Here is a 69491-nt window from a genome sequence, read left to right on the forward strand (position 1 = left end):
TGGTTTGTCACGATTTATATGTTTGAAAATAACAAAATAGTTAAAGTTGTTTGGGGGTTGACTCCGTCTACCCCTTTTGTGACGTCAATCGAGGCAGACTGTGTATTGATGCGTATAGTAAACACACGTGCAAAGTACATGCAAGTCCAAGTCATTGAGTTTGTACGTTTCGAAAAAGTTTTTTCTTGCATTTGTATTGCTGCTGGATGCAGCAAAACAACTAAAGATGGGGGTCAGTCTGCATGGTTGGTCAGACTCACAAGAGCAATAGTGCCTAGTGGTCCGGTCTGACGTCTTTTTCAGCACTGTGCAGCATTTTCTCTTCAAATATCGCGCCTCGATTGACGTCACGAACAGCGCCTTTTTGGGTCAGACCTACTCTTAAACTTGTTAATATAAAGATAAAAACTAATTTTTAGGTCAACTGTTTATTCTGTTTTTTTTTTTTTTTTTTTTTTTTTTTTTTACAAAATACCACTTCCATGTGACTTTAAGATACGTAGTAAATACGTTTTACATGCTAAAACTGACGACACAAAAATGATTTGTATGACTTATTTTACTCATTTCTTTAAGAACTTAAGCACCCCAGGAAGTAACATTCTGAGGGAAAACTGTCTACTATCATCTTAAAACTGTGTGACTGAGTTTAAAGGCAGTGGACACGATGGTAATTACTCAAAATAATTATCAGCATAAAACCTCACTTGGTAATGAGTAATGGGGAGAGGTTGATAGTATAAAACATTGTGATAAACTGCTTCCTCTGAAGTGGCATAGTTTAAGAGAAAGAAGTAATTTTCCACGAATTTGATTTCGAGACCTCAAGTTTAGAATTTGAGGTCTCGAAAGCAAGCATCTGAAAGCACACAACTTCGTGTGACAAAGGGTAGTTATCTCGCAACTCCGACGACCAATTGAGCTCAAATTTTCACAGGTTTGTTATTTTATGCATAAGTTGAGATACACCAAGTGAGACGACTGGTCTTTGACAATTACCAATAGTGTCCAGTGTATGTAAGGCAAGTATGTAGACATTGTGTTGTGTGTTTACAAAAAGTACGCAAGACCCTTCTTCAGTAAGTTAAATTATTATGTGCATTAATCGTATTCAGCTCGTGGCAATCACTAACTATATTATAAACAACTGAGTGAAAATGACAGTTTTATTTCCTACACCACACTTAATTTATTTTGTAAAATGTAGGAAAATACAGGGCAGGCCACCTTGCAAGACGCCATGACAAAAAAAGGATACATTGCATTACGGAATGGACCCCAAGCTGACGTTTGAGGGACGACATCATAGAATTCGGGAGAAGACACACAAACATGATTTAACCAGCAACACTAATTAAAGGCAGTGGACACTATTGGTAATTGTCAAAGACTATTCTTTACAGTTGGTGTATCTCAACATATGCATAAAATAACAAACCTGTGAAAATTTGAGCTCAATCGGTCATCGAACTTGCGAGATAATAATGAAAGAAAAAATACCCTTGTCACACGAAGTTGTGTGCTTTTAGTTGATTTTGAGACCTCAAGTTCTAAACTTGAGGTCTCGAAATCAAATTCGTGGAAAAATACTTCTTTCTCGAAAACTATGGTACTTCAGAGGGAGCCATTTCTCACCATGTTTTATACCATCAACCTCTCCCCATTACTCGTCACCAAGAAAGGTTTTACGCCAATAATTATTTTGAGTAATTACCAATAGTGTCCACTGCCTTTAAAATGTATAATACAAACAATATGTGTTCTACCAAACAATTTCAAAATCTAGGTGACAGAATATTTACATGCTTAGCTATTGTCTAACATTATTTGGGTGCTGTATTCTTTCTCTATTTAAGTATATCAAAACAAATGCTTTTATTACATTATATTTACATACATTTATTATTGATGTTCATATCCATCTATTGTATTTATAGTACATTACTTTTAAACACACTGTGACATGAAAGTATGTCAATCCTAACATAAGATGGGAGCATATTATCCTACCATCTCAAGTTTGGATTGACAGGCTTTCAAGTCACTTGTCCTAGGACACTTTTGTTAATCCTTGCTGTCCGTCATCTTCATTCAAGACCACAGCCCAGTTTAATAGAGCTGCTAAGCACAAAAATTTGCTTAGCATGAAATTTCTTCCTTGATAAAAACAGGATAACCAACCATTAATGTGTTGCATAGTGCTTGTTACTGGTATTCAGCTGCTGTTTGCTTATCCTGAAAATCACATGAAAATTTGGTTGGTAATCCTGTTTTTATCAAGGAAGAAATGTCATGCTTGACATTTTTTTTCTGCTTAGCAGCTCTATTACATTTAGGCCCTGTACTGTATTAGTTGATTAGTCTGTGTGACTACATGTAGTTCTTTACAACATGGTGTTTTTTTGTTCTGTAGCTAAACCTTTGTTTTGCAAATTGTGTTACTGCACTTTGTGCAATGGTCGAATAAATAAATAATAATACAAATAATAATAATTTCCAAAGCTCAGCTCTAAGGGCGTGACAATCCCGACCCCCGACTATCCCGACGATCAAAAAGGCCAAAGTTTCATACAAACCATCCAATACAAATATATAAATTAAATATTTACTCTCTTTTTTTGTTTCTTCTTTACATCGAAGGTACTTGTTAACATACCCAACAATTATCTGGAATATCTGTTGAGTCAGTAATTGATATGAGTTATGTAAACTCTTACCGGCATGGCAGCACCTAGACTTTGTACAACGAGCACAAGTTAAAGGCACACGTTGCCTTGGATCGCTCGAATTGGTCTTTGAAAAGCGTTTGTAATCGTTTGTTATAAAATGCACATGGTTAAAATGATGTTTTAAAAGTAGAATACAATGATCAACACAAATATGCCTCGACATTGTGTGGTTTTCCTTTTACTTTGCGAACTAACGGCCGGCCATTTATGGGAGTCAAACATTTGACTCCCGTATGGCCGACAGTGTTAGTCGACGAGGTAAAAGGAAAATCACGCAATTTCGAGTGATAATTGTGTGGATCATTGTGGTACACAAAGTGTGGGCCTTGGACAACACTGTTTACCGAAAGGGTCCAATGACTTTAAGTTAGCATTCGTCGTGTGCCCGGCAAAAGGACGTAAGGGAAAGTTCCCGGCAGAAGGACGTAAGCAATTTATGTTAAAATTTGTGTTTCAAGAATTATGAGCGGGAAAGTTTGGTAAATTTGTTGCCATGCAAAAGTCATTCTAGAAAGGTTAAATTCTGCATGGGGAATGGGGAAACATGTCTTCAGGGTAATTCTAGCAAAAGAACAAACAAAAATGACATATTTTTCATGTCAGGAGCCATTTTGTTGCTTACGTCCTTTTGTTACTGGGACGAACTACTTTATGTTCCCGGCAAAAGGGCGTAAGGCCTTACGCCCTTTTGCCGGGCACACGACGCATTGATAAGTAACCGCGGCTAAATTTCGGCCTGTTAAGTTAACAGCGCCGTGGCGGTAACTTACCAACAGTTTGTTGTCTGTGAAGATTTTGATATCCCTTTTACTTGTCTTCTTTTTGTTCAGTCCACGCTATGTGTCTGACCGTGATTCACACTGAGTTTTATATGCAAGTTGTGTACGTCATTGGGGGGCTAGACTCAGTTCCGGGCTTGATGACGAAGTTGCTTTCATATATGGGCTCGATGTGATTTTCATATGCAAGTGGGTTGGAGTAATGGTTATCGTCGTAAGGACTACCGGTGTTGGTGGTGTTGGAACTTCGCGGTCGCGACCTTTATTAAGAAGAAACAAAATACATTAATCAATATTATTGTTTGTACTGTTTTCATGAAGTATGAAAACAAATGTTTGAATTGAGCGCACTCTATACAGTAGCCCCCTATTTCACACGTTTTTTCCCATGAACTTTTCCATAGATGAACATAACAGATCTTAATAGATGACAGATCTTGTTAATAATCAATAAATTCATTCATTCATAAAGTATTGGTTGTCATTTTTTCATGAGGTATGAAAATAAATGCATTAAGTTTGAATTGAATATTGAAGCACTATCCGTGTATATATCGTGTTTGGGTAAGCACTGTGAGAGTCAAATACTTTGGAGCATACAAAATTCACTACAAGATGTCGGCTACCTATTCTTCAGTGAGCAGTGCTCACAATAAATGAATTACTTTCGGACTTTTTGGTATCATATTAAGGTTGAATCCAAAGGCTGTCCAAACATCTAAACCTTTTCCCCCAGAATCATAATTTTTTATTTGGCAGCCATGTCAAAAGTCTAGAGGTGTTTTTTTTAGACACACTGGTACAGTTCCGTCCTAAATCGAACGTTTGTCTGATTCAACTTCTGAGCAGAAATGAAAAATATTGTGAAAGTTACTGTCAGACGCAAACTCGGGTCTGCTTTTAATGGGTGAATTGCGAGATGTGTTACAAGTGTTTGTTTGCTGTACTCAACTTTAATAATTATTTGGCGTCAACAATAAATGCACGCAGCAGCTTAACCTATTTGTGCATGAGTGTACTTCATGCCTATTTATATGAAGAACACTGTTTAGGAGTGGTGTTTTTTTTTAAGCTTACTTAGTGCAAAAAAACATCTTCATTTGCACACTAATTAAAATGTTCACATATGTGTACATCGGGCGCTTAAAGGAACACGTTGCCTTGGATCGGTCGAGTTGGTCGTTGAAAAGCGTTTGTAACCGTTTGTTATAAAATGCATATGGGTAACATATGTTGTAAAATACAATGATCCACACAAACATGCCTCGAAATTGCACGGGTTTCCTTTTACCTCGTCGACTAACAGGGTCGGCCATTTATGGGAGTCAAATGTTTGACTCCCATAATGGATGACCGTGTTAGTTCGCAAAGTAAAAGGAAAACCACGCAATTTCGAGGCAAATTTGTTTGGAGCATTGTATTCTACTCGTAAAACATATTTACAACCATATTATGCATTTTATAACAAACGGTTACAAACGCTTTTTTATAATATAGCAACTCGTCCGATCCAAGGCAATATGTTCCTTTAAGGTACTAAGAGCCAAGATTGATCTTAACAGCAAATCAGTTGGAGTTGCTAAGTAAAGTGTGATGTCACAATACACATCAGTTTGGTAATACTGAAAATACTGCTTTGTGAAATCGACCCCAGGTTAGGCCTACTCAATGTAAACACACCCACTCAATAGAAATAGTGCATACTTTACTGGGCCCAATTTCATAGAGCTGCTAAGCACACACATTTGCTTAGCTTGAAAGTTCTTCCTTCGCTAAAAATAGAATAACCAACCAAATTTCCATTTGTTGGATATTGCTTGTTACTTGTATTCTGCTGTTGTTTGCTTATCCTTAAAATCTCTTGGAAATTTGATTGGTAATCCTGTTTTTATCAAGCAAGAAGTTTCATCCTAAGCAAATGTTTTATGCTTAGCAGATCTATGAGTTTGGGCCCTGGTTTGTTTGTGCCAGAAACCCTAAGGAACAATTTTAATTTAGCTTTCCCGTAAATGCTGCCTGCCAAGCTAGCTACGTTCTTACAATTCCCAGTTTGTATTTTACACTATTAATTTGAAGCTTTTACGTACCTGCTTATACAAATGATGAAAACAACTATCAAGATCATGATGAACAACCCGGCACCTCCGCCGATAACGACAACCACAGGAAATTCTAAAGAAACAAATAAGAAACAGCAGAAAGTTCTAACTACATAGTACAATGCATGGTATCACTCTGGAGGCATGGTCTAATCAAACTAACGTTATTAATTGTTGGTTTTTACCCATACACCGATGTGTGTTAGCACTGCATACTCAGTACTTAATACAAAATAAAACAGGCATTGTTGTTTTCTTACAACAATTGGCCTTTGTCTATAGCGTGGCCCTATATAGATGTGACCTATGTTTACATTCAAACCGCCCTCTGTTGAAAAAAACCCTGTATACATGTTTCGCCGGGAAAAAATACGCGTTGTCATAGACCGTATCGAATATGACGTCACCATCTGCTTTACAACATGGGCACTTTCATAGCAACAGGGGGTTATCTATAGACGATGTGACCTCTGACGTCACACGAAAACCATCACATGATTGGCGCGCATACCGCCGAGCAAAACCTTTGTGTTTTGGCAGCCAGCTAGAAAGTGTACGCAATCTTACTATGACTACGCAACTCAGTGCCCGGCAAAACATGACGTATAAAGTGTTTTGTCAACAGAGGGCGGTTTGAATGTAAACATAGGTCACATCGTCTATAGTCAGTTAAATTCTGATAAGAGTTGGGTCGTGTTGATCAAGACAACAATGTTTAACAAATGGACCTAGTCTAGTGTGCAACACGTTTAGTGTACCCGGCGATCTTAGAACGGCAATTCCGTTTAGTACGTCCTCGTTTTAAGTACGTTTTATTTACTTCGAGCGCAATAGCAAGGCTACATCGACCGTCGGGCTTGTTTAAGACGATAACGAATACATGTATTGTATACAGAAACAGATTGAGAGAAATAACATCAGTTTGTTTCTTGAATAAAACAAAAGTATTATTAAAATGGGTAGATTTTGCCAAATAAGTGAGAATACTCGCTCCATAGCTTTGAGGACAGATAGGCATCCATGTAACTTACCTTCTTCTTGACTTTCCGGATCTACAACACAGTGAGGTTGTTCTCCAGACCATGTCGAGTTCGAAAGACAAATCTGTTCGGCTGATGAGCTAAGCAGAAACCCGTTGGGGCAGCTAAACTTAACACGGTCGCCTGTTAAGTAACTATCCTTATTTGGTATGACGTCAATATCGCTTGAATCGTCACGAGGAATTATACATCCAGATTCTGCAGAACGGGAAACATGATCATGTTTAACTACAAGTTTCATGGTAAATGTGCCACCAGCGTGTCCGACCTAGTTCCTCCTATTAGAATGTTTGAGCGTGAAACGTAACTTTCTGGTTCTTCTCACCTAATTAACGCACTCTTAAATTACAGAGAGAACGGGGAGTCATTCCAACAGTTTTACAATGTTAAACATTTCCGATGGAGGGGAACATGCACCAGGCAAAGAGTTCCAAAGAGATGCAGTACGTGGAATAACGTTGTTAAAAATGTCCTTAAAGTTAATTTTCGCCTTGATTATAATGACTTTCCGTAAATACAAATATAAATTATGCTAATTAACGTATTAATTACAATCAACCACATTTTGCCAAAAAACCTACACATAACAAAGTACACAATTTTATAAATACTTTATTATTTCAGCCAAAACCGTCCTTGTGTACAAACCCACCATGAAGGACTTTATACTTTTCCGGTAATTTTGCTGTAGGAATACAAGTTACTGGAAAGTTTGTTTCAAAATAGGATCCCTTAAAGGAAACGTTGCCTTGGGTCGGTCGAGTTGGTCTTTGAAAAGCGTTCTGTGACCGTTTGTTATAAAATGCATATGGTTAGAAAGATGTTGTAAAAGTAGAATACAATGATCTACACAAATATGCCTCGAAATTACGAGGTTTGCCTTTTACCTCGTCGGCTAACACGGTCGACCTTTTATGGGAGTCAAATTTTTGACTCCCATAAATGGCCGACCGTGTTGGTTCGCGACGTAAAAGGAAAACCGTGCAATTTTGAGTGATACTTGTGTGAATCATTATATTCTACTTTTAAACATCTTTCTAACCATATGCATTTCATAACAAATGGTTTCAAACGCTTTTTATAGACCAACTCGTCCGAGCCAAGGCAACGTGTTCCTTTAAACTTGGGTCTGTACATTGTGTACACGGTCAAGTGACTGATAGTTGCAGCCGTCTGCATCAGGTAAACGAGGATTGCGTTTTTCAAACGAAATCTGGACGGAATCACAACAACTGTTTCCGCTTCACAAAATTTCGAATATCGAATTTCGTCCGTCTGCAGTCCTTACCGGGTTCGTTAGCGACAATTGACGGCAACGCACGATGATTGACAGTAATTAGAAATTGTTATTCGCAGCTTAACGTAGTTACCGATCCCCATAACGTGGTCCTAGTGTTAGCCAACCCAGTGAGAAATCTTGCACTAGGAGCCCGATCCCGTGCCAAACTATCCACTGCCTTCTCTTCACTGTTTATTGTAGTCTACCTCCATCTTTTGAAGGCAGTGATGGACACTACTGGTAATTTTTCACTCAAACTAATTTTTAGCATAAAACTTACTTGGTAACAAACAATGGAGAGCTGTTGGTAGTATAAAACATTGTGAGAAACGGCTCCCTCTGAAGTAACGTAGTTTTCGAGAAAGAAGTAATTTTCCATACATTTTATTTCGAAACCTCAGAATTAGATTTTGAGGTCCCGAAATCAAGCGTCTGAAAGCACACAACTTCGTGTGACAATAGTGTTTTTTCTTCTATTATTATCTCGCAACTTCGACGACCAATTGATCTCAAATTTTCGCAGGTTTGTTATTTTATGCATATGTTGAGATACACCGAATGAGAAGACTGGTCTTCGACAATTACCAATAGTTTCCAGGGTCGTTTGATTAGCTTCCCGTGGTCGACCCCGGTCTGCCCCGTTACGTTTCAAATAGCTGTGACGTCATTCCAGGGGCTCACCCGGGTCAGCCCCAAGTGCCCTGCTTGTGGAGTGGGTCACTTTGGGGCTGGCCTCGGGTCATGACGTCACCACGAGACTCGTTCGATTAGCTCTTATCAGGGGCTCACCCGAGTGAGCACCGCGGGGTCGACACAGGGAAGCTAATCGAACGCACCTACAGTTTTTAAAGATAAAATCTGTATATTATTTCAGCCCAAAGATATGCGTTTGGAGTTTCATTTTTCATTACTTTTATAGTGACACAGATTATCTGTGTTACAATATTTTGTTTTTGCTGTGTAGGAATACCTTCGGCAATGCACACAGTTGCTTCTCCCGACCATGTCAAATCCGATCTGCAAATCCGTTCGATAGATCCACTGACTCTGTATCCACTTGGGCATGAGATCTGCACTTGGTCACCCGGTAGGTAGACATCTTTTTCCGGTACAACAGTTACAATACCTCGTTGGTCACTGATAAGCATACAACCAGAATCTGAAAGAAACAAATAAAACAATTGATTTGGGAAGTGTCGTGGCTGAGCGGTTAAGAGCACCGAAGTCTGGTGTGTTTGATCAGTAGAGTTTGGTTCGAGTCCAAGTCGTGACACATGTGTCCTTAAGCCAGAGACTATTGATTCGTCCTTCAGATGGGACGTAAAATCGTTGGTCCTTGTTTTGTGTAACGCGCGTAAATGAACCACGAGCACTTATCGAACAGAGAAGGGGGTTCACCCTGGTGTTTTTTGGCAGCATATTGCACCACAGCACCTTGCAAACAAATTATCACATGAACATCATTCAGAACAAAAGGAGTAGATCTCATAATCCAAACATAGTCCTACCTACCTTGCGGGAAAATACTGAATGTCAAAGGCAGTGTACACTGTTGGTAATTACTCAAAATAATGAATGGTATAAAACCTTACTTTGTAACGAGTAATGGGGAGAGGTTGATGGTATAAAACATTGTGAGAAACGGCTCCCCTGAAGTGACGTAGTTTTCGAGAAAGAAGTAATTTTCCACGAATTTGATTTCAAAACCTCAGAATTAGCTTTTGAGGTCTCGAAATCAAGCAAATGAAAGCACACAACTTCGTGTAACAAGAGTGTTTTTTTTCTTCTTTCATAGTTATCCCGCAATTTCGACGACCAATTGAGCTCAAATTGTCACAGGTTATGCATATGTTGAGATACACCAAGTGAGAAGATTGGTCTTTGACAATTACCAATAGTGTCCAATGTTTTTAAAGCGCATTGAGCGTCACTGGGTGACGGCAGTGCGCGCTGCTTAAGAAGCTAGCCACTAATATTATCATATTACTAGTATATCATATTACTCGTATATTGTAGCAATACCTTCGGCAATGCACATAGTTGCTTCTCCCGACCATGTCAAATCCGATCTGCAAATCCGTTCGATAGATCCACTGACTCTGTATCCACTTGGGCAAGAAATCACCACTTGTTCCCCGGGTCGGTAGATATCTTTATTCGGTACAATAGTTGCGCTATCTTTTTGGTCACTGGTAAACATACAACCAGCATCTGAAGAATCTGTGAAAAATAACAAAAACCATGCATTGATTGCGGAAGTGTCGTGGCCGAGCGGTTAAGAGCACCGATTTCACAATACTGTGTTTCTGATCGGCAGAGTGTGGGTTCGTGTCCAAGTTGTGACACTTATGTCCTTCACTGAACTTTTGCTTCGTCCTTCGAAGGGGACAGAAAACCGTCAGACCCGTGTGTTGTGGAACGCACGTAAAAGAACTTAACTATTGTTTCGTAAAGTTTGGAGAGGTTTTTCTGTCTGCTCTTCCTGTTAGGCTTCTGAAAGATATTACCCAAGCATACATCCGTACGTACGAACTGTGAAGGGGTAACCCTGTTTCAGCCCTACTGTACGTTGCAATGACCCCTGGAGAAACAATGTTTGTTGCCAATACCTTCAAGTGACTTTCAGGCCTTGTGTGTTTGGCGACTTGTAAAAAAACGTAAAAGAAAAAATAATAGTACAAACGTTTACATACCTTGAGAACATATTGCAGTTCCGGGAGGACACAAACATTGAAACCCGTTGATGATGTCCACACATGTCGCTCCAGTCTCACACGGGGAACTTTCACAATAGTCGGGTTCTAGTTATCACAAAATGAATCATTATTTTGAAAACGTGAAAACCAATTTATAACAGCAATTTTATCTTAGATAGGCAGCATCGGGCTAAGTGTGTTTTGTCAAATCACTGCAAGTCACTGACAAGATTTCAGTTATATCACTGCAAGATTTCAGCTAAATCACTGCAGGAATTCAGTCAAATCACTGCAAGATTTCAGTCAAATCACGGCAAGTCTTCTGTCAAATCACTGCAAGATTTCAGCCAAATCACTGCAAGATTTCAATCAAATCGCTGCAAGATTACTGCCAAATCATTGCAAGATTACTGCCAAATCATTGCAAGATTTTAGTCAAATCACTGCAAGATTTCAGCTAAATCACTGCAATATGTCAGTCAAATCACTGCGGGATTTCAGTCAAATCACTGCAAGATTTCTGCCAAATATCGCAAGAGTTCGTTCAAATCACTGCAATATTTCAGTCATATCACTACAATATATCTGCCAAATTATTGTAAGATTTTGTTCAAATCACTGCAAGATTGCAGTCAAATCGGTGCAGTCAAAAATAAAGTTAAACCTTTGCAAAATTTCAGTCAAATCACTGCAAAATCTCCGTTAAACGACTGCAAGATTTCAGTTAAATCACTGCAAGATTTCTGTCAAATCATTGCAAGATTTCCGCAAATTTGTTGCAAGATTTTTCTGCAAAAAAATGTCAAAGGTTTGTTATTTTACACATTATGCTAGGATACTTCAAGTGAAAATACTGGTCTTTGACAGTTTCCAAGTGTGTCAAGTGCCTCTAAAGAGTTGAACCAATGTTAACGGTCATCAAAACTCCTCGATAATTATGGGCAACTAACCTAATTGAATGTGTAGTCCTGCAGCCCGTTCGAATACGCGTGGCCCAAAGACCTGCTCCCCTAGACCATTTATGTTCACCCTAAGAAGAGCTACATAGTTCCAATCAGTCCAATATATTTCATCTTTGTAAACAGCCAAATCAAAAGGATGGAAAGGGAGATTAAGCTCCGTCAAATTTTTGACGACCTGCCGATTTTCTCCAAGAAGATCACTTCGTTCTATCTTGTCGAGGCTGGCGTCGCACCAATACATCATGTTATCTGTAAGATGGCAAAGAAGATACGAGGAACATTACAAAAGTGGTAATAAAAATCGCGTCTGTGGGATCACAGATTTACATAAAACTTACACGGTCTATAGTTGATGTTAGTAGAAAACATCCCTTGAAGTATTTCTGTTTGGGAGTGCATATTTGAGGAGCAGCGCTTTTTGTTTTTAATCGGTGTCATCCAAAATATGGAATCGGTTTTTGTTTCACTATTTTCTCGTGACCCAGATGGCCGATCTCAAACTTCACCAGGTTTGTGAGTTTATGTACATGTTGGACTGTATTAAGTGCTCACACTGCCAGCAACTGTTTTGTGAGCAAAGAAAAGAAAATGTAATGTTTATATAATGAGATATCAAAGACGGGGTAAAAATCCTTACTTTCGTGATCGACTAATATTCCGTTTGGCCAGCCCAACTCTCCTTCAATCAGGGTTATCCTATTTCCCCCGTCTAGATCTGCCCTCTCAATCTTAGGGAAATCCCCCCAGTCGGTCCAGTAGATGAACCTGATGGGGATAAAACAATATACTTGTAGTTATTCTAATTGGTGTAAAACTTATACTTAAAGGGCGAAGTGGACACTATTGATAATGACTCAAAATATTTGTTGGGCATATAAAACCTTACTTGATTACGAGTAATGGGAAGAGGTTGAAAGTAAAAAAAACATTGTGAGAAATAGCTCCCTCTGAGGTGACTTTTCGAGAAAGAAGTAATTTTCCACGAACTTGATTTCGAGACCTCAGATTTAGAATTAGTGAAGGTACACTATTGGTAATTGGTAAAGACCTGTCTAATTATTATTATTATTATTATTATTATTATTATTATTATTATTATTATTATTATTATTATTATTATTATTATTATTATTATTATTATTATTATTATTATTATTATTATTATTATTATTATTGTTATTGTCATTGTCATTGTCATTGTCATTGTCATTGTCATTGTCATTGTCATTGTCATTGCCATTGCCATTGCCATTGCCATTGCCATTGCCGATGGCCGATGGCGATGGCGATGGCGATGGCGATGGCGATGGCGATGGCGATGGCGATGGCGATGGCGATGGCGATGGCGATGGCGATGGCGATGGCGATGGCGATGGCGATGGCGATGGCGATGGGATGGCGATGGCGATGGCGATGGCGATGGCGATGGCGATGGCGATGGCGATGGCGATGGCGATGGCGATGGCGATGGCGATGGCGATGGCGATGGCGATGGCGATGGCGATGGCGATGGCGATGGCGATGGCGATGGCGATGGCGATGGCGATGGCGATGGCGATGGCGATGGCGATGGCGATGGCGATGGCGATGGCGATGGCGATGGCGATGGCGATGGCGATGGCGATGGCGATGGCGATGGCGATGGCGATGGCGATGGCGATGGCGATGGCGATGGCGATGGCGATGGCGATGGCGATGGCGATGGCGATGGCGATGGCGATGGCGATGGCGATGGCGATGGCGATGGCGATGGCGATGGCGATGGCGATGGCGATGGCGATGGCGATGGCGATGGCGATGGCGATGGCGATGGCGATGGCGATGGCGATGGCGATGGCGATGGCGATGGCGATGGCGATGGCGATGGCGATGGCGATGGCGATGGCGATGGCGATGGCGATGGCGATGGCGATGGCGATGGCGATGGCGATGGCGATGGCGATGGCGATGGCGATGGCGATGGCGATGGCGATGGCGATGGCGATGGCGATGGCGATGGCGATGGCGATGGCGATGGCGATGGCGATGGCGATGGCGATGGCGATGGCGATGGCGATGGCGATGGCGATGGCGATGGCGATGGCGATGGCGATGGCGATGGCGATGGCGATGGCGATGGCGATGGCGATGGCGATGGCGATGGCGATGGCGATGGCGATGGCGATGGCGATGGGCGATGGCGATGGCGATGGCGATGGCGATGGCGATGGCGATGGCGATGGCGATGGCGATGGCGATGGCGATGGCGATGGCGATGGCGATGGCGATGGCGATGGCGATGGCGATGGCGATGGCGATGGCGATGGCGATGGCGATGGCGATGGCAATGGCAATGGCAATGGCAATGGCAATGGCAATGGCAATGGCAATGGCAATGATAATGATAATGATAATGATAATGATAATGATAATGATAATGATAATGATAATGATAATGATAATAATAATAATAATAATTGGGAACAGCGAGGATCCTGAGAAAGACCCTTGAGATCTAAGGCTACGGGACGTAGCCCGGCTCGAGGAGTTACCGGCACAAAGGAAAATGAGATCTTTCTTTTGCATGCTGTGATAAAATGAAATAATAATAATAATAATAATAATAATAATATAATAATAATAATAATAATAATAATAATAATAATAATAATAATAATAATAATAATAATAATAATAATAATAATAATAATAATAATAATAATAATATAATAATAATAATAATAATAATAATAATAATAATAATTATAATACTAATACTAATAATAATAATAATAATAATAATAATAATAATAATAATATAATAATAATAATAATAATAATAATAATAATAATAATAATAATAATAATAATAATAATAATAATAATAATAATAATACTAATACTAATACTAATAATAATAATAATAATAATAATAATAATAATAATAATAATAATAATAATAATAATAATAATAACAATAATAACAATAATAACAATAATAACAATAATAATAATAATAATAATAATAATAACAATAACAATAAAAATAACAATAACAATAACAATAATAATAATAATAATACCAATAATAATAATAATAATAATAATAATAATAATAATAATAATAATAATAATAATAATAATAATAATAATAATAATAATAATAATAATAATGACAATGACAATAATAACTAGACATAAGAATTTGTTTGATAACAAATTCGAGGTGTTCGGATTTCTGGCCTGAATTAACGAGCCATCACTTTTTAAGTTTAGTTGACTGGGGAGATAGTGAGCTATGCTGTGTGTTATTGTGAAAACAAAGTGAATAGCTATTAAATAACCTTTTTTCTAAGCGTTTTTTTAGAACTTCCAGTTTAGACAGGTGAAAAGGTCAATACAAGGTCATCAACATATTCTTTTTTGTGAAGTATGTGGAGCCCTTCCATATGGTGTATATTGTCGAGATGGCTTGTGTAGTTAAGGAAATATGAATTTATGAATATTGACGACTGTAGAAGAGACTAGATTTAACCGAAGGGAAGGATTAAGTGACAAAACGCTTTGAGCAGAAACTATACAGGAAGTTGCAGCACACTTGGGGTTTGTATAGGTGTAACACGTTGTACGTTGTACATACGGTTTTAGTGCTGTACCAATGGGGATAATACGCAGGTGCCTACTCACCGAGGTTGATGTTCATGAGAAGTTTCAAGTTCATACAAGTTTCAGTTTTTCTCAAAATTGGCGGAGAACGTTCAGGCAGAAGAAGACGGAGAAATGAAGGTTTGTCATATTAAACTTCAGCTTCCGGTTTGACAGGATTTAAAGGTCAAATGGGGTCACACTTTGTGCAAAACATATAGAATTGCCAGAGAGCTCAAAATTGATGTAATGATTATTAATGTACCACGTTTCATTAATAAGATACACAATTTTGTATGTACAAACTTATACTTCCGGGTTCGACCGGAAATGAAGGTCAAATGAGGTCACACATTGTAAACATTTGTAGAATCGTCGAAGGGCCTTAAAATTAAGTTATTATATTAATACACAAAATAATATTATTCAGATACGATTTTTTATAAAACAAACTACTACTTCCGGTTTCGACCGGAAGTAAAGGTCAAATGGGGTCACACCCTGTGTAAGATTTGTTTAATACTTCATGACCTTTCATATGGTGTAAAGATCACGTATGTAGCATATCTGATTCTGGAGATATGAGTATTTTAATAAAAAACTTCAATTTAATATAATGACGTCATCGATGACGTCATCATTCCAAATTTTGTTCTTTGTCATATACACGCTTTGGTCTAAGTACGTGGTAAGTTTCAAGTCCGTACATGCTGTATTTTTTGAGATAGCAAAATAAATTTTTTTTCGACCTCGTGTACCATTTTCGTTGTGACGTAGCTATGACGTCACACATTATATTTTTAGAATGCTCTTGAGTTTAAAAAAATTTTATGCATTGGACATTTTTTCATATTTTTATTCACTTAGGCTCTAGAGCCCAAAATAACATGATTTGTTACTTTAACTTCCGGTTTCGACCGGAAGTAAAGGTCAAATGGGGTCACGTTGTGCACCGCATTTGTAGATCTTTATAAGAGGTTTTATGTAAAAAAAGAATCTTGAACGTAGCTCTTTTGGTTTTGAAGATATGATTTTTCTAATTATTTAAGGTTTATTTCACGTTTATTTAACGTAATGACGTCATCAATGACGTCACCATTCCAAAAAAGTTGCGGTGCCGTCTACTCACCGAGGTTGATGTTCATGAGAAGTTTCAAGTTCATACAAGTTTCAGTTTTTCTCAAAATTGGCGGAGAACGTTCAGGCAGAAGAAGAAGACGGAGAAAAAAAAAAAAAAAAAAAAAAAAACTTAACAATAACAATAGGTTTTCGGCTAAAAGCCGAACACCTAATAATAATAATTATAATACTATTTAAAATTTATATTGCGCCCCTTACATACAAATTTATCAGAGGCGCAGAACACATTTTGAGTAACTACCAAACGTGTACCTTCCCTTTAAAGGCGATAGCTCAGTGTAAAGTAAACCCTTACCCCGATAGATGGTGAACAAAGATGGCTCTAGGGGATCCAATATTTTCAACGATAACTTCTTTGTTTTCACCATCCATAGTGGCTCGCATAATGTGCATATAAACCATATCCGTCCAGTACATCATGCGAGAAGTCAGGTCCAAACTCAAACCATCCGGTACTATAAGGGGGAGGAGATACAGATCATTGTCTTAGAAAACAACAAAGTACCACAAAGGCGCGGTCACACAGGCTTTGATAACGGGAACGAAAACGAAAACGTAAAAAAATGCACGCCCTCGTATTCCGAATTGAGCAATTCAACCAATCGAATGCGTTCTCTTTGCACAGCATCGTTATCGTTTTCGTTACCGCTGAATTTTCTGAGCTTTTTCTTAGTGCAAATCAAGCAGGACAACGTGGCAAACCAATTGTGTTCACTTTTAACCAATGCATAATATAGTCTCACCTCTGAGGCTTTCAACGAGTGTCATTTGATTGCTGCCGTTCAGATGAGCTCTAGATATCTTTGGAGAAGGCACACCTTGAACCTCAGTCCAGTAAACCATTTCCATCACTGGGTCGTAGTCAACGGCCAATGGACCCTTTAAGTCACTGAGAGGGAGCGGTGTCAAATCGACAAGGGCCTTGCCAATGCTTCCCGCATAAATGCTGTTATTAGAAAGATCAGCGATCAATGCAAAATCACCTGCAAGCATAAGCACAAGACAAAAAAAGGGGAGATGAAGAAATTAAAATTATGAGCTCCCATCATCGGGCCCTTTAACCACAACAGTCAAAACCACAAAACAAACAAAAAGATAATTGTGTTTATGAAGTGCAGATACTGCGAGAATCATGTAAGTGCACATGGCGTGTCATGGCTTAGTAGTTAAGAGCACCGGATTCAAACTCGTGTGTTTCTGATCATCTGGACCCAATTTCATAGAGCTGCTAAGCACAACGATTTGCTTAGCATGACATTTCTTCCTTGATTAAAACAGGTGTACCAACCAAATTTCCATTTGTTGCATTAAGCTTGTTACTGGTATTCAGCTGTTGTTTGCTGATACTGAAAATCACGTGGAAGTTTGGTTGGTAATCCTTTTTTTTATCAAGGAAGACATTTCATGCTGAGCAAATTATTTGTGCTTAGGCTGCAGCTCTATGAAATTAGGCCTAGGTCTTTACGCTTTGAAGAAATTTATAGCTTTATATTGGTCTTTGGATGATTGCTTTATTGCAGAGTAAATGGTCATCCAACGCCTTTGTTTGAGTGTGTACTGCTATCAGTACACGTTGTTAAGGCAAAGTTTTTTTTTTTTTAATTTCGGAACCATTCTACCGTTTTATTTCTATATAACGGTATTGATGTATGCCATGAAGCTAATACCAGAAATTTGCGTTACAAAAGGTGGTCGCGTTTTTCCTAAAATCCGTAGCTAATATTTTCACGCAGGAAAAGTATCCCTACTATCAATGAATAATCTCAGAAACGTTGTGACAGTAACGCTTCTCACATTCTTTTTTGGTTTTTGTTTTATAAAAACTGATATCTTGTTTAATAACCACATAGTTTCGAAGTGAAATGTTTTCTCAGAGTTTGCTTTGTAATTATCGAAAGCTGAATATCAGAACTTGTTTTTGCCATAACTTTTAAGGGGTGCTTTGGAGTCATGGTATTTCTCGGACGCATTGCGCGTGAAGGCAGGGTGACCCGGGGTTTTGTGACACATGTAATAAAGGAAAGGTGTAAGTTTGGTAACCACCCCTTAAAAGTTATGGCAAAAACTTATTTATTTACAACAATCTACAAGAAAACAATCACAATAACTTTCACTATAACCACTGGCATAAAAATTAAATCAATAATGAGAAGTATTACACTATTACTAAATCCTTAATTATTTGATACATTGAGTCCTACCCGCCACCAATTAAGTTCTTTTGTTTCCGGCTGTGAGTAGAGTGGATTGGGACCGTCCGGTGTTGAGCCAGCGGAGGTATTATTAGGTGTTCGGCTTTTAGCCGAAAACCTATTGTTATTGTTAAGTTTTTTTTTTTTTTAGGTGTTCGGCTTTTAGCCGAAAACCTATTGTTATTGTTAAGTTTTTTTTTTTTTTTTTTTTTTTTTTTTAGGTGTTCGGCCAACAGCCGAACAACTATTGTTATTGTTCTGTTTTTTTTTGTTTTGTTTTTTTTCCTCGCGTTCTTCTTTCCCTGCGAACCTTCTCCAGCAATTTTAAACAAAAGTAAAGCTTGTACAAACTTAAAACTTACTATGTACATCGGCAATAGTGAGTAGACGAAACCGCCACTTTTTGGGAATGATGACGTCATTGATGACGTCATGGCAAGGTTTTTAAAGTTGAAAAACGACATTTGCTTTTCGCTGTATCTCAACGAATATTAATGCTATGATGTTCATACTTGGGCATCACATAGATAAAGACTTGGACAACATTTGAAAAGTTAACGCCAAAATCGTATGACCTCATCTTCCGGTCGTACCGGAAGGTCAAACTCTGCCTTTGTGTTTTTTGTGTTTTTTTGTAAAAAAAGACATTTGTTGTCATAACTCAAGATTGATATGGAATTTAACATTGAAACTCATCAGACAATTGAACCTTAATAATAAGACCACACAAACTTAATGATGTCATGATGACGTCATCAGGTTTTGAATTACAACAAATCAAAGTAAAATATTTTAAAGAAATCATAACTCCTGAACCACATGGTGGATTTTGACAATCTACATATCATCGGACAGGTTGATCAAACTTCAAAAAACGCTACACACAAAATGACCCCATTTGACCTTGACTTCCGGTTCAAACCAAAGGTTGAACAATTTTACAATTTTTGATCTCTAAAACTACGTAACATTTCAACATAAATTTTGCATCCCGTTATAGATGAGTGATCCTGCTCAAACTTTCCCACAGAGATGATACCAATTTGACCTGAAACTCTGGTCGAAATCGGACGATAAAGCCCACGGATGTGTTGACCCGCGTGATAACTGCGTACACTGCAAAAGCGCTTTGGCTGGCCGTTCCGCTCCATTGATCACACCTTTATCAGTCCACGAGGCCTGTGTGTTCTGCTCGGAATAGTGCATCGTTTGACTGTACGCGTGATTTCGATTCATGTTTTGACAAGTCTCAGGTCATTGTACTTACAACGTAGCGCTAGTTTAATGGTGTACCAACATTTTACAATTGAAGTCCGCTCATATCATATTCGGCGTCAAATTGTTCCCCTGTTCGCCCTTCTCATGGCTTAATTATCAAAACGGAATTAAAGACGAAGCTTCGCTGAGATGGCCACCTACTGCAGCGATTCGTATGACTTTTAATTATGTGAGAAAATGCAACCAGAAAAAGACGAACATTGGTTATGTTTTGATCAAACACCGGGAAGCGGATTCGTGACATCGACTCGTGAAGGGTGTTTCTATCCGGCACTCACGGCAGTGTTTAGCGCGCTACACGGTAAAGCTTTGTGTACAAATCATTGCTTTTCAAAATAAGTGTTTATTTAATGCCTAACAAAATCTAACGTGCATCCCAGTTATCTTAGTTGTATCTGTACCCGTGTCGTACACTTGCGAAACCTCTGTAATACTTAATAAATAAGTCTTTTACAGTTATTTACTTCACAAGTGTAAAATTAGTAAACTGTTGTTTCGTATAAAGTTTCCCCAAATCCAGTTAACCTTTTAAGAAGTTTACTCTTGAGTTAAACATCACAAGGATCACAAAACCTTCAAACTTTGCACATAGTTAGCTCTTTACTAATAAAATACATCGCTTTAACAAGTATTGAACTTAGCATTTGTTTTCTGTGCAAAGAAAGGTATAAATGTAATAGATTTACACTTTTACTTTCTGTGAAAATTAAAAAGCTATCAACAATCTGTTCATAGATTTAATTTTCATCGTGTTCTTCTTTACCTCTGAACCTTCCCAAGCAATTTTAAACAAAAGTTAAGCTTGTATAAACTTAAAACTTACTATGTACATAGGCACCAGTGAGTTGATGAAACCGCCACTTTTTTAGAATGATGACGTCATGACAGGGTTTTTAATGTTAAAAAATGACCATTTGCTTGTTGCTGTATCTCAACGAATATAAAAGCTATGATGTTCATACTTGGGCATCGGATAGATAAAGACTTGGACAACATTTGAAAAGTTAACGCTAAAATCGTACCACCTTAACTTCCGGGTCGTTACCCTGGGTCAAAGTTCGCCTTCGTGTTTTTTTCATAAAAAACAACTTTTGAGCTTATCTACGGCATAACTCAAGATTGAGATCGATTTGAACCTTGAAACTCAATAGATAGTTGAACCTTAGTATTTTTAAGACAACACAGGCCTAATTACGTCATAATGACGTCATCAGGTATTGAATAACAATAAAATGTGTAAAAATCATATGGCGCGAAAGTTTGTGGGGGAATTCCCAACAGCGCTCTCTTTTTGCCCACCAAAGAGGGCGCTGTTGATTATCAAATCTGTGTATAGCATCAAGTGCAGGGGTGAGCTAGATTTTTAAAGGGCTTTCATAAGTTGCAAACAAAAAAACTGATGCCAATCTCACACAAACATAATTATTGCATTTGTGAAGAAACAAGGCGTTCAAAAGTGTGATACAAGTTTAACTATAAAATAACGACACATTGTATAAAAAAACATCTTTATGGTTCAATGTTTTTGAACTACGTCATCACGTAACGTCCAACCGAACACCGTGTTTTTGTAATTAACAAAAAACACTATGTCTAGTTTTTTTTTTTTTCTCCGTCTTCTTCTTCTGCCTGAACGTTCTCCGCCAATTTTGAGAAAAACTGAAACTTGTATGAACTTGAAACTTCTCATGAACATCAACCTCGGTGAGTAGACGGCACCGCAACTTTTTTGGAATGGTGACGTCATTGATGACGTCATTACGTTAAATAAACGTGAAATAAACCTTAAATAATTAGAAAAATCATATCTTCAAAACCAAAAGAGCTACGTTCAAGATTCTTTTTTTACATAAAACCTCTTATAAAGATCTACAAATGCGGTGCACAACGTGACCCCATTTGACCTTTACTTCCGGTCGAAACCGGAAGTTAAAGTAACAAATCATGTTATTTTGGGCTCTAGAGCCTAAGTGAATAAAAATATGAAAAAATGTCCAATGCATAAAATTTTTTTAAACTCAAGAGCATTCTAAAAATATAATGTGTGACGTCATAGCTACGTCACAACGAAAATGGTACACGAGGTCGAAAAAAATTTATTTTGCTATCTCAAAAAATACAGCATGTACGGACTTGAAACTTACCACGTACTTAGACCAAAGCGTGTATATGACAAAGAACAAAATTTGGAATGATGACGTCATCGATGACGTCATTATATTAAATTGAAGTTTTTTATTAAAATACTCATATCTCCAGAATCAGATATGCTACATACGTGATCTTTACACCATATGAAAGGTCATGAAGTATTAAACAAATCTTACACAGGGTGTGACCCCATTTGACCTTTACTTCCGGTCGAAACCGGAAGTAGTAGTTTGTTTTATAAAAAATCGTATCTGAATAATATTATTTTGTGTATTAATATAATAACTTAATTTTAAGGCCCTTCGACGATTCTACAAATGTTTACAATGTGTGACCTCATTTGACCTTCATTTCCGGTCGAACCCGGAAGTATAAGTTTGTACATACAAAATTGTGTATCTTATTAATGAAACGTGGTACATTAATAATCATTACATCAATTTTGAGCTCTCTGGCAATTCTATATGTTTTGCACAAAGTGTGACCCCATTTGACCTTTAAATCCTGTCAAACCGGAAGCTGAAGTTTAATATGACAAACCTTCATTTCTCCGTCTTCTTCTGCCTGAACGTTCTCCGCCAATTTTGAGAAAAACTGAAACTTGTATGAACTTGAAACTTCTCATGAACATCAACCTCGGTGAGTAGACGGCACCGCAACTTTTTTGGAATGGTGACGTCATTACGTTAAATAAACGTTAAATAAACCTTAAATAATTTGAAAAATCATATCTTCAAAACCAAAAGAGCTACGTTCAAGATTCTTTTTGTACATGAAACCTCTTATAAAGATCTACAAATGCGGTGCACAACGTGATAAAACGCTTAGAAAAAAGGTTATTTAATAGCTATTCACTTTGTTTTCACAATAACACACAGCATAGCTCACTATCTCCCCAGTCAACTAAACTTAAAAAGTGATGGCTCGTTAATTCAGGCCAGAAATCCGAACACCTCGAATTTGTTATCAAACAAATTCTTATGTCTAGTTCTCCGTCTTCTTCTTCTGCCTGAACGTTCTCCGCCAATTTTGAGAAAAACTGAAACTTGTATGAACTTGAAACTTCTCATGAACATCAACCTCGGTGAGTAGACGGCACCGCAACTTTTTTGGAATGGTGACGTCATTGATGACGTCATTACGTTAAACAACGTGAAATAAACCTTAAATAATTAGAAAAATCATATCTTCAAAACCAAAAGAGCTACGTTCAAGATTCTTTTTTTACATAAAACCTCTTATAAAGATCTACAAATGCGGTGCACAACGTGACCCCATTTGACCTTTACTTCCGGTCGAAACCGGAAGTTAAAGTAACAAATCATGTTATTTTGGGCTCTAGAGCCTAAGTGAATAACAATATATGAAAAAATGTCCAATGCATAAAATTTTTTTAAACTCAAGAGCATTCTAAAAATATAATGTGTGACGTCATAGCTACGTCACAACGAAAATGGTACACGAGGTCGAAAAAAAAATTATTTTGCTATCTCAAAAAATACAGCATGTACGGACTTGAAACTTACCACGTACTTAGACCAAAGCGTGTATATGACAAAGAACAAAATTTGGAATGATGACGTCATCGATGACGTCATTATATTAAATTGAAGTTTTTTATTAAAATACTCATATCTCCAGAATCAGATATGCTACATACGTGATCTTTACACCATATGAAAGGTCATGAAGTATTAAACAAATCTTACACAGGGTGTGACCCCATTTGACCTTTACTTCCGGTCGAAACCGGAAGTAGTAGTTTGTTTTTTCACACAGCATAGCTCACTATCTCCCCAGTCAACTAAACTTAAAAAGTGATGGCTCGTTAATTCAGGCCAGAAATCCGAACACCTCGAATTTGTTATCAAACAAATTCTTATGTCTAGTTGATATTAATATTGTTAATGTTAAAAATGTTTTTCTTATCATCGTTGTCTTTACCATTTCTGTCTTTGTTCTAATTGTCTGTCTGTGCGTTCTTGTTCCTGTTTAGGTTATGTTTGTCTGTCCCTAACTGTAAGCGTATCAACAAAGGCCTCGGCTTCAAAATTATTTTTTTTTTTATCCAAAAAGCAACAAAGGATATCTAGATACAACAAAAGATGATGCCTCCATACTTAAATAATCTCTGCCTTGTAAAATAGCATTGTTTAATGGGTACTCCTGTATAAATTATTGTTTGTACTGTTTTCATAAAGTATGGTAATAAATGTAAGTTTGAATGTGAATTTAAATACTTACCTGCTAGTGTAAAATTGCAGGTAAAAAGCAAAATAACTAGCTTCATCACCTGGCACGTAGCCTGGTAGAGACCACTCATTATGAACAGCGCCCTCTATCCTCGAGCAACAAATGAGATTCGAGTACACTAAAAAAAAAATACATAACAAATGACGATAAGTTTACTTTAAGTGAACGTTGCCTGTGATCGGGCGAGTTGGTCTATGAAAAGTGTTTAAAACCGTTTGTTATAAAATGCATGTGGTTGGGAAGATGTTTTAAAGACACTGGACACTGTTGGTAATTGTCAAAGAATAGTCTTCACACATGGTGTATCTCAACATATGCACAAAATAACACACCTTTGAAAATTTGAGCTCAATCGGTCCTCGAAGTTGCGAAATATAACGTAAGAAAAAAAGACCCTTGTCGCACCATGGTCACACGAAGTTGTGTGCTTTCAGATGCTTGATTTCGAAACCTCAAGTTCTAAATCTGAGGTCTCAAAATCAAATTCGTGGAAAATGTCTTCTTTCTCGAAAACTACGTAACTTCAGAGGTAGACTTGTGGACAAGTCGTTAAATCGGCCCCACGCGCTGAGATAGTGCTCTCGCAAGATCACTGCTCTCGCGCGAGAGCAGTGATCTCGCGAGAGCACTATCTCAGCGCGTGGGGCCGATGTAACGACTTGTCCACAAGTCTACTTCAGAGGGAGCCGTTTCTCACAATGTTTAATATTATCAACCTCTCCCCATTACTCGTAATCAAGAAAGGTTTTATGGTAATTTGGAGTAACTACCAATAGTGTCCACTGCCTTTAAAAGTATAATATAATGGCCCACACAAATATGCCTCGAACTTGCACGGTTTTCCTTTTATTTTGCGAACTACTACTTTGTGTGGAATATTATATTCTATTTTTAAAACATCTTTCCAAACACATTATTTATAACAAACGGTTTCCAAACGCTTTTCATAGACCAACTCGCCCGATCAAAGGCAACGTTACCCTTTAACGTGTATCTTCTTTCACAATGCGACTTTGAACGGGTCGCATGACAAGAGCTAGCGATGACTAGAGCAAGCTAGTCGAAACGTAGTCTTGGTTCAAGACTCTCCTGGATGTGTCACAACCGGGCGCGCTATCACCCCCAACGCGCTATCAACCACGAACCGCTATAACCCGAGAACCGCTATCACCCGAGAACCGCTATCACCCGAGAACCGCTATCACAGGAGAGTCTTGGCACATTCGTTAAATCTCCCCCCCCCCCCAAAAAAAAGGGGGCGGGCTCTGCGGGAAACCTACGCACGCGCATTATGTTTCCCCCCGATTTTGTTGGGGGGGGGAGATTTAACGGATGTGGAGAGTCTTCTCCTGTGATAGCGGTTCTCGGGTGATAGCGGTTCGTGGTTGATAGCGCGTTGGGGGTGATAGCGCGCTCTCTTGTGACAAATCCAGGAGAGTCTTGAACCAAGACTAGTCGAAACGTTGAGACCAATAAATTGGAGAACTCACTTCGTAGTGCAGTTTATAACGATCAAAGCTGAAGTAGGGTGTCGTGGCCGAGTGGATAAGATCACCGAACTCAAGCTCTGACTCTGCTGTTCATCAGAGTTTGGGTTCGAATCCCGGTCGTGAAAATGAAAATGCAGCATCAGCACATAAGAAACCCTAGCTAAATTACGGATTTGGGAAAACGTTTGAATTCGAATGCGTGCTAATGAAACTTTTTGACTTTTGACGAATTTGCCCGGGAAAGTGCAATGTTTTAGTTCTTCATGTTCTGTATTTATTCGAGTGTTTAATTTTGTTTTCTCTCAACTTGTGATTGAAAGCTCCGATTTCATTTTCATGTTTTTTTATGGAACTTGTAATGTATCATATATTTTTCTATGGATGTTCCCCAGCATAATTATAAATCTGTTTTAGTGTTGTACGTTTCTTGAAGTGATTTCCGCTGTTTATCTTTGACATTCATAAATACATATCTAAGCCAAGTTCTTGTTCTATATTTTTTTTTTACTTCTTCTCATATCTTTCTTATCTTTGTTCCGCGCCCCTACAACTACAAACTCTTCTATTTTATGACATGTTTGCTGCAATGCATGTTCTAGAATTTGTTGTACTTATTCTGTTGTTGGTTGTGAGGCGTTGTCTTCTTTATACTATTTGTAGTTTTATTATTAATTCACATGTGCTTCTATAACTTGTTGACGAAAGTTTCGATTTCAATTCATTGCATTAAATTCAAATACACATTTATGTCCATACTTCCATAGCAAAATATCAACAATTACGGAGTAATGCAAAAAATTATATCATTAAAGGAAAACGTTACAGAATTGGTAAGAAACAAAAATCGTGAAGATCACAGATTTACATCAAACTTACATGATCCAATGATGATGATAGTAGAAAACATCCCTTGAAATATTACTGTCTGAAATTTCATATTTGACGAGAAATAAATAATCAAATTTCGCGTTTGGATTTTTTCGCTCAGGGAGCGTTTGATTATTATTCTTATCTTTTTTTTTCATCGATGCAACGCAAAATTTGTAATCGTTTTTTTACTATTCTCCCGTGAGCCAGATGGCCGATCGATCTCGAACTTCTACAGGTTTGTCAGTTTATGTTATGCTTACACTGCCACAATTGTTTTTGCTAGCAAAACCAAGTCTGTAATGTTCCTTTAAGAAACAGGAAACACCGATGTAATAAATAGAGTATGGGCCGTTTTGAAAAAGCTTGTAAAAAGGAAAACAACTCAGAACAAGGAAACAAAACACAAACATGCATGTTTTCATGTTTTTATAGAACTTGTAATGTAATAATTTCTGCTAATGATGTTCCCCTAACTTAGATGTTTTTAGTCTTTTAGTTCCTTTTAATGTATTCCATTGTCTGTATGCGACATTTATAAATACGTCACCAAGAACAACTGATGATAATGTATAACCGTCTTTGCCGCCACTACAGGCACTGGACACATTTGGTAAAGACCAGTATTTTCACTTTGTGTGTGAACGTTTTTGTAATCGAATTTAAAAGAGAATAATAGAGAAAAAACACCCGTGTGCACAACTGTGTGGGTTTTTGGATGCATAATAAAAATAAAACACTCTTGTTGCACTTGCTCTGTATGCTTCTAGATGCATAATAAAATGCTTCAGCTGAAGTATGTTATTCATTAGGTGATAATTTACCCCTTTATCAAAAGCTACGTTACTTCAGGACAAGCCATTTCTCAGAATGTTGTAACCAAGTCAGTTTCTTAGCTTACAACTTTTTTTAGTAATTACCAATAGTGTCAACTGTCTTTAAAATAAATAATATAAATACCAATTGCAAACTAAGGGTGTTAAACGTGACACAATTTTTTTTTTTCGTATACGGATACCCAAACACCACAGGATATTAAGTTAACACCAAGGTAGTTGGATTTAAAGAAGGGTTCATTTTAACACACTCTTTATTTTGTTAACTCTGATTCTCTTTAACAACACACAGGTCGTCAATTTTAACACTCAAGTTTTTGCAGTGTGGTGATCCTATGACTATGTATGTTCACAAACAAAAGTGCTGTTCGTTTAAAAATATTCTTTATTGGTAGTTGCCTCCACACGAACAACCGAGAACCAATCGCAAGCACTAATAATAACCGTATTTATAACGCGCCTTTTGCCAAAGAATACAAAGCGCCAGGTATTACTACTGCAAGGAGTGGGTGAATTTAGAGATACATAAGACCTAATCCTTAGCACCATGTAATGGTTTAACAAGGTGCTGTGGCGCAATATGCAGCCAATCCAGCCAGGAACACCGGGGCGAACATGGGACCAACGGCTTTACGTCCCATCCGAAGGACGAAGCAATGGTTATGTGTCTTGCTTAAGTACACAAGTGTCACGGCTGGGTTCGTATCCCCATGGGGATACGAACCCACACTCTGCTGATCGGAAACACCAGAGTTTGAATCCGGTGCTCTTAACCGCTCGGCCACGACACTCCCAAATCATAATATTATTAAAAAACCTATAAAACATTGAACGACCGTCGAAAAGGGCTATTGTACATTGCCATAACTGACACCTCGACAATATATTTTAGAAAGGGTTACAAAAAACAAAAGCCAAGCATTCAAGGCAGTAGACACTAACATTATTGGTAATTACTCAAAGTAATTATTAGCATCAAACCTAACTTGGTAACGAGTAATGGGGAGAGGTTGTGATAGTGTACAACATTGTGAGAAACAGCTCCCTCTGAAGTGACATAGTTTTCGAGAAAGAACTGATTTCCCGCACGAATTTGATTGCGAGACCTCAGAATTAGATTTTAAGGTCTCAAAATCAAGCATCTGAAAGCACACAACTTCCTGTGACAAGGGTGTTTTTTTCTTTCATATGTTATCTCGCAACATCGACGATCAATTGATCTCAAATTTTCACAAGTTTGTTTATGCACATGTTGAGATACACCAAGTGGGACGAATTGTCTTTGACAAGTACCAAGTGCCCAGTGTCTTTAAGGAACCCCGGCTGAAGTAATCCCATCTGCAGCTATACGCGCACCCTTCCTCTAACTGCATCTGACAAAATATTCATGTTGTTTCAAGCCATCCAATTAATGCACAAACGCAGTGCGTACATCTTCAATCATTCGAGGTATGCACTTAATAAAAAAAATTAACGTTCAACAACAAAATATCGCGCGAGAGCAGTGATCTTGCGAGAGCACTATCTCAGCGCGTGGGGCCGATTTAACGACTTGTCCACAAGTCTACTTCAGAGGGAGCCGTTTCTCACAATGTTAAATATTATCAACCTCTCCCCATTACTCGTAATCAAGAAAGGTTTTATGATAATTTGGAGTAACTACCAATAGTGTCCACTGCCTTTAAAAGTATAATTATAATGGCCCACACAAATATGCCTCGAACTTGCACGGTTTCCTTTTATTTTGCGAGAACTACTACTTTGTGTGGAATATTACATTCTATTTTTAAAACATCTTTCCAAACACATTATTTATAACAAACGGTTTCCAAACGCTTTTCATAGACCAACTCGCCCGATCAAAGGCAACGTTACCCTTTAACGTGTATCTTCTTTCACAATGCGACTTTGAACGGGTCGCATGACAAGAGCTAGCGATGACTAGAGCAAGCTAGTCGAAACGTAGTCTTGGTTCAAGACTCTCCTGGATGTGTCACAACAGGGCGCGCTATCACCACCAACGCGCTATCAACCACGAACCGCTATAACCCGAGAACCGCTATCACCCGAGAACCGCTATCACCCGAGAACCGCTATCACAGGAGAGTCTTGGTACATTCGTTAAATCTCCCCCCCCCCCCCCCCCGCCAAAAAAAAGGGGGCGTGCTCTGCGGGAAACCTACGCACGCGCATTATGTTTCCCCCCGATTTTGTTGGGGGGAGATTTAACGGATGTGGAGAGTCTTCTCCTGTGATAGCGGTTCTCGGGTGATAGCGGTTCGTGGTTGATAGCGCGTTGGGGGTGATAGCGCGCTCTCTTGTGACAAATCCAGGAGAGTCTTGAACCAAGACTAGTCGAAACGTTGAGACCAATAAATTGGAGAACTCACTTCGTAGTGCAGTTTATAACGATCAAAGCTAAAGTAGGGTATCGTGGGCGAGTGGATAAGATCACCGAACTCAAGCTCTGACTCTTCTGTTCATCAGAGTTTTTGTGTTCGAATCCCGGTCGTGAAAATGAAAATGCAGCATCAGCACATAAGAAACCCTAGCTAAATTACGTGGATTTGGGAAAACGTTTGCACGAATTTGCCCGGGAAAGTGCAATGTTTTAGTTCTTCATGTTCTGTATTTATTCGAGTGTTTAATTTTGTTTTCTCTCAACTTGTGATTGAAAGCTCCGATTTCATTTTCATGTTTTTTATGGAACTTGTAATGTAATATATATTTTCCCACTGATGTTCCCCAGCATAACTATAAACCTGTTTTAGTGTTGTACGTTTCTTGAAGTGATTTCCGCTGTTTATCTTTGACATTCATAAATACATATCTAAGCCAAGTTCTTGTTCTGTATTTTTTTTTTTTTTTTTTTACTTCTTCTCATATCTTTTATATCTTTGTTCCGCGCCCCTACAACTACAATTATTTGTAGTATTATTATTATTTCACATGTGCTTCTATAACTTGTTGACGAAAGTTTCGATTTCAATTCAATGCATTAAATTCAAATACACATTGTCCATACTTCCACAGCAAAATATCAACAATTACGGAGTAATGCAAAAAATTATATAATTAAAGGAAAACGTTACAGAATTGGTAAGAAACAAAAATCGTGAAGATCACAGATTTACATCAAACTTACATGATCCAATGATGATGATAGTAGAAAACATCCCTTGAAATATTACTGTCTGAAATTTCATATTAAATTGACGAGAAATAAATAATCTAATTTCGCGTTTGGATTTTTTCGCTCAGGGAGCGTTTGATTATTATTATTATCTTTTTTTTCATCGATGCAACGCAAAATTTGTGATCGGTTTTTCACTATTCTCCCGTGAGCCAGATGGCCGATCGATCTCGAACTTCTACAGGTTTGTCAGTTTATGTAAATAGGGGATTACATAAAGTGCATACACTGCCAGCATTTTTTTTGCTAGCAAAACCATGTCTGTAATCTTCCTTTAAGAAACAGGAAACACCGAATGTAATAAATAGAGTATGGGCCGTTTTGAAAAGCAGAAGCTTGTAAAAAAAGGAAAAAAACTCAGAACAAGGAAACAAAACACAGACATACATGTTTTCATGTTTGTATAGAACTTGTGTGTGAACGTTTTGGTAATCGAATTTAAAAGAGAATAATAGAGAAAAAACACCCGTGTGCACAACTGTGTGGGTTTTTGGATGCATAATAAAAATAAAACACTCTTGTTGCACTTGCTCTGTATGCTTCTAGATGCATAATAAAATGCTTCAGCTGAAGTATGTTATTCATTAGGTGATAATTTACCCCTTTATCAAAAGCTACGTTACTTCAGGACAAGCCATTTCTTAGAATGTTGTAACCAAGTCAGTTTCTTAGCTAACAACTTTTTTTAGTAATTACCAATAGTGTCAACTGTCTTTAAAATAAATAATATAAATACCAATTGCAAACTAAGGGTGTTAAACGTGACACAATTTTTGTGTTCGTATACGGATACCCAAACACAACAGGATATTAAGTTAACACCAAGGTAGTTGGATTTAAAGAAGGGTTCATTTTAACACACTCTTCATTTTGTTAACTCTGATTCTTTTTAACAACACACAGGTCGTCAATTTTAACACTCCAGTTTTTGCAGTGTGGTGATCCTATGACTATGTATGTTCACAAACAAAAGTGCTGTTCGTTTAAAAATACTCTTTATTGGGTAGTTGCCTCCACACGAACAACCGAGAACCAATCGCAAGCACTAATAATAACCGTATTTATAACGCGCCTTTTGCCAAAGTGTACAAAGCGCCAGGTATTACTACTGCAAGGAGTGGGTGAATTTTGTTTATATAAGACCTAATCCTTAGCACCATGTAATGGTTTAACAAGGTGCTGTGGCGCAATATGCAGCCAATCCAGCCAGGAACACCGGGGCGAACATGGGACCAACGGCTTTACGTCCCATCCGAAGGACGAAGCAATGGCTATGTGTCTTGCTTAAGTACACAAGTGTCACGGCTGGGTTCGTATCCCCATGGGGATACGAACCCACACTCTGCTGATCGGAAACACCAGAGTTTGAATCCGGTGCTATTAACCGCTCGGCCACGACACTCCCAAATCATAATATAATTAAAAAAACCTATAAAACATTGAACGACCGTCGAAAAGGGCTATTGTACATTGCCATAACTGACACCTCGACAATATATTTTAGAAAGGGTTACAAAAAACAAAAGCCAAGCATTCAAGGCAGTAGACACTAACATTATTGGTAATTACTCAAAGTATTTATTAGCATCAAACCTAACTTGGTAACGAGTATTGGGGAGAGGTTGATAGTATACAACATTGTGAGAAACAGCTCCCTCTGAAGTGACGTAGTTTTCGAGAAAGAACTAATTTCCCGCACGAATTTGATTTCGAGACCTCAGAACTAGATTTTAAGGTCTCAAAATCAAGCATCTGAAAGCACACAACTTCCTGTGACAAGGGTGTTTTTTTCTTTCATATGTTATCTCGCAACATCGACGATCAATTGATCTCAAATTTTCACAAGTTTGTTTATGCACATGTTGAGATACACCAAGTGGGACGAATGGTCTTTGACAAGTACCAAGTGCCCAGTGTCTTTAAGGAACCCCGGCTGAAGTAATCTCATCTGCAGCTATACGCGCGCCCTTACATACCTCTAACTGCATCTGACAAAATATTCATGTTGTTTCAAGCCATCCAATGAATGCACACACGCAGTGCGTACATCTTCAATCATTCGAGGTATGCACTTAATAAAACAAAATTAACGTTCAACAACAAAATATCTAAGTAATTGTTTACCTTCTTAATCCCGATTGGGGAACAGTTTACCGTCACGTATCGATAAAGCAAGTTCAAAACGTCAAAATAATGTAATATCTTCAGTTGTCGGTTGTTCAAACAAGGTGGTCATCAAGCAAACTTACGCTATGCTCCTTGGACGCCAAAATGTACAATTCCTTCCTCCTCTCAAATAAATATGACGTGCACAATGAGGTCAATAATACGGTTTTAGATGTATTGGTAAAGCTCAGGGAAATTCCCTTTACTTTCTCTCCTGCTTTGTTCAAGTTGACCTCGTCTGTACGTGGTAGGTCTTTTGTTGTGGCGTATTAAGGTCGTGCACGTTTTGCACGTCGTTACAAATATAACGGTTAATATGGGCCCTTTTCGAATACACGGCTTCGGCTTTGGGTTCAGCTTCAGGCTCCATCCATTCTCTCTTCTGAAGCCCTGAGCACGTACGCAAAGCACGCGCAATATTATCGAAACATGATCACGGGTCCAAGCTAGCCCGACGCCGAGGTTTCGAAAAGGCCCGCAAAAATAATGCTCTTCCTTACTGACTCCGCTCTAACTCTCACCCCTAGACCAATGACATCTCTGGGTGCACCACATGTACCCAAGGCTTGGAGTGCTAAGCATACACCCCCCCCCCCCCAAATAAAAGTCTAAAATATGTTTACAGTCTAGAGAAAACTGACCATTGACTCATTGTCATGTAGCCGACTGCACGAAACGCTTTGAATAATCCTATATCTCGAGTTAAGACGAGAAACTCGTTATTTTAACTTACGATGGGTTTAATGCGTCCTAACGTCTATGGATACGGAAGATAAATCCAAGTTAGAAAGAGTTTGGTGAAATCGACGGTTAAACTGTTATCCCCTGCTCAGTTTGATATGGGGAATTCTAAAGGCCTGATGACGAGTTGTTCCATCCAAATAAAACACCCCATTTAAAAGTGTAAAGGGCTGTGAACTATGATGTTTTGGACAGGTTGGGTATATACAAAGTCACCATTCAATGAAAATCCATATGAATCGATATGAGGCCAATACTTCAGAGCTACACACAATGTATTGCCTGGTGGGGGTTACCCGGGGACTTTGGAAGTTTGCTTCGTGGTCGATTGTTCTCGGCAATGTGCGCATGCCCAGAACTACGTAAACAATGGAAATTTACCTGGTAAGTCTGCTGCCATTAGCGCCTCAAAGTCTCCCATTATAGCTGTGTACATGTATCCTTATTATTTCTGCATGTATAGACAAATCCGGGCGCGCAACGGGTGAGGCGTGGGGTCCGGGCCCACTCAAGGGCTCGGGCAAGTTTTGCATCTGGATGCTCTGGCAATCTTAAGCCATTAACAGGCGCAATCTTAAGCCAATAACAGGCATAATGAATGAAACCAAACAAAGACTTTAAAAAGTGAGCAACAGTAGAACCTTTTTGAGGATGTTTATATGACACAAATTCTAGGGGGCAAATCTGTCAAAGAGTGAGTATGCGAGTGAGTTAAGCCTTTACGGCGTTGGTCCGGGCCCACTTAAGGGCCCGGGATAATTTTGCATTCTAGATGCTCTGTGGTGCAATAGGTCATTCAGAGGCCAAGTTGTCGTACGAAACAATACAATAAACTTTGAGCAGAACAATGTGGGCCCTTGTGGATTTTCGAAATTCTTGACTTTTCATTGAAAGTTGATTGCTTGCAGTGACTGTATTCAAGGTTTACGGAAAAAGAAAACAATCTCTGAAACGTCTCAATGAATTTGATATTAAAGAAACAGAAATAGCAACATCGGGTGACCAATATCGCTCGAACTAGCCATGGAGATCAGACTAATTAATGCACTAGTCTTCAGCATTGCATTATATGGGTTTGAGACATGGACATTGACACAGAATGAGAAAACAACAATTTCTAGTTTCGAGCTTTGGTGCTGGAGGCGAATGCTAAACATCAAATGGCAAGACCACACCACTGACATCAGTGTGCTGGAGAGAGTCCATAACCCCAAAAGCCAAGTAAATACCATGCTACAGACAAACATTATGTATTTTGGGCACATTGCAAGCAGAGAAGGAGACAACCTGGAGAAGCAATGTATAGACGGACGTGTTGCTGGTCGCGCCAGAGGAAGGCCAAAGGCGAGGTAGACAGATAACATTCGTGCACCGCACTGGACAGGTACGCGTAGAAGGAAGAAGCCATGCCGCAGAACAGCAATTGCAGACAGGGACAGCGCTTCACACAGGAAAGTAAACATACCATTACTACCAGAGAACTAAAAAGTATGGACATGACACGTACGTACGTGCCCTTATAAGACACAATTTAAGCTGCCCAAATTCACTCACTCATCTCCACTTCTCAAGCAATTACACTGGCTTCCAGTTGCCCAACGAATTCAATTCCGTACAATGGTCCACACATATAAATCCCTCAATCACTGTGCCCCGGATTATCTCTCCTCTCTTCTTTCACTCCAGACATCTTTTTACTCTCTTCGCTTTTCTACTGGTAAATACCTTTCATTTCACAAAACCCATAAACTTGCAGGTGATAGGGCATTTTCAATTGCTGCTCCCCGACTATGGAATTCTCTACCTACCCTTACCAGAAGCTCAAACAGTGTCCCAGCCTTCAAACGTGCTCTCAAAACCCACCTTTTTGCCTCTTCGTAGCTGGTCATCATTATCTTTGTTCTGTCTTTTCCCCTCTTCTTTCCTTCTCAGCGCCTTGGCAATTTGGCGCTTTATATACTGTTTTATTATACGTTGTTTAGTGTGGCGGTGTGTATTTCACGTGTGTTTGTATGGTAGGTGTAGCGAAGAAGCGAGTCTCTGAAATGCTTCAGAAATGTTGTACAATGTATTTTCTTCTTATTTACTCTCAAGTTAGTGTGTAAACCTTTCAAGGGGCGCGCCCGGGCGCTTTGAACCATTACAAATAGTACTTGTAAAAGGCGATGTTTTTTTTTCCCGCCACTCTGCATTCATATCGCCCGCCATTTTGTCAGTAGGGGGGCCTACCTTCTTCTTTTTGAAATATATGTACATTCCTCCATGGTTTAAGCAATTAATTTTGCTACGTTAGAGCCATTGGACCCTTTCTGTTCAGAAAAAAAAATTCACAGATTTACAAATAACTTACAGGGTTTACAGAAGGCAATGGTGAAAGACTTCTCTTGAAATATTATTCCATGAAATGCTTTACTTTCTGAGAAAACAGCAAAACAATATAAATTCTCGTTAACGAGAATTACGGATTTATTTTAAACACATGTCATGACACGGCGAAACGCGCGGAAACAAGGGTGGGTTTTTCCGTTGTTTTCTCCCGACTCCGATAACCGATTGAGCCTAAATTTTCACAGGTTTGTTATTTGATATAGAAGTTGTGGTACACAAAGATGTGGGCCTTGGACAACACTGTTTACCGAAAGGGTCCAATGGCTTTAAGCAAAAAAAAATTGCTAACCTTTAAGCAGCGCTATGAAATTTGGCCCTGGTCTTTGACAATTACCAGGTGTCTGGGGTGGGGTTCACAAAGAGTTAGGACTAGTCTTCTCTCGAGTTAGGACCAGTTACTCGTCCTAACTTAGGATTATCCATGCAATTTGTATGTCTCCTAGGACGAGTCCTAAGTTAGGACTGGTCCTAACTCTTTGTGAAATCGACCCCTATGCCTAACTGTGCGAGAGTTTTTAATGCAATCGTGGAGGTCAGGATTCCCACAGCCTCATCACACGCAAAGCACCACATCACCTCTATGAAAGGACGCACTGACCTGTTTAAAGTTTGGTTCAGTGACAATTGTTCCCAGACTATTTTCAGTTGAATGAATTTGTTGACCAAATTGGTTGAGCATAATACTGGTCTCGGCATAGGTCTTTGTTACCCGTAGGAGCACTGCATGATTTTACCGCTTTACTTAAATATGGCTTAATTCGCTAAAAGGCAGTGGACACTATTACTCAAAATAAGTATAAAACATCACTTGGTAACGAGAAATGGGGAGAGGTTGGTAGTATAAAACATTGTGAGAAACGGCTCCCTCTGAAGTGACGTAGTGTTCGAGAAAGAAGTAATTTTACACGAATTTGATTTCGAGACCTCAGATTTAGAGTTTGAGGTCACAAAGTCAAGCATCTCGTGTTTTTTCTTTCATTATTATCTCGCAACTTCGACGACCAATTTGAGCTCAAATTTTCACAGGTTTGTTATTTTATGCATATGTTGAGACACATCAAATGAGAAGACTAGTCTTTGACAATTACCAATAGTGTCCACTGCCTTTAATTCCCACAACACCGAACTCGTTCAGATACGTTCTGATAAATCCAACCGAAGGGGCTGCTAAACTGTGTGTACATGGATTGTGCGTTGTTGCAACCTTGTACGATCTGTCTACGAAATGGACGGCCGCTCGGACAGGTTGGATCAGAATGGTGCTCCGGAACTTTGAGCCTGCTCAACTTCTTCGAGCAACCACGTCCTGCAATTAGACGGAGTGGCAACGTACAAAAACGAGGACGTACTGTACTACGAAGTGAACTGCCGTACTTGGATCATACTGGACGTCATAAACATGGCACAGTTGATCGTCATTTAGATGTTTGTGTGCACAGACCAGAACTCATTACCAGAGTATGTAAATGACCGTAGGGTGACATGAAGACATTTTTTCGGCCAAAGTTCCAACCATACTAAAACCCGTATCATAATTATGTTTTAGGACGGGCTCGGACGTTTTGAGACATGGCTTGATGCGGCCCAGCCTTTACAAAAAGAAATAACACAATCCAGCTTCAATACCCTATATTGGTGGTTTAGGAATAACGTATGTGTGCAGTGTTTCTAGTGAGGTTCTTTGCCTTTTAGCATGGATAAGACTGGAGAACAAGACGGTGGTTGGCCTGGAAGGATAGCGGTCGTATCGGTCTGGACCAAGGGTTTCATTTGGGTTGCTATTTTGAAAGGACTTGGAATACTTCTGCCTACATTTCAAGAGGAATTTCTGGTACAAACTTGGATTCTTGGATGGATGAGCTCCTTGCTTCTGGCTACAATTGGACTCATTGGTAATGAATTTGTGTTGTTTTATTTTATCCTTCAGAGGCCTGCACTGAACGTCGCACTTTTGCTGTGTCGAACTCAAATAGTTTGATTTTTTTTAGCGCAATCTTTTGAGTTCGACACTGCCGTGTAGCCCAGCAAGCTCTGCCGTGCTACGGCAGAGCTTGCTGTGCTACACGGTAGTTGCACGACGTGTTGACAAGCCGTGTCGAATTGATTTAAATTCTAAATTGGGCGACACTATTTTGGAAATCTTTTGAAACACGTTTTATGTGCAAATATATAATCAGTGAAGAGTATTTGGGATTGGATGGGATGCAAATTTCTTAAACGAACATTTTGTGAGAATTAAGTTGAATATCTTGCTGGAACCTCTTAAAAACGGCGATGCATGCCAGTCACCAGGCAATGGTAACAATAAAGCCAGTACTTGAGGTGACAAATTAATATTTATAAATGTGTCAATATTTCAGTGTCACAGCTCTAAATGCCATCATGTCACTGCGCTAAACGTCGCTCTTTTGCAGTGTCGAACTCAAAATGATTTTGGCACGACAAATTTGCATAGAAATTGAACCCGTATAATGCATGAGCATCTACCGTCCATTGTGCCATCTGTGTATGCGGCTTTTCGCACTTGGTGTATACCCCCAACATATGCATAAAATAACAAACCTGTGAACTAAATTAGCTCGATTGGTCGTCGGAGTTGCGAGATAACTATGAAAGAAGAAAAAAAACATTATCACACGAAGTTGTGTACTTTTAGATGCTTGATTTTCGAGACCTCAAATTCTAAACTTGAGGCCTCGAAATCAAATTCGTGGAAAATTACTTCTTTCTCAAAAGCTACGTCACTCAGAGGGAGCCGTTTCTCACACTGTTGTATACTATCAACCTCTCCCCATTACTCGTTACCAAGTAAGGTTTTGTGCTAATAACTATTTTGAGTAATTACCAATAGTGTCCACTGCCGTTAAGCACATTTTAGGCAAGGGTTCACTCAACTAGCTTCTGCTGGTATGTGACTCAAACAAAGCATGACATAAACTTGTACTTAGCACTTACGCGAACAAAACAGACAGCCTGTACTGCTTCGATATTCTAGCATTACACCACCCAATGAAGAAACTGTTCAAGTTCAATGTTCAAAGATATAATTTGCTTGTCGACAGAAAATAAATGGGTCAGTTTTTGTGAGAATCTTGACATGGGTATAATATACCTTTAGACAACGTTGTTTAAACAGAACCCTTTTTCTGCTTTCAGTCTTTAAAAAAAAGCCACCCATTGGAGTGAGAAAGAGACAAATTTGTAAACAAAATGAAAGATTTGTTAAAAAAAGCTGACCTTTTTTCCACTTTTTTGAAACTTGTAAGTCCATTCAGTAAAAAGTGATCGTCCTCACCCTTGATGTGTACACGCGTTATAAGTTTTAAACTTAGTAATTCCAAGTCATTTGAAAATGTTGTCACCAGTGAATGAACTATTGTGTTCATCAACTCGTGGAGTTGTCTGCAGTGTCACGTTCATTGAACGTGGAGTTGTCTGCAGTGTCACGTTCATTGAACACGTAGGGGAGGAAGTGTGCCAGGCGTTTAATGGATGTTAGCTCTATGACATTTGACGCTGACAGCAGAAGTAATTTGTTAATAGTTGACAGCTGGTGTTTATGAAAGCCTGCAAAAGGCTTGTATAATGGCTCTATGTTCAGAGTGTCATTCAAGGAAAAGCCAAGCGAGACCATAAACAATTTAGCAGACATGTTAGAAATATCTGCTCGTCTTTTTTTAGACTGGTTTTAATTTATATTTTAAAAAAAATGATAATAATTATAGCATGAAGAAGACGGGAATATAATGTGGAAATTGTTATGCAATCTCTGGACTGTCTGAAAGAAGTTTGGAATGTTTTGGATCCATTTATGTAGCGGTATATGCCGTGTGCATGCTGTTACATAGTGACAGTTGTTGACCGACACGATTAGTGGTAGCGTATCAAAATCGGTCACGCGTATTGCAGGGTTTTAAACACACACATTCGTTACCCATAAAGTTTTAAATTCAACCGTTAAAAAAATGAAGACAAAAAAAAGAAAAAATTTTACTAAATAATCGTTTCCTTGGGTCAGTTGCAATTGTTTTCTTAGTACTACCCATTATAAGCACCTACAATCAATAAGGTAGGTCGATAATTCTTTTAATTTGCATTTTTATTTTATTTTCCAAAGGACCATTTGCTGGGTTAGCTGGCCGACATTTCGGCAGTGGTGTCGTCATTATGATAAGCGGTTCTCTGATTGGTGGTTCATTCATTGCTGGATCTCTTTGTACAAATGCTTTTCAATTAGCCGTCTGTCTCATGGTTATGGCAGGTGAGCAGTAGGATTTGAAACTTTGCATGGTGGATATACGATATAGAAAGGTTTGCGGTAACACCATGTAATGACTATCTCTAATGAGTTGGGGATGGGGTGGTTCTGAAAAGAACCGTTGGTTTCAACTCAGGTGAGCAATCAATAATCCTCAGTATCAGAAGTATTGACCTGTTTTACCTGATGAGCTCTGTTCTTAAGGGGTCGAGTTGGTCTTTGAAAAGCGTTTGTAACCTTTTTTTATAAAATGCATAGGGCCTAGGGTTGGAAAGATGTTTTAAACAAGCTTGCCTCGAAATTGCGCGGTTTGACTTTTCTGTACAAACTAACACGGTCGGCCATAATGGCCGACCGTGTTAGTCGACGAGGTAAAAGGGAAACCGTGCAATTTCGAGGCATGTTTGTGTGAATCATTGTATTCTACTTTTACAACATCTTTCTACCCTTAATATATAAAAAAAACGGTTACAAACGCTTTTCAAAGACCAACTCGACCGATCCAAGGCAACGTGTTCCTTTAAAGTTCGTTTGATTAAAAATTGCATTCATTTTTTTTGAAAGCCTACTCTACGGCGCTATTAGTCTTGGTGCAAGACGTTTCTCGTTTCCCTTTCACGCACACCGCGGCCAATTCACCGACAGCGTGTGCGTGAAAGGGAAACGAGAAACGTCTTGCACCAAGACTACGGCGCTATAGGAGCAACGACTGTTGGATTGGCGCCTTATGAAATTAACGATTGATTGGTTGATTAATTGATTGACTGACTAAATTATTGATTGATTGGTAATGAATTATTTGGGAAACCCATTCCTTACAAAGGGTCGAAGCATACAGGTGGATAGAGCCCCCCCCCCCCCCCCCCACCACCAGAACCGTGAAAATATACACATTCAATTAAAACAAGTTTCCTATTATAACTTCTTGTGAGCAGTAAACAAATCAACTGTTTTGGTTTCAGTTTATGGATCACATGTAGAGTGTCATGGCCGAGTGGTTAAGAGCATCGAATTCAAGTTCTGGTGCAGTCATCAGAGTGTGGCTTCGAATCCCGGTCGTGACACTTGTGTCATTGAGCAAGATACTTTACTATAATCGCTTCTCTTCACCCAGGGGTATAAATGGGTACCTGCGAGGGAAGAGGTTGATATTGTGAACGAAAAAGTCTTTGGAGCAATATAAACTGTTGCCCAGGTTGTAAACTCCCAAGGGAGCTGAGAAACATTAAAAGGGATTTTATTGGCCCTGTGACCAGGGCACTAATGTAAAGCGCATTGATACGGTTATTGTCAAATGCGCTATATAAGAATTGGTTATAATTATTTTTATCACTGAATACCCTCATGACTAAGCTATTCTACTTTGTTTGGATTTTGAAAGAAAATGAAGACAAACTGTCGCAGTAAATAACTTTTCTTTTCAAACGGAGTCCATTAGTTATAAGGGTTCGTGCTAATAGGTCAATTAAATCACAAGGGATGTTATTTTATCTTTCGACTTAAAGACACTGGACACCTTTGGTAATTACTGTTAAAGACCAGTCTTCTCACTTGGTGTATCTCAACATATGCTCAAAATAAATAAAAACTATGAAAACTTGAACTCAATTGGTCGTCAACGTTGCGCGATAATAATGGAAGAAAATCACCGTTGTCACACGTGCTTTCTCGAGACCTCAAAATCTAATTTTGTCTCGAATTCAAATTCAAATTCAAATAATTTAGCGGAAAAATACTTCTTTCTCGAAAACTAAGTTACTTCAGAGGGAGCCGTTTCTCACAATGTTTAATACTTATCAACAGCTCACCATTTATCAGTAACAAGTAAGTTTTTATGCCAACAATTATTTTGAGTAATTACCAATAGTGTCCAGGCCTTTAATCTATACACAAAAATGTACAGTGCGCTAAAGATATTGTGTAAATCCCAAGATTTTCCAGCGCGTCCAAGATTTTCCAACTTTCTCAGACGTCGAACTGTTCAAGTACCAACACTATTGGTAATTACTCAAAACAATTAAGAGCATAGAACCTTACTTGGTAACGAGTTATGGGAAGCTGTTGATAGTATAAAACATTGTGACAAACTGCTCCCTCTGAAGTAACGTAGTTTTCGAGAAAGAAGTAATTTTACACAAATTCGATTTCGAGACCTCAGATTTAGAATTTGAGGTCTCGAAATCAAGCATCTGAAAGCACACAACTTCGTGGAACAAGGGTGTTTTTTCCTCCATTATTATATCGCAACTACGACGCCCGATTGAGCTCAAAGTTCACAGGTTTGTTATTTTATGCATATGTTGAGACACACAAAGTGAGAACACCACTGGTCTTTGACAATTACCAATGTCCAGTGTCTTTAACTCAATCATTTTGTCAGTTCTTCTCTGGAGGGAGCGCCTATCTGAACGGGGTGTCACAGAGTCTCCCTACATATTGCTAATAGTAGGTGCGTCCGTTTAGCTTCCCTGGGTCGACCCCGGTGTGTGGCGGGTCTTTTTCCCAGGACGAACGTGGGTATTTATCTGCACACGTTCGTCCTCGTAAAAGAAAGTGCCACACACCGGGGTCGACCCGGGGAAGCTAATCGAACGCACCCAATAACTAAAGGACGCCATGTTATTTGTTCTCTTTATTACAGGTACCGGGTTTGGATTGGCTGGTGTGCTGGTACGTGATGCTCTTGGGCGTTGCTTCTCTAAAAACTACGCAACAGCCGTCGGTTTAGCAAGAACAGGGAACTCAATTGGAATGCTGACATTACCGCCCCTCATCCAGCTGCTCCTTGTAACGTACGGTTGGAGGGGTACAATGATGATTATTGGAGCAATCTCATTGCATCTTGCCGTGTGTGGCGCCCTCATGGTTACTGTCGGTAAAAATATTTGTCAACTGAACGGCTACAAGAGACTTCATCCTGAAAATCATGCCGACCAATTAGAATCCAAGACAAGTTTTCTGTCACAATGCGCCACAATGGTGATAACCACAGCGAAGAATCTTGATATGAATATTTTGAGTAATTGGCGTTACTGGGCAGTCGGTGTAATACTTATTATTAATAAGTTCGCATTTGACATGTGGGTCATTTATTTTGTCTCACAAATCCAATCAAAGGGTTTCACAATAGAAGATGCAACATTTTTTGTAACTGTGGCAGGTGTTGGCGACTTAATAATTAAGATCCTTCAGGGTGTATGTGTTGATCGTGGTATCATATCTCACTGGCTTCTTATGACATCGGCTATCATCGTGGGATCCGTAACCTACTGCGCAACTCCTTGGTTGAATTCTTATTGGACGTTGATGTCAGCTGCGTTCTTGACATTGGTCAGTGATGGGTTACTGGCGTGTTTGGCTGATGTAGTGACTAAACAAGTACTTGGTGTGGAGTTACTGGCAGGGGCTTATGGATGGCTTGGACTGAAGACAACCATGCTCAGAATCTCAATGGGTTTTATTCCTGGTAATTTAGTGTTTTCTTTAATTTGCATCGGGGATAAAGAATATTCATTTTTGTTTTACTCGTATTAGGATCCCTCCCAGATAAATAGTATGTAGGAGCATGACCGGAGTCATACTTCCTACAAAATGAAGAGAAATGTCCACGGGCAATAAAAAATGTGTTGGCTTTAAATACAAGAGCTAAAATACGAAAGAGAGCGAGCCACTTAACTTACCAATGTAAACAGTAGTTAAATTTGCCGATAGGGGATAAAGAATATTCATGTTTGGTTATACCCATACACCGATGTGTGTTAGCACTGTACACTCAATACTCTCCCGAGTTGTGTGGGGAAAACATCACAGTCACATTACTGGGGTGGGATTTGAACCCACGACCTTTGCGATTCTAGAACAATGTCATACCAACTAGACTGCCGATTATGTTTTCTCTTAGCAAGTTAATATTGTACTTGTAATGCTCATCGGTCAACTCCCCGATGCATGTGGTTAGTTCTGTTTGCAACGGGGGGTAAATAATATGATTTGATTTTCACTCAGTAGGCCCACTGAGTACACAGTGCTTACCGTATCCGTGTAATTAAAGGGAATGCCAAAATATAAAAAGGGAATGAATTGTAATTACTGCATAGCATTATTTTAGTTTTTTAATTTATATTTGCAGGTTTGATTTACGACATCAGCGGATGTTACGACGCATCCTTCATTTTCTTAGGATTACTTCGAGCCTTCCCGCTGTTACCACTGACCCTTCTAAGATATTTCCACAATAAAAATGAAACAAATCAATGATAACAATTAGTGTCATCTTATACGGTGCGCTTATTCGTTAGGGAGGTTTAGCTGCACGTTCCGCGTGAACGTGAACGTGATCAACGTCAGAAAATAATGTCGTTAAAACTCACTCAAATAAATCTATTTTTTAATGTTTGGGGCCAAAAATCTGACATAGAATCTTTAGTTCTTACTCGGCCGTAAAGCGACATTTTATGAATTCGGAATTGGGACATTCTTCGAACACGGGGCGGACGTCGAGGGGTCGTGGGTCGAGGGGTCGAGGTTTTTTTTAGAACAACCCGGCCAAAGGCGAGGTGGACAGATAATATTCTCGCACGTAATGGGGGGAGTCTGTATGGCCCGAGGAAGACCGCACTGGACAGGGACGCGTGGAAGGAATTAACTTCTCGGATCACCACGGGACGACTGACGCCCAAGAAGCTGACCTTCCGTTAATATATTCATAGTGTCCCTCACTATATTCTCAACGAGTCAGTTCACAGCTAACAAATATATCCATGGAAGAAATTATATCCGAAAATATGTCGAAGTTCTGCACTGGCGATGTTGATCATCGTGTACCAATGGATAGTAAGATCCCAAGTGCGCATGGCTCAGAGTACAGTGCATTATCTTGCCGCTATTCGCCGTCAAAACAGGGAAGTGGCGTTAACTCGCCTTCAACTCCTCCGATATAGGGTGCGTTCGATTAGGTTCCCCGGGTCGACCCCGGTGTGTAGCGGTTTTTTTCCCCAGGACGAACGTGTGCAGATAATTTTCTCATTCTGTGTCAATGTCCATGTCTCAGACCCATATAATGCAATGCTGAAGACTAGTGCATTCATGAGTAGTCCCTTGTTTAGTCCCCATAAAATGCTCACAGTAGAAATTTACAAATTCCCCATAGGATGCTCTTTGGAGAAAATGCCTTGGTGCCCCTCCCCTATCAAAAACGAAGAAAACAGGCCTTTACATTGTTCTACATTAATTTGTGATAATCAGAACTCAAAACAGACTCTGTAAATCTAAAAAATAATTCCTGTGTGTTAATTTATTCAACTTTCTTTCATATACATCACAAAGTAAAGGTAATAATGAGATGTCATTTTTGCGATTAGGGAACCTTTACTTTTTCTAATATTTCTTTCTTAGCCCAATTTCATACAGTTGCTTAAGCATAACAAATTAGCGTTACAAATTGTACACGTCTATGATAATTTGGCTGGGAACCTTATTCTAAAGTATAGTTTTATACCGGTATTCCTGCTAATTTCTGCTTGACTGATATTTTTTTACGCAATATTTTTCGGTTAAGTAACTCTTTGAAATTGAGCCCATACAAATTTATGTCATGATTATAAAGTGTCAGACATGAGTTGACTTCTTCTGAGTAGGCGACGCACGTTTGTGCTCGTGCATTATTATTTCCCCCATGATCCACCACGCTGGTCACATGAAACCTAAGCCAGTGAAGCCGAAGTGTTCGAAACAATTTCGTCGCCATGTTGTTTATTGTGAAGCCTGAGCCTCTGAGCCGAAGCCTCAAGCCTCAAGCCTGAGCCTTCGATTCGTAAACGCTCTATGATCTCGCCGCGCCATTTTTTCCCAGCATGCCTTGCTCGATCATAACCATTTTGGGTGCGTTCGTTTAGCATCCCTGGGTCATCCCCGGTCTGCCCCGGTGCGTTCGAATAGCTTTTGACGTCATTCCAGGGGCTCACCCAGGTCAGCCCCCAGTGCCCTGCTTGTGGAGTGGGTCACTTTGGGGCTGGCCCCAGGTAAACGACGTCACTACGGTGAGCGGTGGGTGGTCGTTCTTTTAGCTCTTGTCAGGGGCTCACTAGACTTGACCCAAGTCGAACTTTCGTCGAGTCCTTCGTCGCGTCGAATGCCAATTAACTGCTTTTGAAAGTCCATCGCGACCATTGATCTTCAGTATAATGGAGAATGATCGCGACCCAAGTCACTGGATTGCCAATAAAGGGCGCATGTTAAAAAAAAAACTCATCAGCCGCGGCTATTGACTCGACAAGCAAGAGACCCGACTTGAACCAAGTCTCGGGGCTCACCCGAGTGAGCACCGCGGGACGAACGCACCCAGAGTTATACAATACAATAACAAAAAAAGCAGCACCCCTGAAGGATTTAAAAAAAAGTAAACTAAATTACTATCGAGTTAATCTCCTGATGCCACAATTTACGAAGAGACAAAAAGGGACATTACAGAAGGACATTTTTAAAACATGGCATACAGTATAAAAATATAGAACTATACAAGCAGTTGAAACTATAAAAGCACTAATGGGCACTAATAATACAAAATCGTTAAAAGAGAGATTCTAGTTAATTATGCAAAAGGCTCTATAAATTTGAGAAATAAAAAACAGCAGCAAGGTATTTGAATGGGCAAGGCAACTAGAAAGTTCAACTGTTTTGGTCAAGGGGACCTCCTCGCCAGGGACTAATAAATGATTCCTGAGGGAATTTGTGAAGGAGGATAAACTATGGATAATTGTATCTTTAATGCAGGCCGGTAGTTCGTTCCATAATCTAGGGAATCTGTGAAAAAGAGAATGATGGGCAGCATTGGAACGAGCCCGATGATGGACAAATTTAACAGATTCGATATGTCTACAATTAATGGGAATTAGAGTGTCCGTGTCAATGTCAAATTTGTTATATAAACATTTAATAACAAACGTAATTGAAAGGAAATGAACCCTGTTGATTAAAAGAGGCATACCCAGCTTGACACACCTGTCATCAGAATATTCAATTTCATTTACAGAATCAATTAAAACCCTTCTCGGCAGACCCAAACAAAAACGGGTGAATCGCCTCTGTACCTTCTCTAGCGTTTTTTGCTGAGTCGAAAGAACAGGGCACCAGACTGGAGCTGCGTATTCAAGTATGGGTCTGCTAATTGAGCGATAAAGTAAAGTCAGAATGTAAGGGTTTCTAGTTTTAACTACTCTACCAATAAATCCGTTGAGTCTAGTGGCTTTGGAACTGACTTTATTAACATGTGTTTTCCAGCTTAAGTCCCTGGAGATAATAACACCCAAGTATTTGTAACTATCCACATTTTCCAAAGTGTTTTCAGCAATTTTATACAGTGGTTTAGCAGGGTTTCTAGACCTGGTCACAGTCATTAATTTACACTTATTTGGGTTTAAAGACATACAGTTTAGATTACACCAAGTGTTTATGTGCTACAGGTCATCCTGGAGTGCCACTTCATCATCTTGATTTTTAATGACTCTGTACAAGATAGTGTCATCTGCATACTGACGGAGATAAGATTGAATGCAAAATGGTAAATCAAAAGCAAAGATATTGAAAAGAATAGGTGCTAGAACAGCACCCTGTGGCACGCCAGAATGAACTGCAGCCCAGTCAGATGATGAACCCATAAACTGAACCCGCTGTAATCTGTTTGAAAGATAAGACTTAAACCAGTGCAACATTGAGCCACAAATACCATATTTATGTAATTTGTTCAAAAGAACTGTGTGACTCACGCGATCAAAAGCTTTTGACCAATCAAGAAATATAGCATCAATGCGGGGCGGTTTTGAAACATCAAGAGCATTGGCCCAACTATGATAAAGAGTTGTCAATTGAGTAACGCAAGATCTTTTAGGCAAGAAACCGTGTTGTGTAGGTGAGATTATCCCCCCTCTATACATGTGATTAATGAGATGTTTACAGATAATCCTTTCAAGAATTTTACCAACAACAGAACATAGTGAGATGGGTCTATAATTCGACATAACATGAGCGTCCCCACAAGGTATAAACAAAAACATAACGATATTTTCCAACATGGCGAGTGGCGGAGTGGCTCTGACGAGCAGGGTTTTTCAGTAGATATAGATCAAATTTGAAGGTTAGTTTTTAACTAAATATGAAGTTGTGTTTTCTATTCAGTCGTACATAGTCGTGACAGTTGCAGAGGGAGCAACAAAGTGACACTACTGTTGAATTAGTTTCAGTTTTTAGTTTCAGTTTTATCATGCCATTATGTGCAACGCCGGTTGTGGCATGTATGCGTGTGCTTGCGCTGCAAATCACGACTGTGTACAGCAACTGAACAGGAAACAAACTGTATTTACTGTAGTTAAAAACCAACCTTCCATAGCATCTACAAACCACTGAGCACCCTCTTGATTTTGAGAGAGATGCCAAGGTCACATCTCACTACCGTTTGCCATCGTGGAAAAGATATTTTCTATGCCTGGTTGTATGACGTATCACAAAAGAAAATGTAAATCAAAGGGTTAAATATATTCACCATTTGTTGGATAACACCGAAAAAGGTTAAATCATTAATAAAATCATCGCCCAATAAGTGGGTTATTGATAATGTATTAAATACCCGAGAAAATGGGTAAAAAAAATTACCCAACTGTTGGTTACCAAAATATACCCAACTATTGATTACCCAATTATTATTATTATTAATTATTTGGCAATCAGAGTGCCTAACTTTGATGGGTAATATTTTGCCCAAAAGTTGGAGGAGTTCACTATTCGCCCTTAATTGGGTAAAAAGTTGGGAATTTTTTTACCCAATTTTTTTACGGTGCAGTTTTGAATAAAGGGACAACATTTGCCAGTTTCCACTCATGCGGAACTACACCTGTGGCAAGCGACAAGTTAAAAAATGTCGCTAGTGGCTGGGCTAAACTCCCACAAGCTAGATTCAACAACATAGGAGATATATCGTCTGGCCCACAGGATTTGTGCATGTTTAACAGCTACCTGAGCGGAATGTTTTCAACAGAAATTGTATTTTTACTTGTTTATAATGCACTTGTTCACCATTTTAATGTAATTTTGATATGTGTACACTTCTGAACTTTTCGTAATTATGGAGGTAAAAATCAGGCCCCTACCTAAAGGTTTTTTGAAAAACTAAAAACACTTCTGCCGTTGAGAGCAGACAATGCCGCTGACGTCATTTGTGGGAGTTTGCTTTGTTACACATCCACGCTGCAACAAAGCTGCTTTATCTACTTTATGACGTTTTGAGAGTGATTACGTAACGGGGCTTTTCGCAAATCTCGCTGAAAAGCTCTGGACAAGGGCATACAAAATGATTGTTTTTTTAAACAATTGAAACCTATTTATAATCAAATGAGAAGACTAGTCTTTGACAATTACCAATAGTGTCCACTGTCTTTAATTCCCACAACACCGAACTCGTTCAGATACGTTCTGATAAATCCAACCGAAGGGGCTGCTAAACTGTGTGTACACGGATTGTGCGTTGTTGCAACCTTGTACGATCTGTCTACGAAATGGACGGCCGCTCGGACAGGTTGGATCGGAATGGTGCTCCGGAACTTTGAGCCTGCTCAACTTCTTCGAGCAACCACGTCCTGCAATTAGACGGAGTGGCAACGTACAAAAACGAGGACGTACTGTACTACGAAGTGAACTGTCGTACTTGGATCATACTGGACGTCCTAAACATGGCACAGTTGATCGTCTTTTAGATGTTTGTGTGCACAGACCAGAACTCATTACCAGAGTATGTAAATTACCTTAGGGTGACATGAAGACATTTTTTCGGCCAAAGTTCCAGCCATACTAAAACCCGTATCATAATTATGTTTTAGGACGGGCTCGGACGTTTTGAGACATGGCTTGATGCGGCCCAGCCTTTACAAAAAGAAATAACACAATCCAGCTTCAATACCCTATATTGGTGGTTTAGGAATAACGTATGTGTGCAGTGTTTCTAGTGAGGTTCTTTGCCTTTTAGCATGGATAAGACTGGAGAACAAGACGGTGGTTGGCCTGGAAGGATAGCGGTCGTATCGGTCTGGACCAAGGGTTTCATTTGGGTTGCTATTTTGAAAGGACTTGGAATACTTCTGCCTACATTTCAAGAGGAATTTCTGGTACAAACTTGGATTCTTGGATGGATGAGCTCCTTGCTTCTGGCTACAATTGGACTCATTGGTAATGAATTTGTGTTGTTTTATTTTATCCTTCAGAGGCCTGCACTAAACGTCGCACTTTTGCTGTGTCGAACTCAAATAGTTTGATTTTTTTTAGCGCAATCTTTTGAGTTCGACACTGCCGTGTAGCACAGCAAGCTCTGCCGCACGGCAGAGCTTGCTGTGCTACACGGTAGTTGCACGACGTGTTGACAAGCCGTGTCGAATTGATTTAAATTCTAAATTGGGCGACGCTATTTTAGAAATCTTTTGAAACACGTTTTATGTGCAAATATATATAATCAGTGAAGAGTATTCGGGATTGGATGGGATGCAAATTTCTTAAACGAACATTTTGTGAGAATTAAGTTGAATATCTTGTTCGAAACTCTTAAAAACGGCGATGAATGCCAGTCACCAGGCAATGGTAACAATAAAGCCAGTACTTGAGGTGACAAATTAATATTTATAAATGTGTCAATATTTCAGTGTCACAGCTCTAAATGCCATCATGTCACTGCGCTAAACGTCGCTCTTTTGCAGTGTCGAACTCAAAATGATTTTGGCACGACAAATTTGCATAGAAATTGAACCCGTATACTTTTCGCACTTGGTGTATACCCCCAACATATGCATAAAATAACAAACCTGTGAACTAAATTAGCTCGATTGGTCGTCGGAGTTGCGAGATAACTATGAAAGAAGAAAAAAAAACATTATCACACGAAGTTGTGTACTTTTAGATGCTTGATTTTCGAGACCTCAAATTCTAAACTTGAGGCCTCTAAATCAAATTCGTGGAAAATTACTTCTTTCTCAAAAGCTACGTCACTCAGAGGGAGCCGTTTCTCACACTGTTTTATACTATCAACCTCTCCCCATTACTTGTTACCAAGTAAGGTTTTGTGCTAATAACTATTTTGAGTAATTACCAATAGTGTCCACTGCCGTTAAGCACATTTTAGGCAAGGGTTCACTCAACTAGCTTCTGCTGGTATGTGACTCAAACAAAGCATGACATAAACTTGTACTTAGCACTTACGCGAACAAAACAGACAGCCTGTACTGCTTCGATATTCTAGCATTACACCACCCAATGAAGAAACTGTTCAAGTTCAATGTTCAAAGATATAATTTGCTTGTCGACAGAAGAAAATAAATGGGTCAGTTTTTGTGAGAATCTTGACATGAGTATAATATACCTTTAGACAACGTTGTTTAAACAGAACCCTTTTTCTGCTTTCAGTCTTTAAAAAAAAGCCACCAATTGGAGTGAGAAAGAGACAAATTTGTAAACAAAATGAAAGATTTGTTAAAAAAGCTGACCTTTTTTCCACTTTTTTGAAACTTGTAAGTCCATTCAGTAAAAAGTGATCGTCCTCACCCTTGATGTGTACACGCGTTATAAGTTTTAAACTTAGTCATTCCAAGTCATTTGAAAATGTTGTCACCACTGAATGAACTATTGTGTTCATCAACTCGTGGAGTTGTCTGCAGTGTCACGTTCATTGAACGTGGAGTTGTCTGCAGTGTCACGTTCATTGAACACGTAGGGGAGGAAGTGTGCCAGGCGTTTAATGGATGTTACCCGAGCCTATAATGTCAGGAAATAAACGTTCATATTATAGCCCATAAAATTTGCTTTTCTGCTGTTCTGATACCAGGAAAGCAGTTGGCAACTTTTCTTTCTCCATGCCTATGACTCCCGTTTACACTAGATCCAGAAAGCCGGGTGACCGGGTTCACATCCGGCAATGTGAGGACTGTAGATCCAGAAAGCCTGGACCGGGTTCAGATCCGGTGTGGCGGTTTCAGTCTTCCGCCGTGTTAAGTTTTCCGGATGACGTAGCCGGACATTTCAACACGTTTTTCGAACGGTTTTAGCTCAGTTTTCCGGGTGACGTAGCCAGACAAAAATACCGCCGCGAGTACCCTGGCAAGTAGTGTAGTTCAGTGAAATAAAAAAAATAACTAAACAAATAAAATAAAATAAAAAACGGTAATAAATAAATTTAATAAACTAAACCAGAATAATAAAAAATTCTTCTGATTCTCTAACGCTCGTTCGGTATAAATACAGGATAATTTGCTTGGTCTTCACACCAAATTCTCTCATACGATCCACGCGTTCGCCGCTCGTTGTACTCGTGGACACCGCCATGACAGCTACCGGAGAGTAACACGGATGACTCAATACGGCACTAAAAATTGACTACTTTCGCTTGCTGTGCGCAGGCATCGCATGACGTAATGTTACCGTATTTAGTCATTCGGAAAACTGAACACGGCGGAAAGTTGAAACCGCCACACCGGATTCAGATCCGGCAATGTGAGGACTGTAAAGGGGGTTCCCGTGTTACAACACCAGAGTATGTGGCAACGGCCTCCTGGACAAAAATAGTTGGTTTGGGAAGTGACCTTTTGCCTTGTGTGTCTGGCTAACTGCATAAAACAAATTCCAAATAAATAAAAACACAGTCACCAAACAGATATTCAATATCGCTAGCTCTATGACATTTGACGCTGACAGCAGAAGTAATTTGTTAATAGTTGACAGCTGGTGTTTATGAAAGCCTGCAAAAGGCTTGTATAATGGATCTATGTTCAGAGTGTCATTCAAGGAAAAGCCAAGCGAGACCATAAACAATTTTGCAGACATGTTAGAAATATCTGCTCGTCTTTTTTCAGACTGGTTTTAATTTATATTTAAAAAAAAATGATAATAATTATAGCATGAAGAAGACGGGAATATAATGTGGAAATTGTTATGCAATCTCTGGACTGTCTGAAAGAAGTTTGGAATGTTTTGGATCCATTTATGTGGCGGTATATGCCGTGTGCATGCTGTTACATAGTGACAGTTGTTGACCGACACGATTAGTGGTAGCGTATCAAAATCGGTCACGCGTATTGCAGGGTTTTAAACACTTCGTTACCCATAAAGTTTTAAATTCAACTGTTAAAAAAATGAAGAAAAAAGAAAGAAAAAAATTACTAAATAATCGTTTCCTTGGGTCAGTTGCAATTGTTTTCTTAGTACTACCCATTATAAGCACCTACAATTAATAAGGTAGGTCGATAATTCTTTTAATTTGCATTTTTATTTTATTTTTCAAAGGACCATTTGCTGGGTTAGCTGGCCGACATTTCGGCAGTGGTGTCGTCATTATGATAAGCGGTTCTCTGATCGGTGGTTCATTCATTGCTGGATCTCTTTGTACAAATGCTTTTCAATTAGCCGTCTGTCTCATGGTTATGGCAGGTGAGCAGTAGGATTTGAAACTTTGCATGGTGGATATACTATATAGAAAGGTTTGCGGTAACACCATGTAATGACTATCTTTAATGAGTTGGGGATGGGGTGGTTCTGAAAAGAACCGTTGGTTTCAACTCAGGTGAGCAATCAATAATCCTCAGTATCAGAAGGCTTGACCTGTTTTACCTGATGAGCTCTGTTCTTAAGGGGTCGAGTTGGTCTTTGAAAAGCGTTTGTAACCTTTTTTTATAAAATGCATAGGGCCTAGGGTTGGAAAGATGTTTTAAACAAGCTTGCCTCGAAATTGCGCGGTTTGACTTTTCTGTACAAACTAACACGGTCGGCCATAATGGCCGACCGTGTTAGTCGACGAGGTAAAAGGGAAACCGTGCAATTTCGAGGCATGTTTGTGTGAATCATTGTATTCTACTTTTACAACATCTTTCTACCCTTAATATATAAAAAACGGTTACAAACGCTTTTCAAAGACCAACTCGACCGATCCAAGGCAACGTGTTCCTTTAAAGTTCGTTTGATTAAAAATTGCATTCATTTTTTTTGAAAGCCTACTCTACGGCGCTATTAGTCTTGGTGCAAGACGTTTCTCGTTTCCCTTTCACGCACACCGCGGCCAATTCACCGACAGCGTGTGCGTGAAAGGGAAACGAGAAACGTCTTGCACCAAGACTACGGCGCTATAGGAGCAACGACTGTTGGATTGGCGCCTTATGAAATTAACGATTGATTGGTTGATTAATTGATTGACTGACTAAATTATTGATTGATTGGTAATGAATTATTTGGGAAACACATTCCTTACAAAGGTTCGAAGCATACAGGTGGATAGAGCCCCCCCCCCCCCCCACCACCACCACCAGAACCGTGAAAATATACACATTCAATTAAAACAAGTTTCCTATTATAACTTCTTGTGAGCAGTAAACAAATCAACTGTTTTGGTTTCAGTTTATGGATCACATGTAGAGTGTCATGGCCGAGTGGTTAAGAGCATCGAATTCAAGTTCTGGTGCAGTCATCAGAGTGTGGCTTCGAATCCCGGTCGTGACACTTGTGCCATTGAGCAAGATACTTTACTATAATCGCTTCTCTTCACCCAGGGGTATAAATGGGTACCTGCGAGGGAAGAGGTTGATATTGTGAACGAAAAAGTCTTTGGAGCAATATAAACTGTTGCCCAGGTTGTAAACTCCCAAGGGAGCTGAGAAACATTAAAAGGGATTTTATTGGCCCTGTGACCAGGGCACTAATGTAAAGCGCATTGATACGGTTATTGTCAAATGCGCTATATAAAAATTGGTTATAATTATTTTTATCACTGAATACCCTCATGACTAAGCTATTCTACTTTGTTTGGATTTTGAAAGAAAATGAAGACAAACTGTCGCAGTAAATATCTTTTATTTTCAAACGGAGTCCATTAGTTATAAGGGTTCGTGCTAATAGGTCAATTAAATCACAAGGGATGTTATTTTATCTTTCGACTTAAAGACACTGGACACCTTTGGTAATTACTGTTAAAGACCACTGTTAAATCTATACACACAAATGTACAGTGCGCTAAAGATATTGTGTAAATCCCAAGATTTTCCAGCGCGTCCAAAATTTTCCAACTTTTTCAGACGTCGAACTGTTCAAGTACCAACACTATTGGTAATTACTCAAAACAATTATTAGCATAGAACCTTACTTGGTAACGAGTTATGGGAAGCTGTTGATAGTATAAAACATTGTGACAAACTGCTCCCTCTGATTTAACGTAGTTTTCGAGAAAGAAGTAATTTTACACAAATTCGATTTCGAGACCTCAGATTTAGAATGTGAGGTCTCGAAATCAAGCATCTGAAAGCACACAAGTTCGTGGAACAAGGGTGTTTTTTCCTCCATTATTATATCGCAACTACGACGCCCGATTGAGCTCAAAGTTCACAGGTTTGTTATTTTATGCATATGTTGAGACACACAAAGTGAGAACACTGGTCTTTGACAATTACCAATGTCCAGTGTCTTTAACTCAATCATTTTGTCAGTTCTTCTCTGGAGGGAGCGCCTATCTGAACGGGGTGTCACAGAGTCTCCCTACATATTGCTAATAGTAGGTGCGTTCGTTTAGCTTCCCTGGGTCGACCCCGGTGTGTGGCGGGTCTTTTTCCCAGGACGAACGTGGGTATTTATCTGCACACGTTCGTCCTCGTAAAAGAAAGTGCCACACACCGGGGTCGACCCGGGGAAGCTAATCGAACGCACCCAATAACTAAAGGACGCCATGTTATTTGTTCTCTTTATTATAGGTACCGGGTTTGGATTGGCTGGTGTGCTGGTACGTGATGCTCTTGGGCGTTGCTTCTCTAAAAACTACGCAACAGCCGTCGGTTTAGCAAGAACAGGGAACTCAATTGGAATGCTGACATTACCGCCCTTCATCCAGCTGCTCCTTGTAACGTACGGTTGGAGGGGTACAATGATGATTATTGGAGCAATCTCATTGCATCTTGCCGTGTGTGGCGCCCTCATGGTTACTGTCGGTAAAAATATTTGTCAACTGAACGGCTACAAGAGACTTCATCCTGAAAATCATGCCGACCAATTAGAATCCAAGACAAGTTTTCTGTCACAATGCGCCACAATGGTGAAAACCACAGCGAAGAATCTTGATATGAAAATTTTGAGTAATTGGCGTTACTGGGCAGTCGGTGTAATACTTATTATTAATAAGTTCGCATTTGACATGTGGGTCATTTATTTTGTCTCACAAATCCAATCAAAGGGTTTCACAATAGAAGATGCAACATTTTTTGTAACTGTGGCAGGTGTTGGCGACTTAATAATTAAGATCCTTCAGGGTGTATGTGTTGATCGTGGTATCATATCTCACTGGCTTCTTATGACATCGGCTATCATCGTGGGATCCGTAACCTACTGCGCAACTCCTTGGTTGAATTCTTATTGGACGTTGATGTCAGCTGCGTTCTTGACATTGGTCAGTGATGGGTTACTGGCGTGTTTGACTGATGTAGTGACTAAACAAGTACTTGGTGTGGAGTTACTGGCAGGGGCTTATGGATGGCTTGGACTGAAGACAGCCATGCTCAGAATCTCAATGGGTTTTATTCCTGGTAATTTAAGAATATTCATTTTTGTTTTACTCGTATTAGGATCCCTCCCAGATAAATAGTATGTAGGAGCATGACCGGAGTCATACTTCCTACAAAATGAAGAGAAATGTCCACGGACAATAAAAAATGTGTTCGCTTTATATACAAGAGCTAGAGTACGAAAGAGAGCGAGCCACTTAACTTACCAATGTAAACAGTAATTAAATTTGCCGATAGGGGATAAAGAATATTCATGTTGGTTATACCCATACACCGATGTGTGTTAGCACTGTACACTCAGTACTCTCCCGAGTTATGTGGGGAAAACATCACAGTCACATTACTGGGGTGGGATTTGAACCCACGACCTTTGCGATTCTAGAACAATGTCATACCAACTAGACTGCCGATTATGTTTTCTCTTAGCAAATTATTATTGTACTTGTAATGCTCATCGGTCAACTCCCCGATGCATGTGGTTAGTTCTGTTTGCAACGGGGGGTAAATAATATGATTTGATTTTCACTCAGTAGGCCCACTGAGTACACATTGCTTACCGTATCCGTGTAATTAAAGGGAATGCCAAAATATAAAAAGGGAATGAATTGTAATTACTGCATAGCATTATTTTAGTTTAGTTTTTTATTTATATTTGCAGGTTTGATTTACGACATCAGCGGAAGTTACGACGCATCCTTCATTTTCTTAGGATTACTTCGAGCCTTCCCGCTGTTACCACTGACCCTTCTAAGATATTTCCACAATAAAAATGAAACAAATCAATGATAACAATTAGTGTCATCTTATACGGTGCACTTATTCGTTAGGGAGGTTTAGCTGCACGTTCCGCGTGAACGTAAACGTGATCAACGTCAGAAAATAATGTCGTTAAAACTCACTCAAATAAATCTATTTAAAAAAAAAAAAAAAAAATGTTTGGGGTCAAAAATCTGACATAGAATCTTTAATTCTTACTCGGCCGTAAAGCGACATTTTATGAATTCGGAATTGGGACATTCTTCGAACACGGGGCGGACGTCGAGGGGTCGTGGGTCGAGGGGTCGAGTTTTTTTTAGAACAACCCGGCCAAAGGCGAGGTGGACAGATAATATTCTCGCACTTAATGGGGGAGTCTGTATGGCCCGAGGAAGACCGCACTGGACAGGGACGCGTGGAAGGAATTAACTTCTCGGATCACCACGGGACGACTGACGCCCAAGAAGCTGACCTTCCGTTAATATATTCATAGTGTCCCTCACTATATTCTCAACGAGTCAGTTCACAGCTAACAAATATATCCATGGAAGAAATTATATCCGAAAATATGTCGAAGTTCTGCACTGGCAATGTTGATCATCGTGTACCAATGGATAGTAAGATCCCAAGTGCGCATGGCTCAGAGTACAGTGCATTATCTTGCCGCTATTCGCCGTCAAAACAGGGTAGTGGCGTTAACTCGCCTTCAACTCCTCCGATATAGGGTGCGTTCGATTAGGTTCCCCGGGTCGACCCCGGTGTGTGGCGGTTTTTTTTCCCCAGGACGAACGTGTGCAGATAATTTTCTCATTCTGTGTCAATGTCCATGTCTCAGACCCATATAATGCAATGCTGAAGACTAGTGCATTCATGAGTAGTCCCTTGTTTAGTCCCCATAAAATGCTCACAGTAGGGTTAACAAATTCCCCATAGGATGCTCTTTGGAGAAAATGCCTTGGTGCCCCTCCCCTATTAAAAACGAAGAAAACAGGCCTTTACATTGTTCTACATTAATTTGTGATAATCAGAACTCAAAACAGACTCTGTAAATCTAAAAAATAATTCCTGTGTGTTAATTTATTCAACTTTCTTTCATATACATCACAAAGTAAAGGTAATAATGAGATGTCATTTTTGCGATTAGGGAACCTTTACTTTTTCTAATATTTCTTTCTTAGCCCAATTTCATACAGTTGCTTAAGCATAACAAATTAGCGTTACAAATTGTACACGTCTATGATAATTTGGCTGGGAACCTTATTCTAAAGTATAGTTTTATACCGGTATTCCTGCTAATTTCTGCTTGACTGATATTTTTTTACGCAATATTTTTCGGTTAAGTAACTCTTTGAAATTGAGCCCATACAAATTTATGTCATGATTATAAAGTGTCAGACATGAGTTGACTTCTTCTGAGTAGGCGACGCACGTTTGTGCTCGTGCATTATTATTTCCCCCATGATCCACCACGCTGGTCTAATGAAACCTAAGCCAGTGAAGCCGAAGTGTTCGAAACAATTTCGTCGCCATATTGTTTATTGTGAAGCCTGAGCCTCTGAGCCGAAGCCTCAAGCCTCAAGCCTGAGCCTTCGATTCGTAAACGCTCTATGATCTCGCCGCGCCATTTTTTCCCAGCATGCCTTGCTCGATCATAACCATTTTGGGTGCGTTCGTTTAGCATCCCTGGGTCATCCCCGGTCTGCCCCGGTGCGTTCGAATAGCTTTTGACGTCATTCCAGGGGCTCACCCAGGTCAGCCCCCAGTGCCCTGCTTGTGGAGTGGGTCACTTTGGGGCTGGCCCCAGGTAAACGACGTCACTACGAGAGCGGTGAGTGGTCGTTCTTGTAGCTCTTGTCAGGGGCTCACTAGACTTGACCCAAGTCGAACTTTCGTCGAGTCCTTCGTCGCGTCGAATGCCAATTAACTGCTTTTGAAAGTCCATCGCGACCATTGATCTTCAGTATAATGGAGAATGATCGCGACCCAAGTCACTGGATTGCCAATAAAGGGCGCATGTTAAAAAAAACCTCATCAGCCGCGGCTATTGACTCGACAAGCAAGAGACCCGACTTGAACCAAGTCTCGGGGCTCACCCGAGTGAGCACCGCGGGACGAACGCACCCAGAGTTATACAATACAATAACAAAAAAAGCAGCACCCCTGAAGGATTTTAAAAAAGTAAACTAAATTACTATCGAGTTAATCTCCTGATGCCACAATTTACGAAGAGACAAAAAGGGACATTACAGAAGGACATTTTTAAAACATGGCATACAGTATAAAAATATAGAACTATACAAGCAGTTGAAACTATAAAAGCACTAATGGGCACTAATAATACAAAATCGTTAAAAGAGAGATTCTAGTTAATTATGCAAAAGGCACTATAAATTTGAGAAATAAAAAACAGCAGCAAGGTATTTGAATGGGCAAGGCAACTAGAAAGTTAAACTGTTTTGGTCAAGGGGACCTCCTCGCCAGGGACTAATAAATGATTCCTGAGGGAATTTGTGAAGGAGGATAAACTATGGATAATTGTATCTTTAATGCAGGCCGGTAGTTCGTTCCATAATCTAGGGAATCTGTGAAAAAGAGAATGATGGGCAGCATTGGAACGAGCCCGATGATGGACAAATTTAACAGATTCGATATGTCTACAATTAATGGGAATTAGAGTGTCCGTGTCAATGTCAAATTTGTTATATAAACATTTAATAACAAACGTAATTGAAAGGAAATGAACCCTGTTGATTAAAAGAGGCATACCCAGCTTGACACACCTGTCATCAGAATATTCAATTTCATTTACAGAATCAATTAAAACCCTTCTCGGCAGACCCAAACAAAAACGGGTGAATCGCCTCTGTACCTTCTCTAGCGTTTTTTGCTGAGTCGAAAGAACAGGGCACCAGACTGGAGCTGCGTATTCAAGTATGGGTCTGCTAATTGAGCGATAAAGTAAAGTCAGAATGTAAGGGTTTCTAGTTTTAACTACTCTACCAATAAATCCGTTGAGTCTAGTGGCTTTGGAACTGACTTTATTAACATGTGTTTTCCAGCTTAAGTCCCTGGAGATAATAACACCCAAGTATTTGTAACTATCCACATTTTCCAAAGTGTTTTCAGCAATTTTATACAGTGGTTTAGCAGGGTTTCTAGACCTGGTCACAGTCATTAATTTACACTTATTTGGGTTTAAAGACATACAGTTTAGATTACACCAAGTGTTTATGTGCTACAGGTCATCCTGCACTGTTAGAACTTTGGGCAAAAAATTGCCCAACTTATTGCCCAACGTTGGTACAATAGTCAGCTTCAACATCTATTGGGCAATTATAGCCCAACGGTCGTTGGTCAATGTCATTGCTTAATGATTGAGCAAACGACCTACACACAAGTTGGGAATTTACTTCTGCCCAACCTTTGGTTTGTTTTGTATGTCCAAGGGTTGGTAATAATAAGTCTCCCAATACTTGTGTAGTAACAGTTACACAAACGTTGTATAACCATGTTTCCTCATATATTGGTCAACCTTTAGGAATAACTGCTTAGTAGTTGGAATATGACTACGCAATAGATGGGCAACCGTGTATCCAGATAATGACCACTTGGTGGTAAATTTCCGTTCGTTTTTGTAAATTGTTGGGCACAAATCCATTACTAAAGCTCAGTTGTTGAGACTAGATTGAACCAAATTATTCATCCAACAGTTGAGTAATTAGCACAAACATTAATGAAAGACTTCAGAAAGTACTTTTTTGCTTTTCCTTTTTTATTTGTGAACATCAAACAAGCAATGAAACAACGTTTTTGCACAAATAAATACAAACATAGGCTGTATTACTCATAAAACCGTTAAAGCTGCTGACTTAACCATTTAGCCGCTGTCCGCCCAGCCGCATATAGCGATACATTGTATGCGGTACGAGGAAACCTCGCTAGCTTGTGTTTGTAGAAAAAAAGGAACATCAAAAGAAAACTCGATAGTCATTAGTAGGTCTACGCATTTGGTAATGTATCTAGTTGTTATAGATCGTTATTAATTCTCCCTTCACAGTTGACTTGTCGAAGCTAATGATGATGAAATAATTTAACTCTTACGAAAAATAAAACGCTCATTAGTAACAGGAAACTGTTCATCATTTATGATGATATTGTCGAAAATTATCGCCTTCGCATTTAATCAGTATGAGCATTGAGCCAGACAAAAGCCTTGAAAAACTATTGTGTTCATTTTATCCGTGCACAAAAATATTCGCCATAAAAATTACCGTAGCCGTTTAACGAGAGGCATTTATTGTTCCCATGAGAACTTGTACTTGTACAAATATTACCGAAAGGGTAAAAAATTGTGCATACACATTAAGCCATGGCTATCTTTTAAAATTTGAACTACGATTCCAGTAATTTACTGCAAGAATCTTGAGAAGTTGGATTTCAGCAAACTCGGGCGGTGCAGGGACTAAAGGGTTAAACACCCCATCCCCCAGAAAAAAATCAACGGAAAAAGCCTGTTTGTTTCAAACTAAAACAATTTTTTTGAATCTGCTTCTTTTACTCTCCGACTACAATATGACTGCCTAAGGATCAACTTGTTAGGTAGCCTTATATACTTGTAAATGGGTTCAGCAGACATTGCTGCAGTGACTTTCAAAACAATGAGAGTTATTGTGTAAAGCAAAGTACTTCAATTTGATGACACTTGCATGACAAGTCAGACAGGTCGGACGTTACTGGGATGTACACTTTCAAAATGTAATATATTTACTCATAACATTGTTTCATACCAAAGTTAAGAATCTGCTTCTATTACACACCAACTATAATAAGACTGCCTAAGGATCAACTTGTTAGGTAGCCTTATATAATTTTAAATGGGTTTATAGCAGATATTGCTGCAGTGACTTTCAAAACAAAGAGTTATTTTGTAAAGCAAAGTACTTTCTAAACAAAATACAAACAAGAGTTGTCATTTTTTGACACTTGAAAGACAAGTGTGACCAGTCAGATGTAACAGGGACTTACACTTTTAAATTGTATTATGTTTACTAATGAAACCTTTAAAGCTGCTAACTTATACACATACCCCCCCCCCCCAAAAAAAAAAAAAAAACAACAACAACAACAACAACAACATGTTTTTTTCAAAACAAAGTTTTATAATGTGATTCTCTCACACACCGACTAGAATAATTATAACTTGTAGGTAGACTTTTATACTTTTAGATGGGTGCAGCATTACTTCAGTGACTTACAGCACGTTTTAATGTGCAAGATAAGCCATTAGACCTCTCAGTGTGGCGGTTTCTTTCGATTGCACACCTTGCTGGCTGAACACACACGTTTCAAAAAAAGTCCATACCCCTGGCACTAAACTTGGTATTTGCAGTCCAGCACATAGTGTGCCTTGTAGTACACATCTACTGCTTTCATGACTGATGGTTGTGGAAAAGCATTTCTTGACTCCCGATCAGCGCTGCCTAATGATAGCACAAAGGGCTGGGGATGAAGCTTTGTGTCTATCCTTCAGGTATTGTGGCATTATGATATCCTGTGGCATAAAAAGAATAATTAATAAAACTTGTTAATGTCCTAATACTCAGTTCTTAAGATATAGCGCCTAATATAACATTCAAATGTCAAGTAAAGTGATCATTATTATTTTATTTAACAAGAGGATATACAGAGTTATTTTGTTGAGTTATGAGAGCTGTTTAAAGCGCCTTGTTAGGGTTTACAAGGTGACGGCACAATCTGAAGACAACCACGCACGAACACCAGGACAGATCCGTATACTGAGAAGAGTAACAGTAATTTACTAGAGACATGTATGTAACTATTATTTTGTGTTGGGTTTGTAAGAATTGTAATTATTTTCTGAAAACAAATGATTCATGAAATTGGGTTTTCAAAACATACTGGAGTCATTTAAATAAAACAAATTCAGATAACAGTGACAAATAGAAGACCAAAGCAAGGCTGCTTGTTTTCAGAGAAGTTCATCACTTACCCGTTGGGTGTCGATGGATGATTTCGGGAATAAGTTGCAAATTATCTGCCTCGGTCAGTACCTTCATTGCCTGCATGTCGATCTCATTATCTGTATGAGTTGTAAACAAAAATAAATTTAATTGCAAAGCTGTTACGCATGGGCATAGCTATCCTATCTTAAAAGTAGCTGTGTGTAACTATGCACTGCTTCCAATACTCTTAAAACTAGTGTCATTTTGGTAAATTTAAGGGTCCTTTTTTTTGCTTTGATTTTTGTGTTCCCTTTTTATCAAGAAGTGGTCATTTTGTTTCAAAATTGTCAGCATCAGGGGAAAATAGGGACATACCCCGGTCCAAGGTAAAACAGTGTCACGTACCCCCACTGCTTGGTATAGGAGCACATGCGCCCACTATATATAGGGAGAATATAATTGGCGGTGCACATGTACCCAACCCTTGGGGAGATCAGGAACATGTAACCCAACTTTTTTAGATCAGTAAGCAAACAGTTGGGCAAGATAATAGCATGTACTCAACATTTTGTAAGAACAGAACCGATTACCCATTTTCTAAGGAGAAAACACCAAATCTTTGGAGATAATTAACAAAGTTTTCCCATTCCTTGGGAAGAAGAGGCCTACCAAACCCATGCTGTTTTAATTGCTATATACATTACATGTTCACCCAAGTTCATCTACATGTTTTATATCAAGGGATATTATCAATCAAAGTTAATGATAAGGGGGTTAACTAAGGACACTATTGGACGTTATATATAGGCTACTACTACTACTACTACACAAGGGCTAGGCATGGCTCTGCGTGTGGCGTCGTGTGTGTGTTGTGTGTCGATGATGTCCCTGAAACTGCGATAACGTGCGGTAGGCCATGCATTCACAGCTCAAGCCGAGTTTTCGGACAGGCCCACACGTTCTTGATCTAAATCATAACAAGAACATGTACTTTTAAACTTTAGAGATACATTTTTCAATTCTCACCTCAGAAAACGTCCGTTAGGGACACTAACGCCACACTCCTCCAGTAATCTCAACACTTGGTGGTCAGCCATCATCGACGTCGCATTATAACTTCCTTGACTTGGTAATGAGCGCGTGTGTGCGCACGATAACAAAGTTCACAACAAAATGGTTAACGTCACGCCCTTTCACGCGATAATGCCCATCTGCCGGGAATGTTTCTCCAATTTCTACCCAGCAATTCGTGGTTGGATAAATCTAATAAACAATACCAATTAATTGGACAATGTTTATCCAACAATTGTTGTTTAAACTATACTCAACGTTGGTAACTTTTTTATCTTAACCAACCCTAAAGTTTACTCAATAGTTGAACAAAAATTTACCAACAAATCACAAATGGCGTTTACCCAGCGATATTTTGCCCAGCTCTTTTAACAGTGTGGAGTGCCACTTCATCATCTTGATTTTTAATGACTCTGTACAAGATAGTGTCATCTGCATACTGACGGAGATAAGATTGAATGCAAAATGGTAAATCAAAAGCAAAGATATTGAAAAGAATAGGTGCTAGAACAGCACCCTGTGGCACGCCAGAATGAACTGCAGCCCAGTCAGATGATGAACCCATAAACTGAACCCGCTGTAATCTGTTTGAAAGATGAGACTTAAACCAGTGCAACATTGAGCCACAAATACCATATTTATGTAATTTGTTCAAAAGAACTGTGTGACGCACGCGATCAAAAGCTTTTGACCAATCAAGAAATATAGCATCAATGCGGGGCGGTTTTGAAACATCAAGAGCATTGGCCCAGCTATGATAAAGAGTTGTCAATTGAGTAACGCAAGATCTTTTAGGCAAGAAACCGTGTTGTGTAGGTGAGATTATCCCCCTCTATACATTTGATTAATGAGATGTTTACAGATAATCCTTTCAAGAATGTTACCAACAACAGAACATAGTGAGATGGGTCTATAATTCGACATAACATGAGCGTCCCCACAAGGTATAAACAAAAACATAACGATATTTTCCAACATGGCGAGTGGCGGAGTGGCTCTGACGAGCAGGGTTTTTCAGTAGATATAGATCAAATTTGAAGGTTAGTTTTTAACTAAATATGAAGTTGTGTTTTCTATTCAGTCGTACATAGTCGTGACAGTTGCAGAGGGAGCAACAAAGTGACACTACTGTTGAATTAGTTTCAGTTTTTAGTTTCAGTTTTATCATGCCATTATGTGCAACGCCGGTTGTGGCATGTATGCGTGTGCTTGCGCTGCAAATCACGACTGTGTACAGCAACTGAACAGGAAACAAACTGTATTTACTGTAGTTAAAAACCAACCTTCCATAGCATCTACAAACCACTGAGCACCCTCTTGATTTTGAGAGAGATGCCAAGGTCACATCTCACTACCGTTTGCCATCGTGGAAAAGATATTTTCTATGCCTGGTTGTATGACGTATCACAAAAGAAACTGTAAATCAAAGGGTTAAATATATTCACCATTTGTTGGATAACACCGAAAAAGGTTAAATCATTAATAAAATCATCGCCCAATAAGTGGGTTATTGATAATGTATTAAATACCCGAGAAAATGGGTAAAAAAAATTACCCAACTGTTGGTTACCAAAATATACCCAACTATTGATTACCCAATTATTATTATTATTAATTATTTGGCAATCAGAGTGCCTAACTTTGATGGGTAATATTTTGCCCAAAAGTTGGAGGAGTTCACTATTCGCCCTTAATTGGGTAAAAAGTTGGGAATTTTTTTACCCAATTTTTTTACGGTGCAGTTTTGAACAAAGGGACAACATTTGCCAGTTTCCACTCATGCGGAACTACACCTGTGGCAAGCGACAAGTTAAAAAATGTCGCTAGTGGCTGGGCTAAACTCCCACAAGCTAGATTCAACAACATAGGAGATATATCGTCTGGCCCACAGGATTTGTGCATGTTAAACAGCTACCTGAGCGGAATGTTTTCAACAGAAATTGTATTTTTACTTGTTTATAATGCACTTGTTCACCATTTTACTGTAATTTTGATATGTGTACACTTCTGAACTTTTCGTAATTATGGAGGTAAAAATCAGGCCCCTACCTAAAGGTTTTTTGAAAAACTAAAAACACTTCTGCCGTTGAGAGCAGACAATGCCGCTGACGTCATTTGTGGGAGTTTGCTTTGTTATACATCCACGCTGCAACAAAGCTGCTTTATCTACTTATGACGTTTTGAGAGTGATTACGTAATGGGGCTTTTCGCAAATCTCGCTGAAAAGCTCTGGACAAGGGCATACAAAATGATTGTTTTTTTACACAATTGAAACCTATTTATAATCATATGACTCGATTTCCTTATTCATCGAAAACATTTTAAGTGGAAGTTCACGACTTGACATTTTCGTTCAAGCAGGTCTTTAAGTTCTGAAAGGAATTTTTTAAACACATTGTGTTTCACAGCAAGACTCCAAAAGCACCAAAGTGCGCTCACAAAGAACTGTTTGGGATTATTTGAACAGTTTGTAGCCATGTCATTGATAAAAGCACAATACGATTGTCTAGTACGATATTTGACCTCATTCCGAAGCTTTTTGTACTTAGCCCATAAGTTATGATTAGCTTTGTTACGGATAGCTGCTTTAAAGGCTCTATTCTTCTTTTTGGATAAAACAGTGATATCATGTGAGATCCAAGGATGTTTCTTTCTACCTTTGCATTTGGCTATAGGAACAATATATTTTACAGCAGTAAACAACAGGTCTTTAAAACAACCCCAAATCTCATCAATATTGTCTGAAGAAAAGCAAGTGTCCCAAGGCACCATACGGAGAGTGTCACATAAGGTATCGATGTTAGCTTTGTTATATTGATAAAAAGACCGATTCATAGTTTTGTAATCATAAGAGGTTAATATATCAAACTTAACACCATCATGATCACTGTTTCCAAGTCCGGGATGTTGCGTAACATTGGAAAACAAGTCTGGTCTGTTTGTAAATAACAAATCTATCACCGAACCAGGAACAGTAGATGAATTACCATCACGAGTGGTGAATGTGACTAACTGCTGTAAACTGAGAATATCAGAGATATTATTCAGACGTGCCGATGATGGTTGTGTACGGGAATCAATGTTAAAATCACCAACTATTAATATGGCAACATACTGTTGAGAAAATTGTAATATATTTTCGACGACAGATTGATAATCATCAAAGAATTTAACAGGGGCACTAGGAGGCCTGTACAGGCAACCCAGCAACACTTTACCACGTTTAGTATGTATTTCAATTATAATCAATTCAATATCAACATGTTCAAACTCAAACTCACTCGTGCGCCCTCTAGTTCTTATCTAGAGAGGTTTCGCGTGACGTCACAATCGTCAGTTTTTGACACCCGCCGCCATGTTGAGTACTATTATAACACCCCTTACAAGTATTCTGCCTGTTCATTGGTTTAGAGCGCGTCACATGACATGTCTTAGTTTTGCTAGACGGCGGCCGTGTGATAGTGCGTCGGTTTGCCATGCGCTAGTCCGAAGACTAGCACACGGTGTGCAGCACCCAGACGTCCGTTGCGTTTACGAGGACGATACATTAATAGTCTGCAACCATTTCGGATTGCATGCACGACACTACATGCAGCACAGTAAAAGTGTTTGCAATCTGTATTCGCGTCGTCAGTGAATTGTAGCATTCAGGTCTGTAACTTAATAATAATAGTACAGTATTTAGAAATGTTTGGGGTGTTATAAAACAAATATTGACAAATATTGCTTTTACTCGTGAAATGGTTAAAAACTATGACTCCCGAGGTGATCCCCGGAGCGTTCTATTTTCGCCTCGAAAATAGAACGCTCCGGGGATCACCTCGGGAGTCATAGTTTTTAACCATTTCACGAGTTTCGCCTCGGGAAAATAGAACGCTCCGGGGATCACCTCGGGAGTCATAGTTTTAACCATAGAACTCGAGGCAGTCAATATTTGTATATTATCAGCTGGCCTGTATATAACGTAACGCATAAAAGGTGCAAAAAAAAAAAAACCAAAGCAGTTCATGTGCTCAGTTAAATCACGGTTAAATGTAAATCGTAAGCCAGGAGACCGTGAATATTTTTTTCGCCAACCATCGATTATTTAGCACCAAGCAGGGCCTAGCAAAGGCTGGCAAACAATCTGAACCTGTTGAAACAGCCGCGGAGGACGACAAGGCATGGCTTAAATTAAAATGATGAAACATCGGAGTGGGCTTTGGAGATCTCGACGACAAAGAAGAAGTTGCCTAAACACAGGACAAACAGATCGTCCACGTGTCAACCGATACGAATTTGAAGGAAACATTATTGAAACAATTTTCTTAGACGACCCAGCCCTCTAGTTTCTGACATTTTTAAATATCAATGATGAAAGAAGGGGAATATTAAAATAAGCAATATCTTAAAGCATGGAGGTAGGATTAGTAGAAACAAAGCTTAGCACTCAGCTGCCCCAATGTAATTTGCTTGTTTTTGTTACGGATATGTAGACACACAGGCACATAGAGCAGCCAAGATAACATTGACTTAAAATGTCTTTAGAGTCTTTTGAGATTACCCTTGAGTATTGAACTTCCATTCCAGTCCCAAATGGTTTTTTTGTTCATCAAGCCACTGGACACTATTTGTAGTAATGTCAAAGACCAATTTATGCAGAAAATAACAAACCTGTGAAAAGTTGCGCTCAATTGGTCGTCGAAGTTGCGAGATAGCAATAAAGAAACAAAACACACGGAGTCGTGTGCTTTCAGATACTTGATTTCGAGACCTCAAATTCAAAATCTGAGTTCTCGAAATCAAATTCGTGAAAAATTACTTCTCGAAAATTACGTTACTTCAGAGGGAGCCGTTTCTCACAATGTTTTATACTATCAACAGCTCCCCATTACTCGTTACCAAGTAACGTTTAATTATTTTGAGTAATTACCAATAGTGTCCACTGCCTGTATCGTTGTTTTCTCTCTAATTCCACTCTCTTAAAGCCAGTGGACACTAT

General features: G+C 39.2%; 3 protein-coding genes across 3 annotated transcripts; 2 read left to right on the plus strand and 1 right to left on the minus strand.

The window, feature by feature from the left end:
• Nucleotides 1-3439: 3439 nt before the first annotated feature.
• LOC117304929 (low-density lipoprotein receptor-related protein 4-like) lies at nucleotides 3440-32912 on the minus strand. The gene is made up of 11 exons (XM_033789568.1): nucleotides 32733-32912; nucleotides 24214-24340; nucleotides 17092-17331; nucleotides 16644-16803; nucleotides 12222-12349; nucleotides 11573-11833; nucleotides 10620-10727; nucleotides 9949-10146; nucleotides 6639-6845; nucleotides 5596-5680; nucleotides 3440-3768 (listed from the first exon to the last, which is right to left on the minus strand). Exons 2-11 carry the CDS (start codon nucleotides 24290-24292, stop codon nucleotides 3597-3599), a joined length of 1638 nt encoding a protein of 545 aa, XP_033645459.1. The 5' UTR covers nucleotides 24293-24340; nucleotides 32733-32912; the 3' UTR covers nucleotides 3440-3596.
• Nucleotides 32913-37170: 4258 nt separating this feature from the next.
• Nucleotides 37171-44418, plus strand: LOC117305419 (monocarboxylate transporter 12-like). Its single transcript, XM_033790289.1, has 4 exons — nucleotides 37171-37795; nucleotides 40021-40164; nucleotides 42803-43627; nucleotides 44291-44418. Exons 1-4 carry the CDS (start codon nucleotides 37597-37599, stop codon nucleotides 44416-44418), a joined length of 1296 nt encoding a protein of 431 aa, XP_033646180.1. The 5' UTR covers nucleotides 37171-37596.
• Nucleotides 44419-49591: 5173 nt separating this feature from the next.
• Nucleotides 49592-57655, plus strand: LOC117305276 (monocarboxylate transporter 12-like). Its single transcript, XM_033790118.1, has 4 exons — nucleotides 49592-50373; nucleotides 53470-53613; nucleotides 55917-56741; nucleotides 57379-57655. The coding sequence occupies exons 1-4, from the start codon at nucleotides 50175-50177 to the stop codon at nucleotides 57504-57506; spliced, it is 1296 nt and encodes a 431-aa protein (XP_033646009.1). The 5' UTR covers nucleotides 49592-50174; the 3' UTR covers nucleotides 57507-57655.
• The last annotated feature ends 11836 nt before the right edge of the window (nucleotides 57656-69491 follow it).

Source organism: Asterias rubens, chromosome 22, assembly GCF_902459465.1.
Source record: "Asterias rubens chromosome 22, eAstRub1.3, whole genome shotgun sequence".
In the NCBI taxonomy this organism is placed as follows: domain Eukaryota; kingdom Metazoa; phylum Echinodermata; class Asteroidea; order Forcipulatida; family Asteriidae; genus Asterias; species Asterias rubens.

Coding starts and splice junctions, on each gene's coding strand:
- LOC117304929 (XM_033789568.1), bottom strand. CDS start 24,292: ATGAGTGGTCTCTACCAGGCTACGTGCCAGGTGATGAAGCTAGTTATT. Junction 10,147..10,619: donor AACTGCAATATGTTCTCAAG/GTATGTAAACGT, acceptor TATTTTTCACAG/ATTCTTCAGATGCTGGTTGT. Junction 6,846..9,948: donor AACTATGTGCATTGCCGAAG/GTATTGCTACAA, acceptor CCCGTTCTGCAG/AATCTGGATGTATAATTCCT.
- LOC117305419 (XM_033790289.1), top strand. CDS start 37,597: ATGGATAAGACTGGAGAACAAGACGGTGGTTGGCCTGGAAGGATAGCG. Junction 37,796..40,020: donor GGCTACAATTGGACTCATTG/GTAATGAATTTG, acceptor TATTTTCCAAAG/GACCATTTGCTGGGTTAGCT. Junction 43,628..44,290: donor CTCAATGGGTTTTATTCCTG/GTAATTTAGTGT, acceptor TTATATTTGCAG/GTTTGATTTACGACATCAGC.
- LOC117305276 (XM_033790118.1), top strand. CDS start 50,175: ATGGATAAGACTGGAGAACAAGACGGTGGTTGGCCTGGAAGGATAGCG. Junction 50,374..53,469: donor GGCTACAATTGGACTCATTG/GTAATGAATTTG, acceptor TATTTTTCAAAG/GACCATTTGCTGGGTTAGCT. Junction 56,742..57,378: donor CTCAATGGGTTTTATTCCTG/GTAATTTAAGAA, acceptor TTATATTTGCAG/GTTTGATTTACGACATCAGC.